Here is a 72089-nt window from a genome sequence, read left to right on the forward strand (position 1 = left end):
TGAACAACATGATCAGAATGAAACTGAACAAGTTGTGGATGAACATTTGGTGCAGTAACAGTAGAATGAGAAAGTTTATATGGAAAAACATTCTCAAAGAAGATAACATCTCTGGATATGAAAACATGATGAGTATTAAGATCAAATAATTTAAAAGCTTTATAGCCAGCAGGATATCCAAGAAATAGACATCTTTTAGTTCTAGAATCAAAATTATCTCTTTTCAATGAATTGTTATAGGCAAAACAAAGAGATCCAAAGACTCTCAGATTATTATAGTCAGGAACAATATTGAACATTACCTCAAATGGTGTTTTCCAGTTCAAGACAGAAGAAGGAATTTTGTTCAGTAGATGAGTTGCTGAGAGCAAACATTCTCCCCAAAACTTCTTTGGAAGCCCAGCATGAAACCTCAATGCTCTTGCAATTTCTAGTAAACTTCTATGTTTCCTCTCAACTCTACCATTTTGTTGAGGAACATAAGGAGCACTCTTTTCATGCAATATACCTTTATCAGCAAATAATCTTGTACAAGATTCTTTCACTACCTCGGTCCCATTATCAGATCTAACTCTTTTAATGCTCTTCTGGAATTGAGTTTCTACCATGCTCAAGAAATCTTTTATAACTCTTTCAACTTGCAACATATTATGCAATAAAAATGTCCATGTAACTCTGCTATTATTATCCAAGATAGTCAGAAAATAAGAAGCACCATCCAATGATTTCACCTTGTAAGGACCCCATAAATCCAAGTGAATCAAATCAAAGCAAGCAGAAGCTCTACTAGTACTGACAGAAAAGGGAAATTTATGCTATTTAGAACTAAAACACACACCACAATTGTATTCTGTAAGACCTTTACAATGATCAACATCAATGTGTTTCATTTTGGACAAAGAAGGATGTCCTAATCTAGCATGAAGTAACTCCAATTTTTCTCTAGAATTATTCTTATGCTGATGCATAGTAGTGGCAGTTTTATTTGGTAAGCTAAGCATATCTATACCATTTACATCATCAACTACATTATCTACTGTGTTACATACAGCAGTATCACCAGTTCTAACATCACTTCTTGAGCTTTTGAAGTCAGAAGAACTCAAGTAGTATAAACCATTTGTTCTGGTACCAGCACCAATCTGCTCAGACCTAGAAAGGTCCTGGAAAGAACATTCATATCTTGTAAAATTCACTTGAACACCATTTTGTTCAATTAATCTACCAACAGATAAAAGGTTGTGCTTAAATTCTTTTACTAAAAGAACATCAGACAACACCAGCTTGTCATTTAACACCACATCACCTATCATATCAACATGTTTATTACTTCCATCTGGTAAACCAACCTTACACTACAAAAAAAAAGTCCATTTAGAGACGGACAAAATCCGTCCCTAAATAGGTCAAATCCGTCGCTATATGGGCTTAGAGACGGATTTAGAGACGGATATTGTCCCTCTCTAAAACCCTTGTCGCTAATTCGAGTTAGAGACGAATTTTAAAAATCCGTCTCTAAAGTTTAGAGACGGATTTTGGAAATCCGTCTCTAAGCTTAGAGACGGATTTAGGAAATCCGTCTCTAAGCTTAAAATCCGTCTCTAGTTTAGAGACGGATTTTGAAAATCCGTCTCTAAGTTAGAGACGGATTTTGGAAATCCGTCTCTAAGTTTAGAGACGGATTTTGGAAATCCGTCTCTAAATTCGCTGAAAATATAAAAAATATATAAACGAAATTAACAACACGATAGTGCCTAATATTATCATGATTATATTTAATCACCTATTATTACCTACCTAGTTCAAGTTGATCTCATTACCATTTAGGAATATCCCTTAAGTAAACCGGTTCAGCTCTACAAGGGAAAGGATAAGAAGACTCCACAGTCGCAGGAATCGCTGTTCGTAGGAATCGAACTTGTAACCTCAAAGAAACGAGAAGAAGCTCCAACCAACTACACCAAATACAACTTGTATACTTCTCTACATAATATTGGTAATATGTAGAAGAAATATTAGAGACGGATTCAAAAATCCGTCCCTAATTTAGAGACGGATTTTCAAATCCGTCCCTAAATTAGAGACGGATTTTAAAATCCGTCTCTAACTTAGAGACGGATTTTTAAAATCCGTCCCTAAATTAAAGAAGTGCAATAAAATATTTATATTTGAATTTAGAGACAGATTTTTAGAATCCGTCTCTAAATTTAGAGACGGATTTTAAAAATCCGTCCCTAAATTAGAGACGGATTCTAAAAATCCGTCCCTAAATTAGAGACGGATTCTAAAAATCCGTCCCTAAATTAGAGACGGATTTTGAAAATCCGTCTCTAAATTAAATATGTGGAATAAAATATTCATATGTAAATTTAGAGACGGATTTTTAAATCCGTCTCTAACTTTAGGGACGGATTATCAATATCCGTCCCTAAGTTAGAGACGGATTTTCAAAATCCGTCTCTAAATTTATTTCGAGATGGATTTTTAAAATCCGTCTCTAATTTAGGGACAGATTTTTAAAATCCGTCCCTAAAGTTAGAGACGGATTTAAAAATCCATCTCTAATTTAGAGACGGATTTAAAAAATCCGTCTCTAAATAAATTTAGAGACGGATTATCAATATTCCGTCTCTAAATTAGAAACGGATATATATCCGTCTCCAAAAATCCGTCGCTATATAAGCTTTTTTTTTGTAGTGTTAATAGGTTTATGCAACTTTCTTTTATTGACCAGCACACTGTCATCATATGTCATATGGTCACAAGCACCAGAATCAACAATCCATAAATCATTCACATGACAATTAAAGGAATGGGATGTAATACCTGCGTAGTTTGCACAGGATATACCACTGGAATCTCCAACTTGAACCTGCTTTCCCTTCATAGCTTTCATAACTTCCTGACAAATGGCATTTAACATATCAGAATTAACTCCATTGACTTCACTTGTATTATCAAGAGGATCAATTCCAGCCATCTCTTGTGTAGAATATACATTTGCAGCAAGTTTAGCACCATGAGGTTGGTTCCCTTGGTTTCCTTTAGAAGCTTTAATGGCATTATACCATTCAGGATAGCCTATGAGTTTAAAACATTGATCTGCTGTGTGCCCCTTTACTTTACAATGACTACATTGCTTGTTCATCTTTTCCTTCTTTAACTCTCTCCAGTCCTTCTTTCCCTGCGCATAACTATTTCCTTTGTAAGCTTCCACCATGGCACTGCTAATCATGGCACTACTATCAGCTGCCATACTACTCACTTTTTTCTGCTTCTCTATCTGTTGAGTAATAGAGAACACCTTATTTATCCCAGGTAGAGGATCCATTGACAATACATTAGTTACAGTATTGTCAAATCCTTCATTAAGACCAAGAAGGAATTTCATCATTCTGTCTTCATCTTCAAGTTCAGCCAGTTTCTTTAAGAAAGAACAACTACAATTATTCAATGCACCACATATGCAAGAAGGAAAAGCCCTGAGGCTATTCATTTTATCCCAAAGCTTCTTTAATTTCCCATAGTAAGTCACTATATTCAGGTTTTCTTGTCTGAGATTATCTATCTCTTTCTTTAGCTGATATATTAGTGGTCCATTTGACTTCCCGAATCTTTCAGTTAATTCTTTCCACAAATCAACAGCATTATCTATGTATCCAAAATCATCAGCTAATTCAGCATTCATGGAACTTAAAATCCAACTTACTACCATGAAATCAGCATGCTTCCATTTATGATAATCCTTGTTAGTTACAGAAGGTTTCAAGATTTCACCATTGATGAAACCTTCTTTATTTTTCGCAATTAAGGCACGTCTAACATTTCTACTCCAGCGAATGTAATTGACACCATTGAATACAGTAGTAACTAACGAAGAAGTTGGATTATCAGAGGATGAAATAAAATAAGGATCGAGATTACCTCCATTGTTACCTCCATTGTAACCTCTCAGATTACCTCTATTATTTCCTTCATTATTCGAACCTTCAGTATTCATAGATCCTTCTTCTAACGCCATATTTCACAAATTGACGCAGAATCAACAAGTTTTATGCAAGAAAATTTCGCAATTACAATCGCAAGAAATTTTCGCAACAATTTTAGATGAAAACTCACCAATTTTAGGAAAACCTCAATCTCAGCTTGAGATTATTGCTCTGATACCATGAAGAAATCAATAGTAATCATACTGATTTTAGAGAGAAGAAGAATATCAGAGATTGTATTATTCACTCTTAATGACAAAATGAGCTAAACACCAGCTTATATACAAGATGTAACAAGAGAAAACAACTTGTAACTAACTTCCACTTTCTTTATTACAAGCAATATAATTTATATTTAAATAAATCCTATAATGTGGAACAAAGATAAATTAAGTACCATGATGAACAATGATTGAAAAGAACAGGAGACAAATATCTACATCAAATTAGTGAATGAATGGAACACGAATTTATATAAAAAAAAGACAGAAATTTAAAATGAAATTCAGTAGAGAAGTTTGACTTTGATGCTTGAGTTTCTCATGAATTATATACATCCAAATGAAATGATTCAGTAGAAGTTAAACTTAAAAGAATTATATACAACCAACAACAATTTGACATATAAATACAAATAATATGGGCTAAGCAAATCAATTACTTCATATCTAAACATTGAACGAATACATTTGTTTGATATTTCATTCTTTAATTTCGAAATTCCACAAAAAGTGAAAAAAAAAACACCATAAAGAACTGAATTTATATAACAAAAACACGAATTTATAAAAAAAAAATACAGAAATTTAAAATGACAGAGATAAACTGTAAAAAGAAAAATACCTTAAGAATGATGATTGCTGATTGCTATGAAGTATGAACCAGTAAAGATTATTGAGAGGGAGAAATGAAGTATGAGAGAGAGAGAGAGAGAAGAGGCACCAAAAGGCAAAAAGGCAAGGCAAAAAGGCAAAAGGCAAAAAGGCAAAAAGCCAAAAACAGCTGCGGTGGGAGCTAAACTTAGACTTAGGGTTACAAACTTACAATCTAAAGTGGATTGGGCTGATTTGCCTTTCACTATGTTTGGGCCAACTCAGCACCTCACTATTAAAAAATAACTAAAAACCAATTCCATGTACCGGGTACCCGGACCCAAACCCGCTCCCACCGGGTACCCAGATCCGGAACTGGTCAAACCGGGTACCCACCAGGTACCGGGTCCGAAAAAATTCTACCCAGAATTGGAACCGGTTTCAACTGGGTACCTTTTTTGGACCCAGACCCGGACACAGTTGGACCGGGTCCGTGTCCGAACCCGGCGGGTCCATACCGAGTCCGGGTACTCGGAATTTCTGCTCACCCCTAATGGTGTCCCTCTGCTATATCATAGTGACCCTCTGCTGTATCAAGCAACTTTTTCCATCTCTCACGCGTTGAACTTGTTCTTTGAAAATCACAACATTCTAGAATTACATTAAAAACTACTCCCTCCGTTTCATATTAATCTACACACTTACACTTTTCACGCATGCCAATGAAAAACTTTGATGACATATATCTTTAGTTTTGTATTTGTAAAAATTATAAAAAGTACATATTTATAAAATACATGTTATGATGAATCTAACAAGATCCCACATGACTATATTTTCATCCGCGTATAAATCACAAATGATGATCAAAGTGAAATTTGTGAATAGTGTAAAATGTCAAAGTGTGTAGATTAAAATGAAATGGAGGGAGTATATTTGAAGGGTGACTATATATGTATAACGGTCACTATATATCTTATGTAGTTATGTGTTCGAGCTGTGTTTTTTTTTTTTGTCCATTAAAGCTAAAATTGAGAAAATTAACAAGAGAATCAAGAAAATGACATTGATTAACTAAGCTTGCAAAACTATGAGAAAATATCATAGTGACCATGTATTATATCATAATAACCGATCTATCACATGTTTAAAGAAATTAGTCAAGAAAAAAATAATATTTACTATTTTCATATCATGGTGACCCTCTGCTATATCATAGTGACCCTCTGCTGTATCATATATCGTAACCAACACAACCCTCTGCTGTATCGTAGTGACCCTCTGTTGTATCATATAGTAACCAACACAACCCTTTGTTATATATCATAGTGACCTTCTGTTGTATCATAGTAACCAACACAACCCTCTGCTATATATCATAGTTACCCTCTGTTGTATCATAGTAACCAACACAATTTCTAGAAAAAATAGTGTGGAATCCGCAAATAATCGAACTAAAACTTTGACGGACTAAAACTCCATGAACGACAATACAGAGGAGAGAGAAAGAGAAGATAGAGAGAGAGAGAAAAAGTAGCGTGAAAGGGGTGGGGGAAGAAGGGGGTAAAGGTTAAACTAAATTACGAAAATGCCATTGTTCATAAGTGTATTTAGGATGGTTAGATTAGATTAGCTCCAAAGGTCTAGATTTGTTCTCACATTTTAAAGTGTTCTCACATAGAGGAGGTGTTCTCACAAGAGCCCTCCTCTACATATATATATATATATATATACTAGTTTTCCACCCGTGCAAAAATGCACGGGAAGTTTATTTTTTTGATTTAATTGTTTATATCAAATAAGAATGTGTATATATTATGTTATACATGGTAATAAAACACTGCAGGTTGCATGTAGCATTTATTGAAGAGGAAACACGAAAAAACCCTTTTATCTCAACGAAGTGAATGAACATCACAAATGAATTATTAAATGACAATAATAATAAGAGTATTTTAAAAACTTTTGAACCACGTCTTTGTACTATACATTTGTGGTAACATTTGAATTTTCACGTTCTTTATCAGCTATTAATGTTTTTCAAACCCTTTTTGCTAATAACTCTTGATATGAAAATATATATTTAAAATTATATAATACGTCCCTTGAAATCATGGTGTATCTATATTTATATAAATATGTAATGAAATAGTATAAACATAAAAGTAGAGCAGGCAACCAGCAAGTTGGGCTGGCAATCAGTTCAAGTTTGGTTGGATTTGCTTTCGGTTTACTACACATTTAATAAACAGGTTGAAATACTCAACCCTGACCCGACCTATTTGATAAGCGAATTACCCGTTGAACCCATTTAATATAATTAGTATTATACAAAAATTAATTATTTTCTTAAAAGTATATATGAGAGAGTTCACTGTTGATTGAAAGTATGCATGTTTAATATTTCTTATAATAATTGTGACCAATTTAGCAATATTTACTTTTTTAACCAAATTTTAGTTTATCAATATATTTTTCGAGAATTTTCTACATATATGTAAGTTAATAAAGTCAAAGCATGTCAATTTCGAGTCAAAATGTCAACCTCAACCTACCTGTTTAATCAATGGGTTAGAAAATCGGTCAAAGTTCCAACCCAACCTGCTTATTTTGGGTTAGGTTCGGGTCATATTTCGTATTGAGTTAGCTTTTGCAAACCCTACATAAAGTAGTGACATTATAATTTACACTGTATAGTAAATGTAAATTAACAAAAAAATTAAAGAGAAAATACATTTTTCAATTTAGTTTATTAAAAAAATAACATGTAACTCATCTTATCAAATAGACAATAAATTTCATATATATTGTAATATATAAATGAAATATATATTGTAATGTATAAATTTTTCTTCTAATATATACCTAAGAAATGAATATAGAAATATCAGTTATTAATGTTCATCAAACCCTTTTTGCTAATAACTCTTGATATGACAATATATATTTAAAATTATATAATACGTCCCTTGAAATCATGGTATATATATTATATAATATGTAATGAAATAGTATAAACATAAAAGTAGAGTAGGCAACCAAGTTGGGCTGGCAATCAGTTCAGGTTTGGTTGGATTTGCGTTCGGGTTTACTAAACATTTAATAAACAGGTTGAAATACTCAACCCTGACCCGACCTATTTGATAAACGAATTACCCGTTTAACCCATTTAATCATAATATTATTATACAAAAAATTTCATGTATATTGTAATATATAAATGAAATTATTTGTAATGTATAAATTTTTCTTCTAATATATACCTAAGAAATGAATATAGAAATATCCTACACGATATTATGATCTTGTAATGAGAATCGTATAAATTAAAATGGGTTTAACCTTAAACAAAATAACTAAATGGGCTTGTTATCTAAAATGATATAATATTGTATTAAGAATAGTCTAAAATTGGCTTACAACCCGTGCGATGCACTATACTGAAATATAAATTATCTATAATAATCAGTATTATTATTATTATTATTATTATTATTATTATCCATATAAATGATTAAATGGTACTAAGTTAATAGCACATACATTGCTTAGGTTAATTTAATTAACTTTGAGTAACATTTAGTGGTCAAACTTGTTCAAACTCGCTTTAAGCTCACATAAATTTTCTTACAATGAATCTAATTGTTTATATCAATATTGTTACATATTAAAAAAAATATCTATTCCCCTAGATAGCATGGTTTCATTTGCGGGTCAGCAAAATATGTCTGATAATTAATATTAATAACATATATCTAAGAAAAAATATGAAAACCCAAAATATTTCAATTTAGAAATTGAATATTTTGTGATATTTACATTAGAATCATGAAGTGATCATACACAACTAAATATTGAAATAATTTAAGAAAGATATAAATGAGAAATAAAAGATTAGATGGCTTTTAAAATTTGTTACTATTGACTTGCGAAATAATTTACATCTTGACTATTTGAGAAATAATTTATATTAAGATTATCTGGCCCGTGCATAATGCACATGGATTTTTTTTAGTTCTCAAATATTTTTTTAATTCCAAAATTATTGGAATGACTACATTTAAAATTGAAAGATTATAAATTGTAAATTTATATTTCATGATATAATCTTTTCATTAGGGCTGTCAAAATTAAAGCTGATCCAATATGATAACCTATCTCGAATCTAACCTGAAAATTTCGGATTTGGGTTAAAATTTTCAACCTGAAAAAAAAGATGGGTCGCCCAACCGACCAGAAAAAATAATGGGTTAGGTTCAGGTTGAATTTTTGAACCTCAAAACAATCCGAATATCTGACTTTGAAGTGGGGTCAAATTCAAGGCAGGCCAACCTATGTTTATCTAACTTGTATTAGACCAAACTCGTTTCTTGAATATTCTAAATTTGATTAAGTTGGCATTTGAATTCAAGACTCACTCAATATGTTGAATTATTGCAGTGATTAAATTTAAAATCATGTCATTTTGGGTTGGTTTCGGGTCAACCTGAAATCGAAAAGGTCGGGTTCAAATTCTAATTTTCGACCTGAAATCAGAATCAAGTCAAGTTTGGATTAGGGGTAAGTGACCCGAAATAGAAATCAGGTGAACTTGAAATAAATCCAACTTGAACTTATTACTACCCTACATTATTAATATAGACAAATGACACGTAAAGATAATTATTTTATACTACAATAATATCTAATAATAATGTATTCTACTGGAGTAATAATTAAACAATATAAAAAGTTGTGAAAATTATCAATCCCGCAATTCCAAAATAAATTGTCTACATTATAAATCAAAATCTACGACTACGGGTAAGTTACATAAATGGTAATGTAAAATGGTAAGTTATATCAATATTAACATTGTTTATTATTAGTTAGCAACTGTGCCGGAATTATACACGAAATAATATGATTGTATAGTACTTCCATTTGCTGAGTGAAACTTACCAAATTTATAAGATTGTAATTGATCCATTTTACACGTGGCACTAAAAAAAATGAGAATAAGTATAGTGATGACATGTGGCGAAATGAGTAATAGCTTGACACATAGGCAAATTTTTCTAGCTTTATATATATATATAGATACACACACACACACACACACACACACACACACACACACACACACACACACACACACACACACATATATATATATATATATATATATATATATATATATATATATATATATATATATATATATATATATATATATATATAGAGTCGGGATCCGGTGAGAATGAAGAGTTATGTGAGAATAGAAAAATATGTGAGAATTACTACAACCGTTAAATAAAAAAGATCTAAGGCTGCGATTTACCCATAGAAGTAATAACAAAACCACTCTTGTAGCAGCAACATTTCAATTCAGCGTTCACGGAGAAAAATAAAAGATTCATACCTCTCAATCTCTCATCATCGACCTATTGATTACAAACAAAAATCTGAACTTTCCTTTCTTGGTCGAAATTCATCCATCAAGTAATCATCAATTCATCATCAGGTACGAACAAAAATCTAAACTTTTTAAAATTATGTACTTGCATTATATGCTTAATCATGGATTCCATAATTATAAGATAATTATAAGCTATGTTTTTCAAATCTTATAATCGAAAATTGTCTTTTACAAACTATACCTGATGGAATGTTGAATTTCTGTTGAAATTCTACTTTTTCTCTCTCGTTTGACTAATTTGCTTAATTTCATGTTTGATTTTGCATCTTTTATTATGATCCTAATGGATTGAATGTGTGGATTGTGTTTTTGGAGGATGAATTATTATTTAGGTTATTGATGCAAATTTTATGAATTTGCTAGATTGTGAGATTAGTGTAGGAAGTGATAGAATTTACCCAACAGGGGAATTACGAGAGAGGGAGATTGACTTACTGTTTGGAATGTCTTTATTCATCTTTAGTATTGCGTGAAAATCGGTTTTGTAATTGGTGAGAAAATTGGTTGTAGTTGTTGATTTAGATGTTGTTGATTCTGACATGTTCTATGAGCAGATGGTGAGTTAAGTTCCTCTAGAAATTATGAAGGATTTGAGCATGTTGCTTCTGTTGATCCCGTAGAATTCTATAGGCAGCTTTGTGAGTTGCCGAGGGATGCCGAATTATGCAGGGAAGATTGGCAGTTATTACATGATATATTTGGCTTCTTATCGCGGTCTACTTAGGAATCTATGCAAGCTTTGGCTATATACATTAGTTCATTATTGTTCAGCTGTGTTATTTTTGAAGAATTTGATAATCTTTGGGCTTTGTTTGGCTATGGGTAATGGGTACAATCTGATGACTTTGGACATGTTCATCATATGTTTACTAGGTGGTACATGATGTTTCGTGATGAATAATGGTTAATTTTTGCACTTTTCTTCAGTAGGATGTGTGGCTAGTGTTTGTGTTTCTAGCCTCACTCATGTACATCACATCTTTACTACATATACATCACTGGCGCTCTATAGGTACATTAAATCTTAATTATATACATCCTCTTTATGAGAAAATTCGAATAACCGATTAAGCAACATTGACACAACTATTCTGCAAAAAGTTATCATATATGCCTAAATAAACATTAGATCCAATTCTCTCATATTAAAAATAAAAATTCTTATTTATAGAATTTCATACATTTTTCACCAAGTACATTGTCGTGCTTCTATGAGTATATCAAGCGACTTGTGCAAGTACATTGAAGTGTGGCTAGTTGTTACCACTTTTTCACATCTTCTCATCGATAATTTGGGTTATTTGCAATATCATACACAAACATGAAAGGACAAAGTTATAAAATATATAGGAGTATCCATGAACCTATTAATTGTAATGTGTGGTAAATGAAGAAGATGAAGAAGTGTGTTTTGTTCCCCTGTTCTTCAAGAGTGATTTTGTTTCTGTTTTGTTAATGGCAAGATTTTAATGTTCTTTTAGTTTCTGTGCTTGTAGTTTCTTTTCTGCAATTGTGATTTTTGTTACCTTCATGATCTAATGATAACTAGAAACTCATTTCTATATATGACTTGGCTGATGTTTATCCTATCTATTTGGTTTTTTATATTGCTATACTAAGTCTACTTTATGTAATGTACATCATATCTTTACTACATATACATCATTGGTATACTACATGTATATTAAATCTCATATATATATACATCATCTTCGTGAGATATTTCAAATAGTTATCTGCGGAGACTTTTCTTCCCCATAGATAAACCCATGTGTTCTTTTCGCCCTTTACCTTGAGGAGGTTGTGTGCATAGTATGTTACAATTTATTAGGCCTAACTGGCTATGGCACCCCTTTAGCGCATATTTATGGTTCATTCTGATAATTATTGCAGCCCTTTTTGCAAAGCCAATTGAGTTGTGCAGCTGGGAGAGTTGCATTTATTTAGCACTCATATGTCATTGTGATTCTATGTTAAGGCCTTGATTATCATTCATATTGTTTAAACATATAAGCCTACATGGTATTGTTTTTTATGTGATACTTTTATAATTTTTAGGAAGCCAATCACAGGAACACCCTGACACTTGAAGAAAGAAGGCCTTGATGATCCTTCATTCCCTTGTGTATCTTTGAGAGTGAACCTTATCTATAAAATAAGGTTACTTAGTGTGGGCATGATTTTATGCCTTGTCGGTTTTTTTTGAGGTTTGTCTTAGAACATATCAATCACTCACCAACTACGTTAGCAGATTCTTTGCTCACAGGAACGAGTAAAATGTCCATTTTCATTTCATTAATACATTGTCCATTCGCGTCTTCTGTTGCAGTGCCACCACCTACTTATGTTCAGTTTTTGGAGATGGAGAAGAAGTTCCAATTGCTACAGCAATATGAGGCAAAATGGATGCGGGGTCAACAATATTATATCTTTGTTGAGCAACACTTTGTAATTCCAAATTCCTCTCTTAGATGTAAACTTTGTTATCTCGTAGAGAATTATCGAGACTAACATTTTGACTAGCACATTACTCAGGGAAAATTACTTGTATATTTAGCCGAGTTCTTCTAAGCTCATAAATTAGTATTTAAATATTTGTATTCTTTCTCCTTGTACGGTGAGGCAGAATGTTAGTGGCTCCTTATGAATGTGGCTGTTTATTGTCTTGTTGGATATCTTGGACAACAATTTATTAATGCAATAAGTCACCTCTTGAGCTTTTATTAAAAGCACATCACCCATGGCTTGAAAGTACATCACTCATGGCTTGAAAGTATAATAATCTGAACACGAGGAAAATTTATTCCATAATCATCATTCATACTATAAGCATGAAAGCATAATATGTCTTACATCGACCAAACTTTGTTATGCCACTTCATGAACAACTAATATTCTCAAAAATAGCTTATACACATGAAATTCTCAAAAATAGAATTATACACATGAAATTCTCAAAAATAGACTTATACACATGAAAATCTCAATACTATCATATAATCTATCGCTTATGTAGATCTCTTTCTTTCCTTACAAAAGATATGGCAAATTACTCTTAAATACAAATTTTTCCAAGTTGTTCGCTAGTTTCATTGCCTTAGCATTTCTCAAGAGATCTACAAGCATATATTGATGGTTCTAATGCTCAAATGTTTGTAGACAACTTTAAAATGAAAAAAATTAGTAAGTGAACTTCAAAGGAAGAAATTATAATGTACTAAAAATATCGAAGGTTGACTGTATTATCCATTATCATAATTAGTAAAATATGATTAACTAAAACTAAATATATAACTCATTTTGTAATGTAAGGTGCAACTATAATACATACATGAGGTGTAAGCTTGGCTTAATGAAACTAACTTCAAATTATATTCGCTATATAACTATATGAGTTGTAAGGTACATCACCAATGACTTGAATGTGCATCACCGATTACTCAAATGTACATCACCAATGGCTTGAAAGTACATCATAGATTGAAAGCATAAATACCAGGACACGAGGAAAATTTAGTAAAGAATCATCATTGATACTATAAGCATAAAAAGCATAATATGTCTTACATAGACCAAACTATGTTACGACACTTCATGAAGAACTAAATTCTCAAAAAACGCTTATAGCCTTATACCAAATCCAAGTTCTTCCTATCACTCGCTCATTTCACCGCCTTAGCATTCTTCACATAGGTTGTTGACCACATTGAGTTATCCTTAAAAATCTCAGAGCAGTATTTGCTTTGGTTCCGAAACTTTTCCGAAAATGACCCTAGAAACAAAATTATATATTCATTATCAATTTTTTCAAAATAAATTATTTCAACTCATAACCACAATAGCCTTCAATACAAAATTCATATCAACTCATAACCAATATGCAACAAGTGAAATCGAAACAAACTGATGTGATCAACATCTACGTCAATTAATTGTCTCCAAAATGAGCTTACTTGGGTATGTTGTTGCAAATAGCTTAAAATAACTTAATAGTTAAGTTTCTTTTTCTCCCTTTTTCACAACACCTTTTTTCTCCTAGAACCTTATATTTCTAGTCCTATTGAACTAAATGGCCGAATAAAGACTCACTACTCAATTCTAAGGCAAAACTCCTTCCTGCATTATTTACAAAAATTTTACTTCTGTTTTTTATTTCCTACTCACGTATTATAAGTCAATCTGTAATATAATACCAATACATCACATTTAGCTAGCTAAAAGCTCAATACACACAGAGTGAAAGCCATATACCAATACATCACATGTACATCAAATCCTAACCACATATACATCATTGGTACACTATAAGTACATTGAATCTCATATATGAGAAATTAAGTACACATAAGTACTTAAACTTGGATAAAAAGTCGTATATTTAAAAGATAAAAGAATTTTTACTAGTCTGCTGCTCCCACCATCAATATCTACCTTGTTCTAAGCAAAATAAATGGGAAGTTGTCTGGATCAGTTAGGCTTGCCTATATACAAAGAAGAGTATTTCTCAATATTTTCCCCTTAGGCAGCTGCAAATATCCACCTCTACATTCCAAATAAAGCTAAGGATTTTTTATAGCCCACAAACACAAAGGAAACCTCTCTTAATGATACCAACTTCGTAGAGATCTATGAAAACCATTCTTGAATTTTTTTTTATTCACATATTCCCGCACTCTAGAGTAGGAAAAATTCATGTTTTAAAAAATACTAAAGAGATTCATAAAGTACAATTTAAGATGCACACAAAAAGAGCATAACTTCATAAGCCAATGATAGTTGCATTGCCCAACTAGTAACCACAACAGATGATCTAGAAACAATTCTGAGTTTCACTATTTAGTTTTTTTTATCATTAGTCTGAAACACATCTTCTATTTAATGGATATATCAGCTAAAAAACCACACAAAAAAGAAAGACATAGCGGCATATTGTACTTAGTTTGAATCATCTTTCAATAATTACAAGTGTAACGCGAAATAAGCAGCTAGGCAACCCAAAATCTGCATAATCCTTCCACAATTATTTATATTTAGTAATTAATTAAAAGAGCTTCAAGGGTCAAGTGACAAGAGTCAAGAGACAAAGGAAATGTTAATCAATCTTCTACAGGACAACACTTTTGGGAGCCAGTCAAAGACTACAGCATGAGCTTTAAGAAAACCCCTCTGAAAAGAACAACCATAAACATAATTAATAGGAACTTCTAAAAATTCAACAATGAACAGGAACAACATAAATAAAAGTAAAAAGCTCAAACAATTAAATATATAGAATTGCAGCAAATGAGTACAACATGATACAAAAGCTTATTGCACTGGAGTTGAAATATATCAGGGAGTTCCAGTTCGGGATTCATGAAACTCTATAGTGCATTGGACAAGAATTCAGGCAGAATTCATAACAGCACAAAGAGTATAAAAACATTAAATCTATAATTTCTAATATCATATTCTCGAATGCAAGGGTTAAATAAGCAAGGGGACTCACTATAAATCCCATAAATGTACAAGATTAGAGAAACATTAAAGAGAATATGCATCAACTCACAGAAGTTTTCACCATATGTTTACAACTTGTGTACTCTACAAGATTAGTATCAAGCATTGAATGAAGTCATATCCTATAGCAAGAAAGGATCTTTAATGGAAAAACCCTATCAAAAGGAGATGGGTAATTGGAAAATGAAAATTAAAATCAAACCATGAACAAAAAGGTGAACTTCTTGAAATTGCCCAGAATTAACGTGGGAAACAGAATAATTGAAAAATAAAAGGCTTTTGTAGTCATGTACCCTGCTTTATCTCCCCTTTTTCTTAAGATGATACTCTTGTCCCTAATCTTGCTTACGCCACCTGGTACGCTAGGATAAACCAATCTTTGGTGGCACTCTCTGGTACTCTCTCTACCACGATAAAACCAACTTGCATCACAAAATTAAGGAATTCCTATCCGTTTATGGACCTTATCTCATGAGCAGTGAAATCAGTATTTGAGCTTCTACTTCGAAAACTCTTCCAATGCTTTCCACTTAGTTGCTGCCAGCAACATAATAGGGTCAAGTTTACTCACAGGCAACATATAACTATCCCCATCTTCAAGGAAGTTGATATTAAAAGGATAATTCCATTTTGTCCCAAACTTATTTAGAAAAAGAGAACTCAAAAATCAGGTGTTGCGTCTTCGCACTATTAGCAAAAAGAATCCAGCATCAAACTAGTGCTTGTCAAATTTTTCCTTCTTATCTCATTATGACCATTGCAACTTCCAGCTTAGACTACCCTTTTTACCTTATCAATAATCTCAAGATACTATTTAGGATATTATCAATTACATATATTTACAGTATTAATATTTCAAGCTACTCATCAAGATATTATCAATAACCTATATTAACATTATCAATAATCTCAAGTTACTCATCTTAGGACTCATTATCAACTGATGTAACTAATGGTGGCTAAAAGTTCATCACCAATAGCTTAAAAGTACATAACCAATGGCTTAAAAGTACATCACAATTATGAATGCTTAATCTTAGAATCACAGACACATGCACTTAAACCAAAACAAATAAACGACATATTACGCAAAAATAAAAGATGGAAGTTTAGACCACTTCAACCAAATTCCAGACAAATCTTACCTTATAAAGTTGTAAATCCAAAACAAAACAAATAAAATAAATAGGCAAAATGAGAATCACATCTTCCATCGCTCGATTTCAAAGTAACAACATCAAAATTTTGTAAACTAAACCCTAAAATCTGAGAAATAACTGAATAATAGAGCATATAACATTCGAAAAAATACCACTTTGAATCTCCTTCGAGTTTCAATGAAGGACTTTGGATCTTTTCGAGCTTCAATTGAGGATGAAATTGAGATTTATTGAGAATCACATCTGCCACCGCTCTATTTCATAGTAACAACATCAAAATTTTGTAAACTAAACCCTAAAATCTGAAAAATAACTGAAAATAGAGCATAAAAAATTCGAAAAAATACCACTTTAAATCTTCTTCGAGTTTCAATGAAGGTCTTTGAATCTTTTTTGAGCTTCAATTAGGACGAAATCGCTATTTTGCTATAGTAGCTCGAGCTAATTTACCATCTTCGAGCTTCCATGGAGGACGAAATTGCTAATTTGCTTGTATTAGTATGTCGAGGAAGCACGAAAGTGTTTTTGGGTTAATGAAGAGATAAATTTCAGCCAATAGATTAGAGGATCTAAGGGCAGGGATTTATTCTCATATAACTAAGTATTCTCATATAACCATGTTATTCTCACATGAGCCCAAATCTATATATATATACATATATATATACATATATATATACATATATATATATACATATACGGGCCGGATCCGCTGAAAACCAAGACAAAGCTGAAAACTGAAAACTTGAGATCTGGACCGTTGGATCAAACAAACCAAGATCGCGTGGCTGATATTACTTCTTGTTATTTTCTTTCACCATACTGAAAACTTAGCTCCTTTTTCTTTTCAAGAGCACAAGCACGCTTCTCTCTCTCCCTTTCTTTCTCCCTGAATCTCTCATGAATTCGGATCTGCCGCAAGAAAAACCTAAGATTTATGATTCAAAGTCATCCGAATCAATTTAATCGAGATTAAAAGGAGTTATTTCACTTGCTAGTTTCAATTTCAGTTTTCGAAATCCCTAGCTATCGAAATCCCTAATTTTTCGATTGCTCTTAATTTCGAAATCTGTAATTGATTGAAAATTGTTGAAGATCTGAAGCTATTGATCCAGACTAAGACGGAAAAAAAAGGTATTGATTTTTGGTTTTCGTGGATTGTTGTTGATTTTCGTACTGGTGTCCGATTACCTCATTCTAGGCTTCTGTTTCCTATACCAGTTTTATGATTTGGTCAACTGGTGAGAGGGGAACTTTTTCTTTTTTTTGGGTGAATGAACCTGATACTATCATTTTCATGCAATGTTTCTCTAACCAAATCTCTATTTACATATTTGTCTTTGCATCTACCCAGTACAATTTAGTTAAAGTTAGGACCTTTTTGCTATCATATTCTGATAATATAAACAGAATTGTGGAATTAGTAAAAGTGCTTCGGTTTCTTTTAAAACTTGACAAACGTATAATCATGATTAGAATAAGTATCACTATCTTTGATCTTACCAGTTACCAACAAACTAGCTGTATAACATCTTGATCCACTTCCAAAACCAAAAAGAATATGGGTAATTTATACATTGATAAGGGTAACTAATAAGATAATTTGAGCAACTAATGTTTTTATATGTACATAACAAGTAAATAATAACACACGTTACATTGACTTGATTACACAAAGGATAACTTATACATTGATAAGGGTAACTAATAAGATAAGTTGAGCAACTAAAGATTTTACATTGACTTGGTTAGATAAAGGATAACTTATAGATAGATAAAGGTAACTAATAAGATAATTTGAGCAACTGAGGAACAAGAGAGAGAAAATCAGGTAGGAGGAAAAAAATGGGCACGCAACGTGGCTAAATCATGGCCATTTAATTTTTTCTTCTAAATCCGATGGCTAATATTGCTTGTTTTCAGTTTTCAGCCTAATAGTGGTTTTCACAAGATCCTATTCCTATACATATATACATACATACATATATATATATATATATATACATATATATATATATATACATATATATATATATATACATATATATATATATATATATATATACATATATATATATATATATATATATATATATATACATACATACATACATATATATATATATACATATATATATATATAGGAATGAGATCCCGTGAAAACTATCTTTAGGGTGAAAACTGAAAACAAGGGTAATTTTTAACCCCTTTAGGGTAACTTTTAACACTTTTAGGGTAACTTTTGCCAGTTTTGGGGTAACTTTTGCCAGTTTTGGGGTAACTTTATTATATTAAGGGTAGTTCTATATATTTGAAGGATAACTTTATTTATTATAAGACTAACTATTATAAAACTGAAATTCATACAACCTATTAGCCCAATTGGCAAAACATTGTGTAAGACACAACGATGTAGGTTCGAATCTTTCATAGGTTTCACTATAATCAAAGTTAAAATAAGTTACCCTTAAAATAATCTAAAAAGTTGTCATAAAAAAGGTAAAAGTTACCCTAAAAGTGGTAATAGTTACTCTTATTAATAAATAAGTTACCCTTGAAATATATAGAACTTCCCTTAATATAATAAAGTTACCCTAAAACTGACAAAAGTTACCCTAAAGTGTTAAAAGTTACCCTAAAAGGGTTAAAAGTTACCTTGTTTTCAGTTTTCAGATTAAGAGCTGTTTTCAGCGGATCCTACCCCTATATATATATATATATATACATACATATATATATACATACATATATATATACATATATATACATATATATATATACATATACATATATATATACGTATACATATATATATACGTATACATATATATATACGTATACATATATATATACGTATACATATATATATATACGTATACATATATATATATACGTATACATATACATATACATATACATATACATATACATATATATATATACATATATATACATATATATATATACATATATATATATATATATATATATATATATGAAATTCGCGAAAGAAAAAAGGGGAAGTTTCAAAACTGGGCACAAAAGGCTCCAAAATTGCAGACAACTCACCCCCCTAACCTTGATATTCTATTAGTATTATAGGGGACTTTATCATGATCTTACGAATTGAAAGTTCTCAAAATGGAACAACGAGTTCTTTTGCGGTGGGTTGATAACCTGAATGCGACGTTCCTTCTCGTCCCTTCTCGAGCTAATTTGCATCGATATATAGGCCTATATCATCTTTCTTTAAGAAAGGTTTCCAAACCTATTCACTCCCTACACCTTTTAACTAAAGAACTCGTTAGCATGTGAGAGGGATGCAATTGCTTATGCGGCTGCATCTGTAACATCTCCGATATTTTAATTGATAATCTCTAAAATATGCTTAATTTAATGTCATTAGGCAGTAGCGGAAATACCGTCTATCGGATTATTACTTTCTAACCATAATAAAAGGTTGTCTAATTATCATAACTAAAGATTAATTATCCAAATATCATCCAAAGTGAGGTTATAAACCTCTTACAACCCCAGGTTATCAAAATGACGAAATTTCTGAATGTCATAAAGTAGAGCATGATACAAAATATCATAATTCCTATTTCTCACTCTAGCCCGTTAACCACCCGAATTCATTAGCTTTCTTCACCTGTAAAATATATATATAGGGGTCCACAGTTAGTGGGGAGCAACTAGGAGTCCTCCCAGGTTAAACAAGATCAAATAAGCTAATTATGGTAATCAATGTTGATTATAGTAACCATATAGTATCATAGACATCCACAACATCGCCAATAATCATAATTCCTCGTAAAAATAGTAATATGCTCAAAATAACCATTTATATCAAAATAGACTCAATTTCCAAATCCAAATCCAAATCCAAATACCTCCCCCCAAATAATCATTCAATACAACATCACAACCATCAGCATCGAGGGGAGAACTAAACGCAAGTGGATAGATGTACACCTAGCTCAGCATACAACCACCCACGGTTCCTACATGATAGAAGAATTAGGACACGCACACCCAGCTCAGCATACGATATCCTATGTCTAAGAAATGGCCATAACTCCCATTGCTAGTTTCAACTCACCCAGCTTAGTATAACCTAGCACTGGACACTAATATCAAAGCGGACTTACGTATCCAGCTCAGCACGTAAGTTAACTCTATGTACCCAGCTCAGCACAATAGGATTTCTCTTCCTCGACAAAAAAACCAATGTATCCAGCTCAATACAAAGGTAATGACTCAATCAAATATCATTTCAAAAATATCTCTATGTACCCATTTCAGTACAATAGTAAACATCATCTCAAAACATCTTTTTGGACCCAGCTCAGTGCAAAGCTAAAATTATCTCAATACAATACTTTGTACCCAACACATTACAAAGTAAAAATCATGTATGATCTCAACAACACTTTGTACCCGTCACAGTACAAGGTAAAAACTAATTAAAAATTAAGATCATAACATAATCAAAGTAGTAGTAAACATGAGATTATTAACAACATCATTTTTAGAACAGTTTCAAATCATTTTATTTAGTACAAAAATGAAGTTTTATAATCATCACAAAAACTTATCAAATCGACATAAAAGTTGATGGAATCACCCAATTCAACTTAATATCAACTCAAATAATATTTTAATCCAAAAATACATACACTTGTCAAATTGACATACAAGTTGATGGAATCATCCAACTCAACTTATTATCAACATAAACAATATTTTAAACCAAAAATACAAAGTTTGTCAAATTGACATAAAAGTTGACGGAATCACCCAATTCAACTTAATATCAACATTAATAATATTTCAAACCAAAAATACACAACTTGTCAAATTGACATAAAAGTTGATGGAATCACCCAATCCAACTTAATATCAACATAAACAATATTTTCAACCAAAAATACACAACTTGTCAAATTGACATAAAAGTTGATGGAATCACCCAATTCAACTTAATATCAACATAAACAATATTTTAAACCAAAAATACACAACTTGTCAAATTAACATAAAAGCTGTTGTAATTATTCTGAAAATACATAACTAGTTTCGGTAATTAGGTTTTTCACTAAACAATAATTTCGAATTTAAATCACTAAAATAAATTAATAATAACCCAAAATTAATATTAGTGATATTAGTCACGAAATACCTTAATATTAATAAAATTTTAACAAGTTCATTTTGTTTCAAAAAGATAAATTATAAATTAATAGATTTTTGAATTAAACAATTTACTAATCAGAAAAATAATAATTTGAAAAATTCATACAATAATTCAAGTAGGTTAATCACGACTATAAAATGAGGATTTAAATATAAAATTAGATATCTTGAATAATTTTTGTGAGTATAAAAATAAATTTTGAAATTTAAACGTATTCTAAAACACTAAAATACTATCGGATATAACTGCACAATTAACAAAATAAGTTTCCAAAATTCAAATTAAATCACACCAACAAGTTAATAACATGCATGAGTTCCTAAAACTACTAAATAATTCATTTTATCAAGATTTATACATATAAAATCAGTAAATATATATTATACACTTAAATACACATATGTAAATCGAAAATCATAATTAACAATAAAATTCACATAAATCCGAAAATTTATATATAATTCACGTAAATTCACATAATCCATATCAAATATTATTATAGCTATTTTTACTATAATATATATTAATTAACTATAATTAACTTATTAATCCAAATCAAACTAGGATTAAAGCTAGTTACCTGAATTTTAGTGAAAAATAGAATGGAGATAATAAGAGAACACGAGCTAAGATCCTTCCTCTTCCACAAGCTCTAAATCAAAAGTATCACCTTCTAAAAAATGTTCAAGGAAGATGTAGGTGTTATAATTTGAAGTAAAAATTAATAGAAGAAATTAGGAATTTAATTAAAAACAATTTGAAAATGCTATTAATAATTTTCTAAAGCTCAAAAATTACTCAAAATTTTTATGGAGTACGAAAATGACATAGAAAGTGAGGGAGAATCTTACTCTTCAGTTTTAGGATGAAAATATCTTGGGTAAAAATTATTTGCTCCAAAACTTTATGTAAATAAGAAAAAAATGTCAAGAAGTCAAGGTAGTTGGAGGAGGGAGTAATTGGGTTGGCAAAGGGGTGAAAATTCTTGGAAACTTCCTCCAACATCCGAATTTACTTCCCATAAATATTTCAAGACTTTTGGACCAAGTTTAATATTTTTTAAAGATTAAAACCTTAAAGTTAGTCAAATATTCAAATAAGCTTATAAATGCCTTAGAAAATCCGAAAATAAGTTAACACTATGACAAACTGATTTTAATAAATTTTAAATGAGTTTTATTAATTAATTGAAATTATTTTTACCGATTTCCTAATTTTTCTCCAAAATCGATTTTAAATTCAAATAAAATCTGAATATTGAAAATAAATTTCACAAAAATTATTTAAACATTAGGTAAATAAATACACAATGTTAATGAAATAATAATATAAATTTTATGAATTTTCAAATCAAGATGAAAATTTTTATTGATTAAAACAGTGAAACGTTAACAGAGATAATTAAACACTTATGAAATAAAATGCGAAAAATTCGGAGTGAATTTTTGAGGTGTTACAGCATCTCTTAACTCAAAGTGTGCGTTAAACCTCTTCTGCCAGTGGCATAAAGTGCCAACCTCCGCTTTCTTAGCTTCCATAACTCTAATTACTCCTTCCTATGGGCTATAACTCTAGACAAGTAATGCCATAACTCTAATTACTAATTTATGTAACTCTAAACAAGTGATGCCGTGACTTTAGCTACCACAAGTGATACCTCTAAACAAGTCTTGAGAAATTATTAATGTACAATTTCGTTATCACACCAATTCTTCCAGTTCATGATGCTTAGTCACATCAATTTTCATCTTCATAATGTTTATGGAAAAAATTACTTGACCAATACTGAGAAACATTATTATCGGCCACATTCGATGTAACAACCAGTAAATAATAAATAATTAATGCACGATTAAGTAGCTTAACTCGGGAAATTTAAATGTGATCGTACGTAGGTAATACGTATGATAAGTTGTGTGTAAAAATAATTTGTGCTTTTGTGTAATTAGTATTTAGAAGGAATTATGTAAAGATAATAATATTATCAAGTTATGTGTAAACACTTAGGATCGATATATTATTTTAAGAAGTTGAGTTGTGAAATTGAGGGCTATTGGAAGATAAAAATTATGTTCAACTATTAAGCAAATTAACGGTTACGCTTAATAGAATGGACTTTAGAAATTTCAATTAGAGTATGAGGTTAGGTATATCAAGTAAATTTTATGATGAGGATTATAATAAGAACAATTATGGGGTCTTAGAATACTAACATATGGTATATTATAAGATTTGGAGTCATATTAAGACAAATGAGAAGAGCTGGAAAATTCTGAAATGCACCTAGTAGAATGGAGTCCCATTAAACCACTTAATTGTGTCGATCAAGGCGTGGAATATACCTATACCTCCCTCACATACACCTCCATACTTCACATAATTTTCATCACTTAATTCCCACAAAAACCCACTGCCCAAAACTCTTTCTCTCTCTTCCCCTTACACGCCATTTCTGGCGGTACAAGCAGAGGAGGTTTCTGCTTCTGTTTTCTCAAAATTTTCCTCAATAACTCTAGCATGCAAGACCTGATCTTCATTATATACATATAGGAGCATACTGGGTAGCCAAGAAATCATTCGTTCAAGGTCAAGAAGCTCAAGAAAAAGAGACATCTTCCTCAACCAGAAAAACAGTAGGTATGTTGATTTGTTTGGGTAAATTGAAGTACTTTCCCTAAGTCAATCCTTATGAATTTTTGTGTGGATATAAATAGGTTTTAAGGATTCCAAGAAGGTAAAAATCTCGTCCAAAGGAGAAGGAGAAGTCGGATTATTGCTGTTAGAAGTGAAGGTACACATAAAACACTCCATTTGGAAACCTAGTTTATACAAAAATTTGGTAAAATTATTGAGAACGATTTTAAGGAGGATTTTCTTGATTTTAGGTGATTAATATCTACTGTATATTAGTATTTGATAAGGATTAATCATTGAATATTCAAAAATCAAGTGGAAAAGCATGTTCTTTCACTACATTATAACTAGTTATGTGATTTTGTTGTTTTTTCATGAACTTTTGTGTGTGATTGGAAATTGAATTGTTTTGGAATGAAGTTGGTTAATGGAACAGTAGGTTAAGTGATTGTTAAGAGTTTGCATGTGTAGGTATCATGATTTTAAGAACATCCTTAATTGATAGTTGATTTTTACACTAAAAGGTGACTAAACTACCCTAGTTTCCATGTTTTTATGAAGTTATGTTTAGCAAATGATAAGTGGAAGTTTTAAAGGATTATCTAAAAGTTTTTATCACTAATCTACTGTATTTTAGTATTAAACTTGTTAAAAATCTTTCTTATTCAATGACATACCAAAGTAGAAGAATTTCACCTTAAAAACCGCATTTTAGACACGAATGTACTTTAGTTTTGCGTGAGAAGTTGGATAAATAATTTCTTTACAAATGAGGAGATTTCCAGTAGGTTTAAGGTTGAAGAACTCCACTTATTAAGTTAATATTCAATTGAGATTCAAGCTAAGTACATCCTTGCTTCCGAAAAACATCCTTTTTACTTAACATAACTTAAGTTCTTTACAAAAGGGATTAGATGATCAACTCTTGATTTTGATATGATATATCGCACCTCAAATTATCACTTAACTACTTTCATAACCATCTTCAACCATTCTTATTGAAGTAATTAACAGTTTTCTTTCAATCACCGAACATTGGTGACTTGTTTCGAAATTGTGATAAATGGTTTGGAACTCTTTTTGCGTATAGAAGAGGAATGTGTGTATATGTGTAAGGACATGTCCTATAAAAGCTTGCAAGCGAGCAAAAAGTAGGAGTTTAACTCCGAATTGTGTGGAGGTTGCACTTAGGTGCACCTCAATGTGTGAACTCTTCTTCTTACGCATAACTAGAAACCGTTTTGACTTTGTGTGTGTATTGAGAAGTTTGTGATTATCTTTTAAACATTAAATCGTGGAAATTCATGATGAGATGGTGTTTTTTTTTTTTAAAACATGGATTTTGCAAAGTAAATTTGGATTGTGAATACATTTTATTCTCAGCCACCATAATTATCTTTGGGTTGATAAGTGTACCAGCGTAAGCTGATCTTTCTTTCTTCTTTTTGTTCTATGAACCTGTCCTGGTGGGGGCAGATTTTTGTGCAGGAAATAGCAAACTAAGGTAATCTGAGGGAAGAGCGAATATGAAGTCATGTCCCAACTATCATAGCAGATGCAAGCTTGAACATGATCACCTTTTGAGATTTAGTTCTGTTTATGAATACTGTTTAAACTTACGATTAAAATCTTATTTTGGGTTTGTAATAACTAAATTAATTTTCATGTGTGATGAATGTTTAATTTAAGTGTAGCTCGTAGAGTCAATCCAGCCATATTAATGGGTTGACTCCAGCAGGTGACAGCCTCCGTAACGTTTGATTATGCTCTTGCTTCCACTATTGCTAGAAAGTATAATTTTTAATTAATATTTAACTTAAGCTAGGATGGGGGCTGTTACAAGTGGTATCCGAGCCAAGGTTTTCTTCTTTTTAAAGAAAAATGAAAACGTGATTTTACTAAAACAATTTTCAAATCAATTACAAAATCAAAGTCATAAATTTGAATTTTACTTGAACTTTAAAATGCAATAACATAACTAAAACAATTTTCAAATCAATTACAAAATCAAAGTCATAAATTTGAATTTTACTTGAACTTTAAAATGCAATAACAATACTAACATTTAATAGAAACACCAAAAAACAACTTCTTCATCAAGTAATTTTTATATTTGTGTATTTATTCCACATGATATTTAATTAGAACTAATGATGATTGTAAATTACATTCTTCGAAATTACATTTAGATAAAATTTTAATAATCGCCAAAATAATCCACGCACGCATCGCATGCAAACAAGGCTAGTCTGCTCTATTGAATGAGTGGCTAGATCCTTTTTTTTCTAAACAAGATTGCTAAGATCATTGATTTACAGGTACTAAGCGTGATTGATCAATTGAATAGAAATCACAATTTGGTGCGCTTACCCGTATAACAAAGGACAAATCTAAGCCGTGAATTTGGTTAAATCTAATGGTCTACATTATTTCTCACTTCTCATCTAAATATCATTTTCATGTGTTGTTACCCCTATATATATTTTTTATAAGTAAGTGGGCTATATAGATTTCAAACCAACAACAATTACAACCTAACAACCAAGCTCAAAAAACTTGGCCACACACACAACCACCTATTACAAAGAATCAAACTAATTTCTATCATTATCTGTTGTATGTTCTTTACAATATGATCTATACTATGTACTTTTTCAAGCCAATATACTTCATTTCTTGTCTGCCAAATGAAAAAAAACATAGCTTCAATGACCATAATCTGCACATCTCTTCTAAACTTGCTGCCTCTTCTTCTACGGCTGAACCAGTGAATCAAGTGTTGCATATCAACAAGTGGTGTATGCACATCACACCAAAGTTTCAACTGAGTAAGGCAAAACTTACTAAAATGACAAGAAAAAAGCGAGGATGAGTTTTCGTATGATCACTACACAACATACATAAGTCATCATTGCTCACACCAAAGTGGTGAAGTATAGACTTTGTCTAGAGCCTCTCCTGAACAACCAACCAGCTGCAAAAATTATGTTTAGGAATGACCATTTTTTTCCATAAGACAACACTCCAAGGAATCACCAGTAGAATAAATGCTATTTGCTGCGGTGATATTGCTGCAGTTTTACCTATACGCAGCAATATTACACGCAAAAAGAAAAGAAAAAAATAAAAAATAACAATATTGCTGCGGTTCCCGCCCAAAACTGCAACAATATTGTCCAACGGATACATTTTGAAAAAAATGTGGGGCCTGGAGAGACTAATATTGCTGCGGTTTTGGGCGGGAAACCGCAACAATATAATAAAAAATATTTTTAAAAATGCGGTTTCCCGCCCAAAACCGCAGCAATATTGACTGCTCTAAAAAAAAAAGACGCGGCCCAATTAGGGTTTATTTTCTTCTTCCTCTTAACAACTCCTCCCAGCCGTTTTTTCTAAACCTTCTCTCCTCTCTCTCTCTCCTCTCTAGGGATGGAAATGGGTGGGATTCGAGGAGGGTGGAGCATCACCCGCATCCGTTACCCGCATCCATCCGCTCCACCCGCATCCATCCATCCATCACCCACCGGGTGAAACGGGTGGGTCGGGTGATAAACGGATGAAACCATGTAGTATATTTTGTAATGAAATTTGTGATATGATATGCATGATATAAAATATTTCTATCAAAAATATAAAAATTAAGTAAGTTTACATGTAAAACTTAATAAATGGGTGATGGGTTGGAGGTTAAACGGGTGGTAGATCGGGTGACAGGTGAAAAAATTCTTACCCACCACCCGCTTTCCATCCATTTAAATCGGGTTTTTCATCCATTGAAAAAACCGGGTTAAACGGGTGATGAATCATCCATCACCCATTTCCATCCTTACTCCTCTCTCTCTCCCTCTCATTTCCTCCTCATCAACGACGAAGAAACTGACTCTCTTTCACTCCTTCCTGACCTCGAACTCCCAAAATCTTCGACAGATTCGACTCTTCTTCTTCCTCCTCCGACGAATTATCTCCTTCTTCTTCATCCTCCACTCACCAAAACCCTAATTCCACCACCTCGAACTCTCTCTCATCTCCTCCTCAGCAACGACGACATCTCTCCGTCGTGCTTCAACATAGTTGTCTCTCCATCGTGCTTCAACATCGTCGTCTCTCCGTCGTGCTTCAACATCGTCGTCTCTCCGTCGTTTGTCTTTAGATCTCAGCGAAATTTTCACCCTCGTTGCTTTTAGATCTCAAGCGCGTCTCTTCCCTCGCCTCGTCCGTGTCTCCGTCGCGAGAAGAAGCCTCGTACCGGTGGTGGTTCATCCACGTCTCTGTCGCGAGAAGCAGCCTCGTACCAGCGGGTTTCAAGATTCAGAGTTGTCTCGACCATCGATTTTTGCCTTTTTTTTCGTTTTTTAATCTGTTTTTAGATTTTGTTTCAGATTTTTTTGATTTTTTGTAATATATTTTTGTCAGATCAGTTTGTTTTTTTTTCAGATCAGTTTTTTATTTTTTTTGTAATATATTTTAGTTTTCATTATATTTTTTGTAATTAGTCATTTAGTTGTAAGGTTATTTTTTTATTTTTGAAATTAATCATTTAGTTGTAAGGTTGTTTTTTTATGATTGTAATTAGTCATTAAGGTAAGGTAATTAATCTTATGTTTTTTCATCTTAAGTTTGTGTAAATTTGGTGTATAGTGAATGGGTAACTTGTATGGTTTTAATATTTCAAATTTAATTGCAAATTAAATTTTTTTTTTTTTTTTTTTTGCCTGTATCGGGACCTATTGCTGCGGTTTTGGGCCAGAAACCGCAGCAATATTGTGGAATATTGCTGCGGTTTATGGCCCAAAACCGCAACAATATTCCGTGTTAACTAGATAATAAATAAAAATATTGCTGCGGTTTGTCCTAAAAACCGCAGCAATATTTGTAGATATCACTAGTGGAAAAAACTCCTTGTGCTACTTATCAAGTGCTTGGGTTGATTAATCAACCGAAGCACTTATTCACAAGTGCTCCGGTTGACTAATCAACCCAAGCACTTGTGAAATAAGTGCTCCGGTTGATTAATCAACCCAAGCACTTGTGAAATAAGTGCTCCGGTTGATTAATCAACCCATGCACTTGATTGAACTCTGATTTTCCCTTCCAATAAGAAGTAATTAATTTTCAACTCTCTCTAAGCCCACTTCTCCCTCCCTCCCTCCCTCCCTCCCTCCCAATTACTTCCCTCAATTGGACTCTCTCAAAAGAACCCTCACTCGCAAGTCGCACCGTTCCTCCTTCCGCCGATCCTTCGCACCCTCGTCCTTCGCTTCCACCGTCCCTCCCTCCGTCGTCCCTCGCTCTCTCTCTCTCTCAGTCATCCTCACTCGCCAGACGCCAGTTCGCCTTCTTCGGCTTCGCGAATCGCGACCCAGACATCAGTTCGAAGCTTGTAAGTTGTTAGTTTATACTTTTGTGTTTTAATTTCATATTTTTCAACTTTTCTAAGTTTATATATGTTAGATTCTTAAATTAATTGAATATTTAGATGTAAATTTGTTGAATTTGGACATTGTTGATTAATTAGTTAGGGTTTGATTATTGAAATTCAAAATTGAATTTGACAATTGATTTTATGAATACAATTAGGAAATGACAATTGGTTCACTCACGCTATGGAACTCGCTGCGTGAAAGTTACTCCATTGATGAAGTTACGAAACCATGGATGAGAACTCAAAGGTCGTCGAAGTCCGGCCTCCCTGGTTGCTCCATCAACGGGGACACTCCTGGACTCGCTACAATCTCCCAAAATACAGTAAGTTCATCCTGCAATTTTAAAACTAATCTTGTGTAAATTAGAACATATTGTATCAACAAACTAGTTCCATCCTTCTTCTCTTCTCCAATTTTCTCATTCTGGCTTCCTTATTACTTGCTCTATCAGTGAGTATACTTTACCCCATTTCAACTGCTGTTACTGTTTTCATGCTTTCTACCAATCTTTTTTCTCTACTTAAAATGAGTTCTTGGATTCTCATTTATTCGATTCAAATTCCTCAATTGATTATTTACAGCTCTTGTTATTCAACTTTGGCTTTTAAATTTAATCTTTTGATTGAGAGATAGGGTTTGATTAAAAGAGGTAAAAGTTTATTGCTAGGGTTGATTTTTTTTTGTTAGGTTATGAAATGTTTAAGTTACAATGATGGAAATTGGAAAGTTTGTTTCTTTTCTGTAAGAGTGTGTACATTTATGGAGGCTCTCTTAGGTTAACCATAATGTTGGTAGTAGAATGTGTAACATGATTGAAATATTATCTATGCATCAACAGCTCAAATTTTCTTGATTGTCAGAATGTACCAATTGATGAATAGGAAAGGATTTTGAGAAATTTCGAACCCTATCTCGTGGTTGTAGAACCTTGGTATGTTGAGGAAATGTTTTCTAAGAGCCACTATGGGAGATTAATTTGGTCTTCTTAGCATCTAGCAGGATAGTTGGAAATTCGGTGAAATTTGTTTTATGAGAATAGAAGCATAATTGCAGTCTCTTAGTTTGTATCTCTAAATCTTAGAGTCCACACATGGAAGAAGCGCGGCTCCTCTATCATGGTCCATGGATGTGTCCTTTTATCATGTGATTGTAGGTGTATTTTTCACGAATACATCTGTTATAATGAACTAGCATCTACTTCATTCTTTATATGTGTAAACCATGAAGTGTGCAAGCTTTAAAAGAGTGCATGTGCTAACTCATCACTGATTGGTGCTATAATGACAATGGAATTCCTTCTTCCCCTCACCAACTTGTAATGACAATTAGCACGTATACTGGACTATTCTATTGCTTTATAATACTTCCATTAAAAATCTTATATACGTTGTTACTATTATATGTTGTTTCCTCATTTGAGATTAACTTTGCTTTAGGAAATCTTCTTTCTTTACAGAGATGGAGAAGAGTGCAACAAAAGAAGCAATATCCATTCTCGGAAAGGTATTTTCCCGATGACCCTTTTACTTAGGCCAATATCATCTTTTTTGCTAATTGAATTTAGTAAATGTTGTAATATCGTATATGATTCTACCTTTCAACCAAGGATGTCTATGTCTAAAAAGAACTTCTTCGAGTATGTCGGGCTTATACCAAAAGAACCTCCTTTGAATACATAATCTGGTGTAGATGTGACCTCTACCCTGTATTAGGTGCTTATACCAAAAAACCCTAGCTTTCTCTCTCTTTTCGCTATCGCATCTGCTAAAGTCTTCGAATTCTTTGAGGAACATTTCGAAGGTATTTTTCACTCCGTCGCCACCACTTTTAATAGTGCTGCTGCATTCTACATGGTTGATGTTTAAGGAACACAGTAGCATCATTATCGCCATTGCTAACCATATTTTGCTCATGTTGTTGTTGTTGATAGTCAGCATTTTTTGATAAATGAAGTGTTTTTTTGTTAGGTTTGTTTGATTTTGGTAGAATGGTAGTTATGCTTTTAGATGATGGTGTGTGTGTGTGTGTGTGTGTGTATATATATATATATTATATATATATAATATATATATATATATATATATATATATATATATATATATATAGGGTAGACAATAGACATGAATAGTTAGGGACCTTGTAAATGTTTTGACTAGGCCTCTTTTTTCTTTTGCATACCTTTTCTCCGCCCACTTTACCACTTATGTGAACATGGATTTGCATTCAATGAAGTTTAGGGTTGAAAAGAGTTTAAGAATAGGTTACTTTGTTAGCTTCTTTTTTGGTCAAGTTTTTTAATCATAATCATCTTTTGGCTTTAACAGATTGTGACCCCGAAGGCTGGAAGTCTACTTAGTCAATGTCAAAAGTTTTAAGTGGTGGTCTGATAATAGTAGAAGTGAGAAATTCCAGCAAAGGAGAAGGTGCTCTGAATGAAGGAGTCGGAGCTGATTTTGTGCAGAAAGAGAAGGTTGTGCCTTCTGGGTTCAACCCTAGTGAAATTGGCCTGAGGCTAGTCGTATACCTGTTCACTTTGTTTTATGGTCTTTAATGTTGTTTTACTTGATCAAATATAGATTCCGTATATGGTGCTTGTTACGAGACTTGAAGCCTTCATTGAACTACTTGAGAATCTAGAATGTGCTAGTTTGGTTAGCTGCAAAATTCTGATGCAGAAGACATGTATGTGAGTAATCTGACTGCAACCTTCAAAAAAATACCCACACGCCATGGAATTTCGTCTTGCTTTTCTGGGGACAGGGTTAACTGTTAATGAAGGAACAGATACACATGCATTGATTGGATTATTTCGTCCTTGCTGGAATTTCTCACTTCTACTATTATCAGACCACCACATTCTCAAGCAGGGCTTTTTATTTTTCATATCAATTGACATAGCTGAAGCATGATCGTAATTTCTTTTTTTCAAAAAAGAAGCATGATAACAATTGGTAAGTCTTGCATGAAATGAAGGAAAATGGCATCTTTTTCAGCTTCAAGCTCAGCAAGGTACCGCTTTAAGGTTTCCAATTCCCTTTCAGCCTTACTAGCTCGCTCAGATTCATTAAGAACCTGAGTCTTTTTTCTCGCTCATTCCACCATTACCTTCGAACCTGCCATCTACAGTGTAACAGCCCGCACTTCCGAGCTGTTAGCTAATCATACTTAACATTCATAAGACTCAATTAACACTTAATAGCCTCGAATTAATTATTTACTCGCAGCGGAATAAAACCTTCAATACACGATCCTGGACCTGTGGGTCAGGGCCCACAACACATCTTAATAACCAATAACATATTACAATAATACCTTGTTCGACTTCTAAAGCAATATAATAATTTATTCATAAATAAGGATAAATAATCCCAAATACAACCTCGGAACCCTTACATCTCATTATAACCTTGATACTTAAGTTCTTCCTTTTACTCCATTTCGAGCTTTCCACATACGAACCTGCAAGATCACTAACAAAGAACTCTGCCCCCACCAGGACAGGTTCCAAGAACAAAATCAGGAAAACTGAGTACACACACTGTCCAACCAGAAATTCATTTTAGTGGCTTAAAATATAGTTGTGCGGTTTATTATTAATCAAGTGGAACATTCCCAAACTTCAAAAATACTTAAATTCAAATAGTTAGAAATACATAAGCTCATTCCAAAACCTCATTTTGGTGGCTTAAGACCATTCGTATACAATTCATGCTAGAAATTCGGCATGTTTCACAAGTAAAGTACTTGCTTAAAAATTTAAGGATTTCCATCCTTGCACAATCGTATTAACGTAAGAAGTTTTATCATGAAGATCACCACTTCGATCATTCAAAACCCTTTTGGGTCTAGAGCATTTAATTTACTTGGGCAAAGCGAACACGAATAGAGAGGGGCTCCTTACACAAGGTGCCGACTGTCTCTAAGCTAATGGAGGTCGTCACCCCACCGTTTAAATATTTATGCTTGCAAGCCTTAACCAGGACATGTCCCATTTTTATTATCTGCTGGACTTCACCCACCCAGCGAGGGTTCGAAAGGAGATCACCCATCCTCCAAGGGTTGTTGTTCATACCGTACCTTATTTGGTATCGGCCTTTACCCACTTGTATCCATAGTTTATTTACATAAATAGTTTAAATGCACAGTTTATCAATACCACACGTGTTTCAAAGAACACATATTTATCCATGAAGAGGAAAAATAATCACCACTACTATGGTGTTGCTAATCATTGCAAGACTTGGATCTTCTTTTGAAATCTTTTTGTTACGTCAACAATTTCACATATTAGTTACTGTAAAGATATAAGGAAATAATCAATTCTTTACTGCTTGTAAAAGTCGTATAGGCACTTAGTGTGCTCATTTAAACTTTACCAAAAGGTTGAGTTAACTTGAACATTTGGAACTTTTGTCAAAATAATTACACAAAAATAGACTTAAAACGAACATACTTCCGCTCGGTACTTCGATTTAGGAATTTCCAAAACTTAACCTCAAATAACTTTTGTTTGGATCATGACTACTCAAAGGAACAATACATGCTCCATAACACATATTGAGCATCTTGCTCCATAAATGCTGTTTACTTTCCCCATAAAACAATCGCAAAATCATAATGCTTATTTTCCCAAAAACACAAATTATATCTTTCAAACTTATTATACTCTTGTTCTTAATTCGTATCGCATACTCATTCCAAAGTGTATCAACGACTTAAACCTCCATCCGTAAATTAATATAAAACAAGTTGAAATGTAATTAACATATCCAAAATACCTGAACCTCAATAATCTTATAATAGCACAACTCGAATATCAAATAATCTCACTTACCTCAAATATTCCTTTCAAGGAAGTAATATACATAAAACGTATTCAAAACAAATGTCTCTCCTCAGTCGATCCCATAACATGATAAAAATGTAAAATATGACTCTCAAAGACTCATAAGATAATTAACTATTATCGAGACCCAATTCTAAGCTCGTGCGATTAACTCTGTAATGTTTTACTTGTAGACTATAAGGTATCCTCTAACATGTCTTGGCAATTCCCTTCATCATAATAGTTTCTTTTGTACTTGGACTTCCGTCTTTAATTATAGCATCTAAACTATGCATTCCAAAATTCTCATGATATGAATTTTCCCCTTAAAGGTTTTCTTATTCCCAATACATGAACTTTCATTGCCAGAATATAACCTTATTACATTATCATAAATCACCTACAATTACTATAGCAAGTCAAAATATCTCACTCCATATTTCCCAACATCCACTCGTTGTCCTCATCCTTCTCAATTTATAATTCACAACCATACGTCCCCATGTATTCGTACCGAAAGCTCATATTAGCCTTAACACCATACGGTTAGTATTGTCATTATATAACTTTAATTACCATGCTCTCTATTATATAGATTTATATTTTTTTTCTTTCCCATTATCCATTTATATAATCTTACTTATCTTACTATAAAATTATACCTTTAAACTTTCTTACTTAATCCAATTCCACATATGACCTTTCATAACTTAAATACTGTAAGTTACACTCCTCTGTTTCATACTCTTTTAAACCACTACCCATATCTTGATCCTTTATTTCTCTAGTATGACCTTCACATTTCAGATCTTACCCCTCAATATTTAATATTTCGTCTCAAACACTTATTTTGGTTATAACATTTCTTGGACTCACAAAGCTATCGTAACCACCCTATTACCCCTTAGATAAATGTTGAATTAATTCACTTCCAAATTATCAGATATCTAACTTGACTTTTATACATAACATTTTATACTCTTTTACACTCCTCATTGATACCCATAATAGAAGTTTTCCAAACTCAGTTATCACCTTCCCTCGACTTAGTCAACATAACTTAATTTAGTGTCTGATACTTCCCAAAACCATCACTCTAGCCCTTTTACATCGATATCACTATTACAAAACTCATTTACTTAACTCTATGTTACAACTTTGAGTGTTTCTCATTCCCTATATATATTTACCTTCCAATAATATACTTTTATAGTCATCTGATCTTTAAGAACCATATAATTTTTATATCGACAACTGACCCATTAATTGACGTTGGCACTCCAAAACTTATACAATCACCCAACTCCACTTTTCAAATAATAACTAACATTCTCAAACATAATTCTTCGATCTACTAATTTGTCCCACAACTACTTTGACATAACTTTCCAATATTACAGAACCCAAAATTCCTCAAATAGTCCTTGTTGCTATCCTTCTATGACATAATGTAACCTTCTTAATCTGAACTTATTTTCCTATTAATAATAGTTCATACTATTTTAGTTCATAGTTTACTACATGTATATTTCCGTACTCAAATAATAGTCCTCCAGAACTCATGTTATAGCGTACTCTGAAATTACAACCATAACTCCAAACTCATATCTTCCAACCTCTAAAGCATGTATTTCGAAATGGGTAATCATCATAATTGATTTCTTAAAAATTCAAACACGAAACTTGAACAAGAATTAATGTTACCAAAATGTGATACCGAGGTTCTCAACAACTTACAGGTATTATGCTCTTATAAAGTTTATACATTTATAACCATATATAAACGAACTCTTTTCTGAAATCATAATTGAGCTTCATAACCTTATCCATTCCCCTAATATATAACTCATGGAACTCATAGAATCAAACTTATAACTATTGAAAATATAGTGAAAATTATTTTAGAACCAAATGTACATGCCTTATTCATATCACAAAACATGGTTCATCAAACAAATTTATACTAACGAGTCTCAAAACAACATAACTTATAACCAATAGAACTTAACATGCGATTTAGTTCTACCTTTGTCTTAAAACTCAAAAACATGTATTTCAGAAACCATATAGTACACAAATCACATTTTTTTTTATACAACATAAGTTTAACTTATGAGAACATATCAAGATCAACTTATATAGTTTATATGATCAATCGAAATATCAATAATATATTTGAAAAGTGGAAGGACATGTGTGTACCTCCTTCATTTCCCCAAAGAACGCTCGATTCCATTATAATCTTCAAGGTTCCAACATTTCCAAATTCTTTATCAATCTCCAACAATCACCTCACAACAATATGAACAACAATCAACATCCTTACTACCAATTAGATAAAGAAATTAACTTTCTCATGCCTTCTAACCTCTTTCATGAACTACCCACAACTCCTTATTTACAAACCATTCAACTAATCCAATTCACTATATCAATCTCTAACTCCAATTTACCTCATTCTAATTCACAAAGGATACTGTTAAACAACATGGCTTATGATAATTTGATTTCATAAACTAACTTAAGAAATATAAATACAATTTATAAATCTCAAGCCAACCCATTAAATAAATAGGAAAGATTTAATCATTAAGTTGAACACACTTTTATCATATCTGATTTTCGTAACAAGATCATCAAATTGCTCTTACAAAACTCACTTGAATCCATTGAAAAGAAAACACAGCAAGTTACTTGTTTGGAACATGATATCCATCTTGATTATTAGTTCCACCATATTCTGAATTAAAAACATCTTCTCTTAAAACTGGTTATTGTTTATAAGTATACAAATATACTTAAAACTTCCTGACAGAACAAAGTAATTTGGAAGCTACAATGTAAAATAAAAGTTTACCAACATAAATCATGATCAACTTTAACAATTTGAATTGAATCAAACAACAATAATTATATCTTTAGGAAATCATATTTATGAAAACTTAATTGTTATACCTGATTTTGGAATTCACAAACAACAAGACACAAGAACTCAATTCAGCCAATCAACACGATGCGCACAACCTCGATGGTGGTAGCTCGCCGGCGAAGAGGACCGGAAAACAGTAGCAGCACCGATGGGACAGAAGCAAAAGAAAGAATTCTTTGACAACAACAACATGCAACAGCCACAACACCAACAAATCAGGTGGCATCAGCATCCACGAAGAAGAGGAGAGAGAAAAAACGCTGAAACAGTGGCAGCAAACAACTACAACTTCCAGAGATCATAACTCCTAGCTCCGAACTCAGATTGAAGAAATTTTTGAGTCTAAATTCAATATCTCGAGGAGATCTACAACTTTCATGAAGGAACAAAGACCAAAACATGAGCGCATCTTGCTTGAATTCGACGGACAGAACAGAGGAAGAAGGAGGACAGTGAATGAGAGAGAGAAAATGAATTGGGGTTTGGGGTTTCTTTTATTCTGTTGAAGGGAATTGAGAGATATAATAGTGAATGAAGAAGGAGGAAATTGGGTATAAGTTCTTTATATCTTTAATGAAGAATTGTGAGAATTTGACAACAAGGAAATAATGTGGCATTCTCAACATAAGCCACATACATTATAGAGAAATAATAGTGTTCTTTTTCTCTTTTATTATTATTTTTTTTTTCTAAAAAAAAAAATCAAGGTATACATCATAAAATCATATACCATAACATCATTTTACCATTTTAATAATTGTGTTCCCTTTTGTCTTTAAATATTATAATCCATCCTACTATTAAAATATAATAATTAAACTAAGATAATTAATTAGTCTTTTATTAAACTTACTTAAAAATAAGGGCTGTTACATACATAATTTCTTTATTTTACTTAAGAAATACATTTAAGCATATGCTTTCTCTTTGGATGAAGATGGAATCTGTAGAGCATCATTTGAGCTCATTTTTGCCTTTTATGAAATTATTTCTCTTGGGCACAAGGAAAATGTCACTGTTGCACAGGTAAAGCAGTACTGTGAGATGGAATGTCATGAGAAGAAACTGCACAAGCTAGTGATAGCAAGTAAGATTAATGAAACCAAGGATATCATGAAGCGCAAAGCTAGTGAAATTGAGAAAAGCAAGGTATTTTTTTTTTGCTTTGCCTTCCTCCCTCTAAGCCATCTTCTTTTCCTAACAATGTTATTCAACTTTGGCAGATCGAAAAGAATAGGGGTGATAAAGGTGGATACATGTCATCCATGGGATCTGGAAGACTTGAAAGTACCTTTGGTGATATGAGCATATCTAGCAGCAGCATTGGTTTTGGTAGTGGTTCTGGGTTTGGAATGTCGACTGATCTGGATTCCTTCCCAAGCAAGTCGAAAGGTGTGTTCTACTTGCTTTACTTAGTGGTTCACATAATCTATCTTTTGACGGCAAAATCTAGCCAGGGGGTAAAGCTGTTCTCTGATATCCTAATAAAGAGTTTCCTTTTTTAGTACATGCCTCTATTATAGATCTCTTGATATAATGCTATAGCACTAATGTATAAAGGAATGATGGATAAGATGTAATCATACCTGTACTAAGACTTATTTACATATTATATTTTATTTTAGTAATTATTGATGAAGCATTGATGTCGGTGACGAAGAGGTGACGCTTCTCAATTTCATTGATGATTTTGGCCAAAAGACCCTTTTGTATATGGCAGTAGATATCAATCAGGATGCTGTTATTTGAAAATCTAGCTTTAATCTCTGGGATTTTCTTGCTACTGGATATGGATGAGCTGCTCTCGCTTTCATCCATAGCCTCGTCAAGATGTTTATTTGTTTCAAGTATGAAATCAACAAGTTAGACGTATATACTAACCTCCGTTTCTTTTTAAGTGACACATTTCTTGTTTTCACGTTTGCCAATGTATTATTTTAACCATTAATATCTTCAATTATCAATAAGTAAAAATTATAAAAAGTTGATATTAAAAAAATTCACATTCAGACGAATCTAACAAGACCCCACATGACTATGTTTTCCCTAAAATGTAAATCACCAAAGCTAATTAAAGTTTAAACTGTGAATAGTAAACACTATGCAAATGTGTCACTTAAAAAGAAACGGAGGAAGTATTTAACTTGCTTTTTTTTTGTGCTAGTGTATGTTCAACTTGTAACGGGGGAATATACATACAGTCACTATTGTCTATTGTATATTGCTACAAAGCCTACAATAGTTCGTTTAATATTTTTTGTATAAAAGTGCGTGGCTTATTATTCCAACTAGTGTTGTTGTTGTTGTTGTTGTTGTTGTTGTTGTTGTTGTTGTATGCTTGCTGCTGTATAACAACAACAACAATTTTTTTTATTAAAAAAATACTTCAAGTGCTCCGGTTGTTAGGAAAAAACCGGAGCACTTGATTCACAAGTGCTCCGGTTTTCTCTTATCAACCGGAGCACTTGAAGAAATTTCAACATATTAATTTCACAAGTGCTCCGGTTTTTAAGACAACCGGAGCACTTGTAAATCTAAGTGCTCCGGTTTTCAACCGAAGCACTTGATAAATACTCAAATGCTCGTATGGGGTCTGCTACGGGTCAAATATGGAGCACTTGTATGGTTTTTAACCGGAGCACTTGATGTTTTTTCCACTAGTGTATTGCTGCGCTTTAAAACCGCAGCAATATAATTAATACCTATTGCTGCCCTCTTAATTGCTGAGCGCCCAAAACCGCAGCAATATAATTAATACCTATTGCTGCCCTCTTAATTGCTGAGCGCCCAAAACCGCAGCAATAAGCCACTTTTTGACCGCAGCAAATAACATTTATTCTACTAGTGAATCTTCTCATGCTCACAAGTCACAAGTGAGCTTATAATATACCTTTGTAATGGAATAAGAATCCATTTGCTGTAACTGCTGTGCTGTGAAGTATCTCTTGATTTCCTCCTTTACAGAACCAAGCTTTTTCAAATACCAACTAGAATTGTTGTTAGGCACATACTCCCACCAGATATCATGTTTAATGTAAACATCATTCACCCATTTCACCCACAGATTGATTGTCTAACCTTTTATCCATTGCCCAAACACATTTACCAAGAGCAACTATGTTCCATACTCGGATGTTTTTTATACCAAGTCCACCTGTTTGGAGTGCATACCCTTTGCCAATTCACATACCTAAGTTTGCTACTATAGTACTCCCTTGACCAAAGAAAGGGCCTACAAAAATTTTCAATCTAATGTAAAACATGCTTATGAAGAATGAATACTTATGCCCAATAAAGATGAAGGCTAATCAAAACCGAGTTAATGAGTTGAACTCTGCCATCAAAGAAAACATGTATGGAGCTCCAAATTTCAATTTTCAACATCATTTTTTCAACCAAATTTTCACAATCACTAATTGATATTCTTCTTGAGCATATGGAAACACCCAAATATTTGAAAGGAAGGTGTGGATCAGGATAACTAGCCTGATCCATCTCAATCAGTTTAGTAATGTAATATTACAGTTAGTTAGAAAAGTTGTTATAGTTGTTGAGAGTTAGTTATAGTTTGTTACATAGCTTTCATAACAAGCTTAGTTAGTTCTATATATAAATGAATGTAATGATGTAATAGAGAGAGATTCATAATGATAAGAACTCTAAAGAGAGAACTTTCTCTTCTACATTTTCTTCTCTTGATTTAGAATTAATTGAATCAATATCTACATCATTTTCCACATGGTATCAGAGCACATAGCTCAAATTCATCAAAAATTTTAAATCTTTTTGCAAGATTTTCATCATTTCTGCTTGAATCTAGTTTAGATTCTTCTTCTGATCAACTTTTCTTGTTGATTTTCTTCCAAAATTCAGTAGAATTCTTCCTTTCTTCCGCGATTTTTTCTGTTCTTATTGCAATAATGGCTGAAATCAGTTCGAATTCTAATGATAATGTTGTTAATCAACCTCAGAAATCTCAATCTTCTTCTGTTCTAGGCTATACAGACAAATACTTCTTAGGATCAGGAGATCAACCTGATAAACATTTGGCATCACATAAGTTTAATGCAGATAACTTCTTAACTTGGAATCCATCCATTCGTTTGGCTCTTGGAGCTAAAAATAAACTGAGTTTCATTGATGGAACCACTAAAAGACCTTGATATGAGTCTGCAGAACTGCACAAATGGCTCAGAAATGATTACAAGATTCAGTCATGGTTGATGAACTTTATGGAGAAGGTTATTGCTGAAGGATTTCTTCTACAACAGTCTGCACATCAATTGTATGAAGAAATTATTGAAAGGTATGGTCAATCTAATGCACCACAACTCTTTGAATTACATAAACTATTATCTTCCATTGAACAATGTTCAGATTCAATTGTTCAATATTACTCCAAATTGAAACGAATTTGGGATGAAATTCAGTTATTAGATGGCTATCCTGAATGTGAATGTGGTGCATTAGCTAATTGTTCATGTGGCATTGTAAAGAAGGTCATTGCTGCTGATCAAAAACAAAAGCTCATTCAATTTCTTGTTGGTTTAGATCGAGGTTATGATAGTGTTACTACTAATATTTTGAGTATGGATCCACTTCCAAATGTTAATAGAGCCTACTATATGTTGCTTCAAGTTGAAAGACAGAATAGATTGAATTTGCAACATGAAACTTCTACTCAAACCAGTGCATTTTTGTTTGTGAAACAACCTTCTTTTCAAGGAGGTTCTCAAACTTTTCATCCTTCTTCTGGTATTAAGAGAGATGGAAAGAAGCCTAAATATGATAGAATATGTGATTATTGTAAGAAAGTGGGACACACTATGGATAAATGTTTCAAGCTCTCTAGCAACTATCCAGAGTGGTTTCTTAACATGAAAAAAAAGACCACTGGAGGCAATACAAGCAATAAATGGCTGCTCATGTTATGGACAACAAGGACACTTATGTTGCTGATAATCCTTTGGACTATCCTACTTGTTCTGAAGTTCCAACTCCAGACAACAATGTTAATTCAGCCTTAGTTCAAGTTGTGTACAAAGAGATGATGAAGATGATGAAAACTCAGAGTTCTCAAAATGTTTCAGACATCAATTCCTCTGTGAATTTTGAAGGTATTATTTTTTTTGGTAAAATGTAAGGAATTTTATACCAAAAACAAGTAGCTAGTCCCACCAAATACAGAAAAACAACACACCAGAACACTAGAAAAACAAAACAAACACAACCTAATTAACACCACCCGCACACATTATAAGGCACTCTACTAATTAGTACACAATTCACACATAACCTTAGTTTGCCTCTGTAGCTAATTTTTCCAGCCACTCAATATCTTCTCTGGACCATTTACTTGTCACCTGATGTTGCACCATGGAACATACAGTCCTCTGAATTCTTCTTACAGCAGCTTCACGACAAGGAACCTTGAGATTCCACACAACACTGTTCCTAGCCCTCCACACTTCATAAACAACTGCAGCCAAAGTAGCATAACCAATCTTCTGCCTTCTTTTACTCCCATGATTTCTACCCCATTTCTTCCATTGTGTGTATACACGCTCAATTCCTGAGCTCCTTATGCCTAACCACTGCATAAGGCCATGACATACCATCTTGCTAAAAGGGCATCTAAAAAACAGATGATGGCAGTCTTTAGTACCTTGATTACACAAGGCACAATTACAATCACTGCTGACTCCTATAGCCACCAACTTGTCTCTAGTTCTTAGCTTTCCTTTAGCAGCCATACATGATATGAGTGAGTGTTTAGGAACATTGAATGAGTTCCAAACCTATTTGTGCCATATAACTTTCTCTCTTTCTGGGTGCAACCAATGATAACCTGCCTTAATTGTGTATTTTTCCTCAAAGTTTAGCCATCTGTTCCCTGTATAGGCCTGGCTCATCAGCTCCTTAACTTTACAGATATTCTTCCAGCATCAGCTAGCATTCACTGGAGCTCTATACTCCCACCATGTTGCCTCCTTAATATACAATGAATGAATCCACTTGATCCACAACAAATCAGCTTTATTAGTTATTTGCCATACATACTTCCCAATAGCTGCTACATTCCAACTTATGCACTCCCTAATACCTAAACCTCCTGTATTTTTAGCATAGCACACATCCTTCCAGGCTATAGGAGGAGGCTTAGAAGAATACACCTTTGCTTCCCATAAGTATGCCCTGCATATCCTTATTATTGCCTCTTGAACACTTTTAGGCAATAAAAACACTTGAGCCCAGTAAGTGTGCAAGTTCATTAGCACTGCATTTATCAATGTCACTCTCCCAGCATATGATAAGTGTCTGAAGCTCATGCAAACAAGTCTCTTCGAGATCTTATCCACCAACACTTCACAATATGCTTTAGAAATTCTTTTTGAGGTGATAGGCACCCCTAGGTATCTGAATAGGAAAGACCCTCTTTGAAACCCAGTAACTTGAAGAATTCTCTGCTGAACTTCCTCCTTCACATTGCCAAAATAGACTGCTGTTTTTTTCTTAGCTAGCACACAATCCAGATGTAACTGAAAAGGTCTTTAGAACTCTCTTCATCATGATTGCAGATTGAATCACTCCTTTGCAGAAAAGCATCAAGTCATTTGCAAATATCAGGTGTGTAAGCTTCAACTCATAACATCTATAATGGAATTCAAATTTTGCCTTCTTCTGCATTTTATTCATCAGTCTTCAAAAGTATTCCATAGCAACGACAAACAGTAGAGGGGAAGTAGGATCCCCTTGCCTCACCCCTCTCTTTCCTTGAAAGAAACCACACAGCTTCCCATAGATGGTCAATGAATAACTAGGGGTAGTCACACATAACATAACACATTTGACAAATTTTTCAGGGAACTTCAAACCAATCAACATTTCTCTAATGAATTCCCAATCAAGAGAATCAAAAGCTTTGAGTAGATCAACTTTCATAGTGCATCTAGCAGGTTTAGACTTTCTTTCATAATGTCTTAACATATCCTGACATATGAATATATTATGAAAAGTTACTCTTTGCTCCACAAAAGCACTCTGAACTGGCTCAATAATATCTGGCAGTACCTTCTTCAGCCCACTACACAACATTTTTCATATGATTTTATATAGGACATTGTAACAGGCTATAGGCCTAAATTGTGTGACATCCTGAGGTTGTTCACATTTAGGGATCAGGCAGAGAGTAGTGTTGTTTACTTGCCTTAAAATCTTCCCAGCTAGAGTTGAAAAAATCCAGAATAGCCCCAGTGATGTCCTGTCCTATAATAATACTCCATGACTTCTTAAAGAAATTACTAGAGTATCCATCAGGGCCAGGATCCTTGTTATCTTTAATTTCATACAACGCTTGCTTTACATCCTCACAGCTAAAAGGATGACATAAGAAGTCTTGCTGTCTTGTACACAATTTCACTCCTTCATTCAAGACACTAGAGATTACCTTCTTCCTATTAAGTAAAGCATTGCCTAACAACCCTTCATAAAACACCATAAAAGCATGCTCTATTTGATCTTGATTTTCAGCCCATACACCACTCCTGTCTTTCACTCTGTAAATATGATTTTGACCCCTTCTTCTTCTCAGACATGCATGAAAATATGCAGTATTAGAGTCACCACCCTTCAAAACCAATCACACTTAAATTTATGGTGAAGGAATGACATTTAGCCTGGTTCAGTTCCAGATATCTCTTCCTAGCTTCATTTTCAATAGCTTGCAGCTCAAAATTTCTCAGGTCTGAATGCAATTGCTTTTGAATTGTTAGTAGCTTCTTATAGGCCAGATCTGCTTCATTCTCTATATTAGAGAACTTACTTTTGTTAAGCATTTTCAACTCACCTTTAATCTCCATCAATTTCTTAACAACTTGAAACATAGCATAGCCTGTAACTTGCTTTTGCCAACCTCTCACCACTATGGAATCAAACTCCCCTGCTTGAGTCCACATATTGAAAAATCTGAACGTCTTAGGAGTACCTCCATGGTGGCCTTCTAACTGAATTATACAAGGAGAGTGGTTAGAGATACTCTCTGGAAGAAAATTTGCCATTGATCCCACAAATTTTACGAGCCAAGCATCATTAACAAACACTCTATCTATCTTGGAGTACACATTCTCCTCCCCCTCTTGTTTATTAGACCAAGTGAAGAAGGGGCCCACACTCCAAGTCTTGCACCTCACACTCTCTCAAACACCTTCTTATCCCTTCCACTTCTTGTATTGTCACAGTAGAACCCACTCTTTAATTGAAGTTAACCACATTATTGAAGTTTCCACAAATTACCCAAGGATCCCTACTAATCTTCAATCTCCTTAAATCCTCCCACATAAGCACTCTATCTGCAAGGTCATTTGAGCAGTAGACCATAGTCAAGTAAAAACATCTACCAGTCCCCTTATGAGTTACCTTACTATGAATATACTGAGCTCTACATTCCACTACCTCCACATCAAATTTATTATGAAGCCATATCAACCAGATTCTACCACCTTGATGATAAGAATAATTAGCCACAATACTCCAGTTAGACACACTCTAGGGTAAACCTTATCCACATTCTTTGGTTCAACCTTAGTTTATAGGAGACCAAACAGCTCACACTTATGATGACTTAGAAGGGTTCTAACATCACCATGTTTGTTTAAGCTGTTCAGTCCCCTTATATTCCGAAACCCCACTCTATCCATTAGGGTCCAAGTTAGAAACCTGAGTACCCTGCACACATATCCCCTCCAGAGAGCAGGAACAGATGGCAAGGTAGAAGTATATGATATCTCACATGAATTATGTGCAATTCCTTGGTCAAAAAGCCAAAACCAGATGGCTTAATGAAGGGGATGATAATACGAGGTTGTTTCATCAAAGTGTGAAGGCTAGAAGAATTCAAAATAGGATCAACACTATTAGAAGAGAAGATGGTACATGGACAAATAATTCAAGTGAAGTGGCTGATGCTTTCCTAGAATTCTACCATGGTTTGCTTGGTTATGAAGGACAGGTTAGAAGAGTGGAGGGAGCAATTATAGATAAGGGGAAGGTTTTGAATGCAACACAGCAGCAAGCTTTGGATCTTAACTTTAATGCTGAAGATATTAAGGCAGCTCTCTTCTCCATACCTGATGACAAATCACCAGGGTTAGATGGCTATTCCAGCTGTTTCTTCAAGAAAACCTGGAGCATTGTCGGTAGTGATTTGGTAGCAGCTGTGCATTACTTTTTCAGGAGTGATAAGATGCTTACGGAAATCAATGTTACAACCATAACCTTGATACCTAAGACCAATTGCCCTGCTTCAGTGGGGGATTTTAGGCCTATAGCCTGCTGCTCTGTGTTATACAAAGTAATCACAAAGTTGATATGTACTAAGCTGAGTGGTGTGCTGCTAGGTATTGTCTCTCAAACACAAGGTGCTTTTATTAATGGTAGGCATATAATAAGCAATATATTACTATGCCAGGATTTAGTGAAGAGATTTGGGAGACAAAATAATCAAGTCAAAGGCTTATTAATGAAAGTTGATTTAAAGAAAGCCTATGACTCAGTGGAGTGGAGTTTTTTCCATGAGTTATTAATGGCTATGCAGTTCCCTGAGCAGTTTATCAAATGTGTAATGGAGTGTATCACAACTCCTAAATTTACACTTCTTATAAATGGGAGCACATAGGGTTTTTTTCAGCCAAAAGGTGGCTTAGACAAGGAGACCCTATGTCTCCTTTGATTTTTGTATGGATTATCTCACAAGAATACTAGCATATATAGGTGAGTTGGATGAGTTCAAGTACTTCATTGGGTGTAAAAGCTTAAAGGTGAATCATCTAAGCTTTGCTGATGATTTGCTTTTGTTTTGTAAATGAGAGGCTAAGTCAGCTTATTTGTTGTTACAAGGGCTTGAACTGTTCAATGAAACCTCAGGCTTCACAGCTAATAAAACTAAATTTGCCATATACTGCACTGCCATGGATGCTATTGATGTGACTAGAGTAGAGTAGTTTTTTGGATTCACAAGGAAAGGCTTACCTTTTAGGTACCTGGGAGTACCTATAAGTTCAAGGAAGTTAAGAGCAGCTGACTGTGATTTGTTGGTGGCCAAGATGACTAGTAGAATAAGAACATGGAGCACTAGAAATCTCTCATATGCTGGCAGGGCATAACTTGTTTATTCAGTTTTGCTTAGTATTCACAGCTATTGGGCCCAAATATTCTTGCTGCCAAGTGTTGTCATGAGAAAGATTAACTCAATATGCAGGAGTTATCTTTGGAATGGAACTACAAATGAAGACAAGAATGGGTATGTTAAATGGGAAAGTGTTTGCAGGCCTAAGAAAGAAGGTGGTTTGGGATTTCGAAATATTACTCTATGGAATAAAGCTGCCATAGGTAAGCTTATATGGCATATTGGCTGTCAAAAGGATGATCTTTGGGTTAAATGGGTGCATACCATATATGTGAAGAATGGGAATTGGTGGGATTTTCAGGCTCCATCAAGTGCTAGTTGGGTGATAAAATACCTTTGCAAGGTAAAAAATGAGTTGATTCAGGTTGGAATGTCACAATGGACTATGAATCACATATACTCTACAAAAAAAATTCATGATACACTGGTGGAAGACAGACCTACAGCATAGTGGATACAAGGTGTTTGGAATAGGATGAACATTCCTAAACACAAGTTCATCTTATGGCTGGGGGTCCAGAATAGACTGAAGACTAAGGATTAGTTGTATAGATTCAATGTCTGCCCTGACAACTTATGCTGTTTGTGTGGAATGCAGAAGAAACTCACCATCACATATTCTTTGACTGTGAGTTTAGCTAGCAGGTGCTAAGAGGTCTGCTTATTTGGATTGGCATACCTATTATGAGAAGAAGGAATCTGATCCAATGGATTAGCTGGACTAGAAGAAGCTATACAGGAACCAAGGTGAGGAAACAAGTGATGTATGATGTACTGGCAGCCGCTGTCTACCGCATCTGGATAGCAAGAAATGAGGCTTTGTGGCATGACAAAGTTAGTAGAATTGATTGTGTAATTAAGAATATAAGATGTATAGTTGCAAATAGAATTCAATCTTGTTCTTCAACTAAGTGGTGTAGTAGGGACTATGCTTGGATAGAAAATCTGTAAAGGAGTTTTAGGGGTGTATTAGGCTTGCTCGCCGGTGTGATATTCTGTCCTTTGTATAGGATGTTGGGTGTATATGTTTGTTTTTTGGGAAATATATTACTTACCAATTTTATTTTATTTTTCTTTAGGTTTCAACACTCTATTTTTTTTCCTTTTTTTTTCTCTTTTTCATTATTTTAGAGCTCTATTTTTCTATTGTTTTAGGTTTTTTATTTTCAGTTTTAATTTTTTTTTAATATTTTTTTTTGTAATTAGTCATTGTAAGTAAAATTTAAGTTGCCATAAGTTTTGATAGACAAACATTTGAGATGTTATATCCATAGAACTTGTCACTTGAAAAGTCACTCATTCAATTGTTTAATACTGGGAAGATTATACTTAGAACATGCTACTTTTATTATAGCATATTTTGATTTTCAAATTTAATTACAATAATTTATTTTTTACCTACACCTGTACCCATTGCTGTGGTTTCTGATGAAAACCGCAGCAATATGCTTATTATTTATTATAAAATAGAGTATATTGCTGCGGTTTGCCCTAAAAACCGCAGCAACATACTCAAATTTTCGTATATAAAATAAATATATTGCTGCGATTTTCTCTAGAAACCGCAGGAGTATTTTAACATATTGCTGCAGTTAATATAATAATTACCTATTGCTGCCCCCTTAATTGTTGCGCGATCAAAACCGCCGCAATAGGCCACTTAATGACCGCAGCAATAAGCATTTGTTCTACTAGTGACAATTATAAAAGAAAATGGGTAATAGTTGAGCTCTCTCTTGTGAATTTTTCCAAATAATTATTGTTTTAAATTGATAGTTATAGTTTAATTTTGGGTTAGTAATTATAGTTTTAGGGTTGACGTATATGCTATTCTGGTTAATATTATGATTTTGGGTTGATAATTTTGTCTTTGTGTAAAATGGTTATTAGTTGTGGTTAGGGATGGCAATGGGGCGGGTCTGGGTCGGGTCCACCTGGACCCAGACCCAGACCTAGACCCGTTTATTTTTCACAGACACAGACCCGCCCAGAACCCGTTGGGTCTAAATTTTTCAGACCCAGACCCGCTGGGTCTAGCGGGTCCATGGGTCCTTACTGGGTCCTAAATGGGTCCTTCTTAGTTTTAAGTTTTCATCACATTTTTAAATATATGTAATTAAAAATTTTCCTCCTAATATATATAGGTTCTTGTATCCATGGTTAAAACATTCTCTAAATAAAATTTTAAGAATTAACTGATAAAATATTAAAATGTTACAACTTATAAAGTTACATGTCTTACTGGAGTTACAACACTAACGAGTTCACAAAATCACAACTCATAAAATTTTAGAGTTTAGGTAAAAAAAAAATTTCTAATATGTAAATGGGTCCGCGGGGAGGGTCTGGGTCTAGCATATGTGGACCCGGACCAGACCCGACCCACGCTCTTCGGGACCCGGACCCGACCCGGACCCATTGGGTCTAAAATTTCTGGACCCAGACCCTTATAAATCGGTCGGGTCCTAGCGGGTCGGGGTCGGGTCCAGGACCTATTGCCATCCCTAGTTGTGGTTTTCGAGTTAATAGTTGTAGTGTAGGCTAATAAGTTTCGATTTAAGAGTTGTTTTTGTGTTAATATATAGTTGGTATATTAGTTTATCCTATAGTTTTGGGATGTTAGTTATAATTATCTAGAAAGCCATTATGATTTTTGGGTTAAAAGTTATAGCCAGTCAATAATTATGATTTTTGTCTTAATTAATTAGTTAAAGCATGTAACTATTAGATGGAATGTTTTTTTGTTAAGCTTAACTAATCGGTCTAACGTTAAGCTTAATGTCATACTATCTTTTTGAATATTTTTGTGAAATAGTATATGCTTGAGCCATTTTTTTAGTACTTGGAATATTTCGATCTCGTTTTAGGAAATTTTCTATTATTTGTAATATTAATATTTTTTACAATATATTATCTCTTTCTCTTTCCAAGCACATGACTAATATTGGTATTCTTTTATTATCCATCACTAGGGGAAAAAACATAAAGGGCTGCGCAGGAAGGGCTGCGCTTTTCGTAAAAGCGCAGCCCTACTAAGAAGAAGGGCTGCGCTTCTTAAAAAAGGCGCAGCCCTTCACTAGTAGGGCTGCGCTTTTTCAAAAAGCGCAGCCCTTCTGTAGGTAAGAAGGGCTGCGCCTTTTTGAAAAGCGCAGCCCTACTAAGTGAAGGGCTGCGCTTTAAAAAAAGCGCAGCCCTTCTGCTTAGTAGGGCTGCGCTTTTTTAAAAAAGCGCAGCCCTTCCTGAAAAATTTTGAAATTTCGGAATCGCGCGTTTTGAAATATTGAGCGGGGATTTGTCAAATATATTATCCCTCATTCTCTCTCCTCTCTCACGTCCCTCATTATTCCTTTCCTCCTTATCTCTCACCCTCTCTTCTCTCTCATCTTCTCTTCTCTCTCAAAAACTCCCATAAACATTTGTCTCAAAACCCATTTTAAGTTTTTCCGATTTGCACTAAACATGACGACGGAGTCCGATTGCCTATTGTGATACCTTTTCGGAAGCGGAACGAGCCAACAAGTCAAACTCACTGCTTTGCGGTGATGTTTAGGCTTTTTAAGCCATCCGAGTTCGTTTAAGCCTCCAAATAGCCATTTTAAGTTTTTCCGAATTTTTTTTTCCTTTAAATTATGTATTTGGGTTTTGTTTTATGTATTTAAACATTATTAGGTTGTAGTTCTTGTATTTTTTCAGATCTATAATGTTCTTGTATACTTCTCTTTGTTTATATGTTTTGATTAATGTTCTTGTATACTTCTCTTTGTTTTGATTAATGTTCTTGCTTGTATACTTCTCTTTGTTTTGATTAATGTTCTTGTATACTTCTCTTTGTTTTGAATGTTATTCTTGTATACTTCTCTTTGTTTATTTTGATTAATGTTATTCTTGTATACTTCTCTTTGTTTATTTTGATTAATGTTATTCTTGTATACTTCTCTTTGTTTATTTTGATTAATGTTCTTGTATACTTCTTGTATACTTATTGTATACTTCTCTTTGTATATTAGTTTTTGTTCCTTTTTTTCATTTTCGTTTCATTCTTTTTATTGTTTTGGGTTTAGTATTTTCGTTTCGTTTCTCTTCTCTTCTGTTTAATTTCAGAAAATGTGAGATTATGAGTAAAAAAATGACAAAAAAAAAAAAAAATTTTTTTTTTTTTTTGGTAGGAAGGGCTGCGCTAGTTAGGAAAAAGCGCAGCCCTTCTAGCCCAGAAGGGCTGCGCTTTTTCCTAACTAGCGCAGCCCTTCTGGGCTAGAAGGGCTGCGCTTTTTCCTAACTAGCGCAGCCCTTCTAGCTTAAGGGCTGCGCTTTTCTAGCGCAGCCCTACTTAAAAAGTGAAGGGCTGCTACTGAAAGGGCTGCTGTCAAAAAGCGCAGCCCTACATGCCTTTTGAAGCGCAGCCCTTCTTCATTTTTCCACTAGTGCATTTTTGTCTCAATTCTCTTCTTGATTCTTATGCACAATTCAAAATTACGAGTAGTAAAAACGGTGAAAGTATATACAAAGATTCATTCTCACACTGAATACTTCTTGATTTTTCCTCCAACTCTAAATAAGAAGAAAAAAACAAAAGGATCGGAGTATACTTTGGGGATTATGCATGAAAGGGTTGTGGTCTTCACTCTTGTGGATGGGACAAATAAAAAATGGGCTCACAGATTATACCCATATACTGATAGTCTGATATACGCACGCTGTTCTTTCCTTGGGAATAAAACCTTGTTTTCGAGAATGACATATTTGTTTGTATGCATCATCTAGGTCATCGATGATTCCAGTATCTGTATCTTGTACGTACGTTGGCCATTAACCGACTAGTATTAGAGCATAGACAATAGTTGATTAAAAAATTAGAATCATTAATTATTTTAATATTTTCTCTTTTTCCACCTCACTTATAATCTATCATTAATTTTTATGCTTTTTTTACCCACAATGAATTATCTACAATTTTGGTTTTTCTAACCATTGGATTGTTTTTCTTAATGCTATTAAATTGTTGTCAACTCATTATGCATGGGGCCTACCAATTATTCTCTTTCATAATTTAACTACGATCCAACAATGATCAGATCATTGTAATGATATGATTATCCTTCTCCCTCTCCTATTTTTTTTGTCTCTCATAATTCTTTATAATATTTTTCTCCTTCTCTCCTCATGATCTAGCTTGTAGATCATTCAATGGGCTCACTCTTAGGTACAAGGAGTTACGTACTTTGACCACTAGCCGACCAATAATAGTAATAATAATACTCCCTCCGTCCCAATTTAGTTGTTACAATTGCTTTTTTACAGTTTACGAGATGCAACTTCAAACACCAATATCTTGAGTTATAAAATTATAAAATTATTTATTTCGAAAATACAAATTGGGACGAATCAAACATGATCCAACATCATTATGCTTTTCTTATGTATATGGAGTAAAAGATAGTCAAAGTTATGACGTTAATAGTGCCTACGGTAAAAATGTAGCAACTAAACTGGGACAGAGGGAGTAGTGTATTACTATAGACAATTGTATTTCGATGAATATATTACTATAGACATTGTAATAGTAAAGAAAAGTAAAAAAATCTTTTAAAAGTTCAATTTTGCGAAAGAAGACTTTATAAAACAAATCAAAAACATAATTTTTTTGTAAGAAGAAACTATTTTCTTTTTTCGATGCGGTTTTTGAGATGCATAGGGGTGACCCTTCTATCTTTTTTTTAACCCCTATTTCTATTAACTGTAATACCACCTTATGCATCTCAAAAAAACCACACTGAAAAATGAAAATAGTTTCATCTTAAAAAATATTAATTTATAACTTATTTTTACAAATAATATTTAAAAATGTTTTTTTTTTTTGCAAAATTGAATTTTAATTTTTTTTTGTAAAATTAAACTTTTAAAAAAGTTCTTTTTCACAAATTTTCCGGATAAAAACAATATATATACTAATATACAGTGCTTTGGATTCAGCTAGGATTCAAGTATATGTATCTTGTCAATATCTGTTGTCTGCAAGGCCACCTGATCATCACCTGGCACAGCAAATACTGCCGTGCATTAACAGATGCTATATCGCAGTCGGCAGTTCTTTTGATAAACGATCGATTGTTTACTCCACTATGGCACTACATACCAAATATTTCTCTTTAGAGCGTAGATATATGCGTGGTGTGATTCAGTGCATTGTGTGAATATCATAACATTTTTTTTCCACTATAACTAGAGGGTGTAAATAGGACGAGGTACTCGCAAGTCGCAAGTTATTTAAGTTTGACTTAGGTCAAAACTTGATAAAAGCTCGACTCAACTAGAACTTGACTCAATGACTAACTAGTTGGGTTGAGTTACTCCTTATTTGACTCGAGAAACTCGTAAGAAACTCATTTTCTTAATCTATAATACTTGTAACTTTAATAAATAATTCTCAATACTACATGTCCGACCACATCGGTTTATAGTATAAATAATAGATTCTTTTATTTTTGTCTATAAAATGTTATTACTCTAGATTTACTTGCTGTCACATCGATTGGAAAACAAAAGTTTAAGTCTATTTTCTTTTTAAATGAACAAAACAATATTTAATGAATTTTGTTGACTGGAAGGAAGCAATTGTTTTCTACAAAAAAATATTTCATAGTCCCAATTGGATGGAGAATGAAACACGAAATTTTTTTCTCTATAAAAGGCTACTCCAAATATATACCTAACTCAAGGTATATGGATTGACTCGAGCTCGAGTCGAGCCTTGCTTCAAATTTGAGCTTGATTGGATTTTAGAGTTTTTAGTTCGAGCTTTAATTGAGTTTGAGCTCGAATTTAGGATTTCGAGTTCGAGTTGGAGTCGAGTTCGATTATTTTAAGCTCACAAGTTTTTTAGTCAAGTCGAGCTTAACATTTCCGAGTTCAGGTTGAGCTTAGTCATGCAAAATTGAGCTCCACTCGCCTCATTTACACCCTAACCATAACATTCGATCATGTAGTGTTGTTCCAATAAATCAAAAAGTAATATCCTTATCTCATTTTCATCCTTAATACTCCCTCCGTTTTTTTTTAGATGTAACATTGGACTTTTCACATTTGCCGAGGCACAACTTTGACCGATAATATCTCCAATTGTATAAAAGTAAAAATTATAAAAAATATATATTTGGAAAGTGTATACCGTGACGAATCAAACAAGATCCCACATGACTATATTTTTTCTTATGTACAAATAACAATTAGTGGTCAAAGTGTAATGGATGAATAGTGCCCAAAGTCAATATGTTACATCTAAAAAAAAACAGAGGGAGTATGTAGTAGTACTTACAAGTTACAACTATATATATATATATATATATATATCTCCTGCATAATAATCGTAACTATATATATATATTATATTATATATATATATATATAATATATATATATATATATATATATATATATATAATATAATATAAAAAGGGTCACTTGTTGGAATTAAAGATGGAAAAACGGACTCGTTGTCGTTGTTGGTGCCCGTTCGGGAGGGGTTCTCCCGGTCAAGCGATCTCTGTGAGTTTTGGCTATTTAGTCTCGGGCCCGATCGGACGGGGATCTCCCGATCCGATAGGGCGAAGGGCAATTATCGTTTTTCCAGATTTTTTCATTATTTCCTTGGATCCCTTTTGTAACCTCCTCTTAATTACATGGTTTAAGGATGATTATCACCCTTTTAGTGGGATTATTCTAGTCCATCATTCCTCTTAATGATGGGAGTTTCAACCCTTTATTTCTATGAGTTTAATTGGATTAATATGATCATTGGATTCCTTGGAATCCTTTGATTACTTTGGGATGTTACTTCTTTTCTCTTCTTCCTTTTTTCATCTCTTTTGGGCAGAAGTTCTAGTAACTCCATCTCACACCCAAGAATGTCATTGTGTGTTGAGAGTTGTGTAAACCTTAGAGAACAAATCGGTGAGTACAATTGTGCACCCCGGTTGCACCAAATCTCGTTTTCAAGGCAGTGGTTTGTTTACCACGATACAAGAAGATCTTAATATTTGTTCATATCTTGTACTTCATTCTAGCCTTGAAAACCTTTAAATACAACAATTTGAAAACGAGATTATTATCTCAATTGTTTTGGCTAACCCAATGTTGAACAAGATTCTTTCCGACATCTCTAAGTTGGAGCCTCTTGATAGCAAGAACTACAAAAGATGGTCACAAAAATTGTTGATCTTTTTTTAGCAACTTGAAATAGATTATGTCTTTTATGGGGATGTGATTGAAAGAATTGAAGCAAGCAAGGCGGTAGCCCCGGATCCCTCCCTTTCGGCGGACGACCTCAAGAAGGCGGTCGATGCATTAACCAAGAAGGAGAAAGACAACAAGCTTGTTCGAGCTCATATTCTCCATCAAGTGAGTGGAATCTTGTTTGACTTCCTTATCACTAATCGATCAAGCAAGTCCATTTGGGACACTTTACAAAAGAAGTATGGAGCCGATGATGCCGGTAAGAAAAAATATGTTGTTGGTAAGTGGATTAACTTTAAGATGACGGATGACAAGTCCATCATGGATTAAGTTCATGACTATGAGAACATAGTCAATGATATCCTTGGTGAAGGAATGAAAATGTGTGAAACTCTTCAAGCCAATGTGCTTTTGGAGAAATTCCCACCTTCATGGAATGACTACCGAATTCCTTGAAGCACACACTAGTAGAAAAAACCCCACCTGATGCGGTCAAAACCAGCCTTTCTGATGCGGTTTTGGTCCGCATCAGGTAGGCTCGCAGCAGCGTTCAACTATTTACTGATGCGGTCCAAAACTGCATCAGTTAATCACATTAACTTTGTGCGATTTTATAATATAACCGCATCAGATTCTACAATTTATGTCCAAAAAAAAGTTGCAGACCTGCACCCTGCAGGTCTGCAACCACTTCAATACCACAAAAGTTACGAAACCAAAAAAATGCATATAACAGCCTAAAAACATACTTCCAATTCAACAATGAAAAAAATACATAACATAAAAAACGAAAAAAAAACTGTGCATTCCTCGTTGCATTCCAATTCAACCATTCCAATGCAACACTGAAAAAACGAACTAAAAACATAACGAAAATAATGAAAAGTAACGAAAATTACAGAAATTACAGAACCAAAAGTAAATATAACGAAAAAAAACTAGATGTAACTAATCAAATGAAAAAAAAAGTAATTAATCAAATTAGAAATTATAGAATATAAACTAATTAACAGAAGAAAAAATGAAAAATGAGACTAGATCTGAAATTATACAACCGAAAAATGAAATTATACAAACGAAAAATGAAATTATACAAATGAAATTAACAAATTCAACTTAAAAACGAAAAAAAACCGTGATGTGTGGGTGGTGGTCGTCGTTTCGAGGAGGTGAAGTCGGCGTTTTGGAAAAATTGCGGTTGTTTTCCTTCGTGGTTGGTGGCGTTGTTGGCGTTGGTTTCGTGGCTTGGCGTTGTTGGCGTTGTCGTTGGTGTTTGTTGTTGGCGTTGTTGCCGTTGGTGTTTGTTGTTGGCGTTGTTGCCGTTGGTGTTTGTTGTTGGCGTTGGTGTTTGGCGGTGTTTGAGAACAACAGATGTATGGTGGTGGGTGTTTGAGAACGAGAGAGGAAAGAGTGGAGTCAGGGAGAGGAGAGGGCGCCGTGAATGAATGAGGATTGAGGAAGATTAGGGTTGAGTGAGGGAGAGTTATGTGGGCTAGGCATGTAAGGGAGGGAAATGGACCGCGTGTTTTTTTTAAAGAAAATCTGATGCGGTCCTAGGAACCGCATCAGATTCTTAAAAACCGCATCAATTGTTTTAATCTGTTACAAAGTGACAGATGAGGTTTTTTCCACTAGTGACAAGAAGAAGGACATGAACCTTCAAGAGATTATTGGTCACATGAGGACCGAGGAGGCTAACCGCCTCAAAGATAAGTTTGATTCTCTCTCTTTGAATTCTTGTAAAGCTAACCTGGTTGAATCTAGTGATCTTATGTCTAGAAACAGGTTCAAAGGTAACAAGAAGAATAATGGAACAAAGAGAACTTCACTTTTAACAACAAGAAAAGACCAAAGAAGTATGTTATGTGTGTGGAAAGATAGGACACAAGGCCTATCAATGTATCCACTGCTAGAACAACTCCAATAGTGCTTCCCAAGCCAATCTTGTTGAAAGGATGATGTGATAGTCGCGGTGGTGGTTGAAGACAACTTGGTGGAAAATAAGGTGGAATGGATCTTGGACACCGGAGCATCAAGACATATTTGTGCTAACAAGGCTCTCATGACGGACTTTGAAGATGCTACCAATGGCGACCATGTTTACATGGGAGATAGTTGCACCACGGGAGTTCTTGGAAAAGGGAAGGTTCACCTTAAACTCACTTATGAAAAAACTTTGTTTTAGTAGAATGTCTTGTACGTCCCCTCCATTATGAGGAATCTTATTTCGGGTGCCCTTCTCGACAAAGCCGGTTTAAAGCTTGTCTTTGAGGCGGACAAGATTGTTATCACTAAGAATGAAGTTTATCTTTTGAAACCATTCAAGCAAGTTGTATCAAGTACCAAATTGCTAGAGTTGATTCACTCGGATTTAGCGGACTTTAAAAAAAAAATTCTTTGCTAAGCAAGTAAGTATATATATTGAAAACCAACAATCCATATTACAAACAGCCCTTACTCATACAAAGATGAGCACTTCTATACATCTACTGAACTTATAAGTTCATAAACCATACAAAATCCTGTCTTGCAATCTTCTTAGGAATCACAACTCTAATTCTCTCCTTTACAATCCTTTTAAGGGTATCTATCAACAAGTGAGGCACTGTTATATACAAGTTCCAATAAGCATCATTCATACTTTTCCATATACTGTATACATCACGCTTGAACTTGGACTTCTTACTTCTTGCAATCCAAGTAATTAACCTGTTCAGGTTGTTTGTGATAGCACTAATGCCCAACCATCTCTTCAACTTACTGAGGCAAATCCTACTGTAATCACACTCAAAGAATAGGTGTGTGTGAGATTCACTTCCCTGAGAACAAATAAGACACAAGTTTGAGGAGCTAACACCAATTATTGCTAGTCTCTCTGCTGTCTGTAATTTTTGCGGACTTTAAAAATTGCACTTAGTATAGGAGGAAAAAATTACTACATAACTTTTGTTGATGATTTATCAAGATTTACTAAAGTTTATCTTTTGAAAACTAAGGATGAGGCTGAAAGTGCATTTTTAAAGTATAAAGCCTAAGTTGAAAATCAACTTGATCTTAAGATTGAAAGGGTTAGAACCGATACAGGTGGTGAATATGAAAAATGGTCCTTAAAAGAATTTTGTGAAGCTAATGGAATCATCCATGAGCTAAATTCCCCTTACATCCACAACAGAATAGTTTTGCCAAAAAGAAAAATAGATCTTTAAAAGAAACTATGAATGCAATGCTTTTAAGTTCGGGATTATCCGAAAACATGTGGGGAGATCGAGGTGGCTCTATCTGCTTGTTATGTACTCAATAGAATGCCCCATAAGAAATTGGATAAAACACCTCATGATGAACTTTGGAAAGGTTATAAACCTAACATGAGTATTTTGAAAAGTGTGGGGGTACTTATCTAAGGTTATTTTTCCTGATTTTAAGAAAATCAGTATTGGATCTAAAACTTTTGATTGTGTGTTTGTTGGTTATGCTCATAATAGTGGCGCATATAGATTCATGCTTTTGAGTGATTATTCTATTTGTGAATCTAGAGATGCAGTTTTCTTTGAGCATACTTTCCTTTTGAAAACATCATCATCTTTGCATATGAATGAGTCAATTGGTTGATGTGTCCTTAGATGTTTATTTGTCGAGTTCTAGTGTTCTTTCTCCTCCTTTAGTAGTGGAAGAACTCCAGCCTAGGAAGAGTAAGAGGGTTAGGGTAGAGACTACCTTCAGACCAGATTTCTTGACCATCTTTCTTGTTGAGAATTTTGATGTGAATTGTTTGAGTGAAAATGTTATTTCTTTCTCTTTGAAGAAGGCCCAAAGACTTATAGTGAAGCTATGAAATCCATAGATGTTAGTTTTTGGAAAGAGATCATTAAAAGTGAATTAAATTCAATCATGTCTAATCATACTTGGGACTTGTGTGATTTGCCTAAAGGGTCTAAACCCATAAGTTGTAAATGGATGTTTACTAAGAATAAGAAACCCGATGGCTCCATTAATAAGTTTAAGGCTCGATTTTTTTATTAGAGGTTTCACTCAAAAAGAGGGAATATAATTTTTTGATATCTACTCACCCGTGACTAAGATTGCCACCATTAGAACTTTCGTTGCTTTAGCGACAGTTCATGATGACTTAGTGGTTCATCAAATGGATGTTAAAACGACTTTGCTTAATGGTGATCTTCACGAAGAGATTTACATGACTCAACTGGCAGGTTTTGTGGTTAAGGGTCAAGAACATAAGGTGTGTAGGCTTAGGATGTCATAGTATAGTTTGAAACAAGCTCCTAAGCAATGGTATGAAAAGTTTGATAGTCCTCTTAGGATTCATAGTTTTGTGACTAATTCTTCGGACTCTTATGTATATTCTAAAGTGTTGTATTTTTCTTGTGTTATTATTTGTCTCTATGTTGATGACATGCTTATTGTTGGTACTTACGTTGAGGTTGTAAATAACACTAAAGATTTTCTCTCTACTAAGTTTGAAATGAAGGACATAGGTGAAGCCGATCTGATCCTTAGCTTGGTATCCGATTGACCAGGCTCAAGGATGGTTTCTTAATTGATCAATCTCACTATGTGGATTAAATCTTGAAGAAGATCAATTGCTATGATGTGGAGCCATGTAAGACTCGATATGATACAAGTGTAAAGCTCATGAAGAACAAGGATTTTAGTGTGTCTCAAGAGAAATATGCTAAGGTAATATGTAGGGTTGTTCAGAGTGCGGTCTGGACCGCACCAAGCCGCAACACAAACCGTTTTTTTTGCGGTTTGGGTTGGTTTGCGGTTTCAAAATTGCGGTTTGGGATATGATTTCAAGCAAACCGCGGTTTGTGTTGGGTTTGAATTTTTGTAAACCGAAACCGCACCGTAAACCACATTTTTATATTATATGATTTTTTTTTTTAAAAAATTATCTATTTTGATTTTTTTTAAAAATACACTTGTTGACACGTAACAATACTAATACACTATTAGCTAGGTTAGTTTAATGGTTCTGCCTCTTTGGCTCTTCGTAGTCATCTACTATTCTACATTTCTACTCATCTGCATTCTGCCATCCCATTCTTATCTGCTCTGTTGTTGTTCTCATGGCAGTAGAATGTTGTTTTTCTGCTAACCTGCTCAAATGGGAGTAGTGTATTGTTCTGTTGGTTAGAGGCCTATATGCCTTCTTTTTTTCCCCTTTGTTTGTTGTAAGATTTGGAATTAATGTTTATTGTTTGTTCTAAGATTTGCTCATTTTCTAGATTGAGTTTACCAGAAGCACCAAGTCCAAGTGAACAAATTACAGATGTTGAAATTCTTACAGTTTAAATATTCGAATTTCCAAGGCTTTTTTCTTCTTTTTTATTTTTCTTTTTGCAATAATCTTTGAAATATAAAATAAGTCAACTTCAATTTTTTTTTATACAAACTTAGAAATATAAAATAAGTCAACTTCAAATTGTTTTTAATCTTAGATTACAAAATTAATGTTGCGTAAAAAAAATGGTTAAACCGCACCAAACCATTTTGCGCGGTTTGGTTTGGGTTGGTTTGGGCAAAAATGCATTGCGGTTTGGGTTGGGAGAATCTCAAACCGTATATTTGCGGTTTGGGTTGGTTTACATCCCAAACCGCACCAACCCAAACCACGAACACCCCTAGTAATATGTAGTGTGATGTTTTTGATGAACTACACACGTCCCGACATTGCTTATGTGGTAAGTAGATTAAGTCGTTATACTCATAATCCTAGTATTTAACATTGGAATAATGCACTTTATAGTTGCTACGATATCTTAAGGGCATCATGGAAATTGGTTTGCATTTTAATTAATTTCCTAATGTCTTGGAAGGTTTTTGTGGTGCTAATTGGGTATCCGATAATGATGAAGTAGTCTTTACTAGTGGTTATATGTTTATGTTGGGTGGAGGTCCTATATCATGGAATATCAAAATAACCATCTTTAGCTCGCTCCACCATGGAATCTGAATTTTGTAACACCCCGATAATTCTCTCAATTCAGAATTACCTTTATAATATAAAACTTAGAGAATTACCAAAGCATTATCGCCCGTGTGATAATATATCGGCTTATTCAAAATTTTGCAGCGGAAAACATATAACTAAACTTTAACCTTTTATTATAATTGAATAAATAAACAAGTATTTTAAAATTCAACAATCTAAATGAGTCTTATTCAAACCAACTTAATAATGTATATTCCTAATTGTTGACTTCTAAGGGAACACTATAAGAGGGGGGTGAATTATAGTGTGACAAATATACCTTATTTTTTGTGGAATTATAAAACAACGAAAGGAACAAGAGAAATACACAAGAGATTTTAGCGAGGAAAAACTTCCTAGGCCCAATAGGAATAAACGACCTCGACCACAAGGGTTTTTGACTCAATACTTTCCACTAGATTAGGACAAACGACTCTGTTTACAATCCTATTACTTTTCTCTCGAGCCACAACTTAAGTTACTAAACTCAAGTTCCCAACGACAGTTCCCACAACTGTCATTCCTCTCAAACTTCACTAGAAGTTACTTTCTCTTTTTCTTTTTCTTTCTCTTTCTCTTTCTCTTGCTTCACTCAAAGCTTCTCACACTTACAATGAAACTCACTCAAGTTTCTTCCCTTTCGCTTGCTTTACTCAAAGCTTTTCTCAATACAGGATTTCACTCAAAATCCCCTTACCCTAAAACCAAGATTACAAACGATAAAAACAATAATGGAATAAGTAGGAAATACGTAAGGAACACAAGAGTATATTGAAGGAATGACGGTACTGACTTTATCTTAGTTAAACCCAATTAAAATCGAAGTCAGACACACTATGGAAGGACTACTAAAGTTTTGACACTTTATGTAAAAATAACTTAAAGTCCGACACATTAAACTTTAGATTAAGCGCCTATTTATAACATAAGTAGTCATGAAATAGCTTACCACTAATTAACCTACTAACCCCATGATATCCATAACTTAATTAATTATTAGTTTTTGTTTAACTTTAACCCACTACTTAACTTAACAGGAGAAGCAGTAAAGTATAATGTGGTTTATAAAACTTGAAGCCTAATTAAACTAATTAAAATAAATTAAGGCTTTAATAAAATAATCAAGCCCATTACTCCACAAACAGTAAACTGTGCAGTAAGCTTAAACGTTATATTAGTTTGCTTGGGGAGTAACTAAACCATATAAATTAATTAATACTTTGGAAATAATAAGCAAGCCCACTAAACCCAAATAAAATGTTCAACAGTAAACATTACGTGGTTAGTGGTTGCGTGGAGAACAATTAAACCATTTTTAAATAAATGATTTAAGAAAAAATATATTTCGAAAATATTTAAATAAAAACAGAAAATCAGATTTTATTTAAAAAGAAAATCTTTTAATTTACTTAGAATAAAAAGATAAGATTTTAAAATAAGATATTATCCTTTTCAAAAAACAAAAATCATTTGAAAATCTTTTCCTAACAAACTCCTAACTAATCCCTAAATTAGTGGATCTAGTCAAACTAAGCTAGGACTCCTAAGCAAATCAGTTAAGCGCTTCATATATGTTAGGCGCACAACACAGGACGTTTTAGGTCTGTTCCCAAACTGTACCAACGTCTGTTCCCAACATAGGAACATAACTCAATTCCCACTTCTCAAACTTTGGAAACATTGCTTAACATTTAACTCAAGGAACTCGTAGACTTAATTAATGGAAATCGACACAACCTTTTTACCATTTAGACTCATTAAACCTAGGAACTTAATTAACTAGAGACTCTAAGCCTTCATTCCAACTTTATAACTCAAGTTTCCTTACCTTTTCGGATCTTGTGCCCTTTTTACATTTAGGAACTTAAATACAAACTCATGCATTATTCTAAGCTTCCTTCATGTTAGGATAGTTGTTCCTTTGAATATCTTCACTTCCATCTTCAAGTCAAGCTTCTTCACTTCAACCTTGATTGTAGTATTCTCTTTATCCATAGGAACAATGCACCTCGCACACCTTTCATAACAAGCATTCTCAATGCTATAAGCACAACCTTTTATAATGATTCTTGCACACATAAAACTCATAAACTTTGTTAGTTAAATTACTTTAGTTTGTCATCATCAAAATCATATCGGGTCAACACTAATAATGCAGAAAAATAACATAACTAGTTACACATTATCTCCATTCTAGATTCCCAACGATGCACATCTGCGAACCTGTAATGTCAATGCTTTACTGAATCTGCTCACCAAATGGTATTCCAGGATCAATAAGGCAAAGCCATGATCACACACACAAACGAAATACGTAATCAGCAAAGTTGAGTACTACATACTAAAACATAAGCATTCCTAACATGATACTAGATAAATAAGATGCAGGGATAAATAATAATATAACATTCGGCAGAAAACTTTTACTGAACTAAACTCTAAACATCTTTTTATTACTCAAATGGAATAGTTATTGGACCTGAGTTGTCCTACCACCAATGCCTTCATCAAGAAGACGAAATACAGGAGCTACCACGTATTCCAGGATGACCTACGATATCAAAGAACCTTTAAAAATAATAATAGAGATAATGATCAATCCATCTCCCAGAAAAAGCCATGGGCTACCACCATGTACCCCAACTCCCAATGTCCAACTCTAGACGTGCACAAGTCTAAAGTCTACAACTATTCTCGTCACATTTTACGTTAATTACCAATTATACTTGTTATGACATACATACAAGCAACACATAAATAATAATCAAATAGTCAAAATTGAATTTCTTTTATCTTAGGATTTAATAAGTGATCACAACTTACAACCCAAGATTATTTTTCCTTTAATCCAACCCATCATATTTGTTAAACCTAGCCAACAATCCAACTTACCTTTAAAAGACATAATTTATCAACTTACCAAATAAGGCCCACAGTCCTCATAAGATAGTGAAATTAATACTTATCAGGGAATACATGAATAACATGATTCACTCTATATAACATATATTAATTCCTCATGCAAATTAATAAATTAAAATCTTTTTTTCATGCTTGCATCAAATATTCCATACAATCTAGTACTCATAATAAATCTCAAATTGCATGCTTGCACACAGGCATAAAACATGTAAAATCAAATACTAGAAATCATATATGAACATATAGAGTTCCTATACATGATACTAAAATTTCCATCTCCTTAAATCATGATACTAATCACATAGCACACAAGTATGTACGTACCTTGTGTAAACTAGTAGGCATGCCACTTTTAACTTCTTAAAAGTCTCATACAGAATATTCTCCGCCTAGAAATCAATATAAACTAAAGTCAATACTTTTAAATAAAAATACAACAACTCTAAAATATTTAAAATCCCCTTTAAATATATTCAAAAGCTGATTTTAATATCAAAACTCCAATCACTTTTAATTACTAGCATAGTACTACCATACTAGTAATTAACATTCTTAAAACTCCATAAATAAAATCCTTTATGAAATTCCAGCAACTTTAAAAATCATAAAACCTTCTTTAAACATATGTAAACATGTTTAAAATCATGATCTAAATCAATCTCATAGTATCTAACATGCTACTATGGTTTTCTAGTAATTAAAACCCTAAAAATCCATGCATTAGCGATTAAAACTACAATCTAATCATAATAATAAAAAATCTGAATTTTTATTCTTATAATATATAATACTCCCTCCATCCCAAAATATAGTTTCCATTTCCATTTTGGGTGTCCCAAAAAATAGTTCCCATTTCCATATTTAGATCCACATTTTCCGTAATTTGTCTAGAAAAACCGTGTCCCATCATTTATTTGGTTCTTGAATTTTGTTTTTTCTTTTATTTATTCAACCAAAATGTTACAATTAATGTTCTTTCACCAATTATTCTCCACTCTCTCTCCTAAAATCATCTTTTCCCATACAACATTATTTAAATAAACAAAAAATCCTTACTATCCCTCTTATATTCTACTTGCATAAATTACCGTGAAAAAAAAGAAATAGAAACTATATTTGGCACTGAGGGAGTATATATGAATCAAGATTATTTATTAAAATAGTAGATTAAACCAATAATCATGATTAACGTTAAAAGAAAGCATAAAAACATAGTTTTTAATGGAATCTTGAGGAAGAAGAAAAGAAAACAACCAACAAGAAGAAGAACAAGAACACGCCGGAACTCAAGACCCACGGCAGCAGCACAGATGCACAGCCTTCGGCGGTTATGGAGAGCTTTGTGACTTTTCTTGTTAAAGAAGAAACGTTACTTGAACAAGAAGAAAAGATTTGAGAGAAAGAAACGAAAAAAACGTGAGAAAGAAGAGAGAGAGGAATGCCGTGAGATTGGGGTGAGAAGAGAGAGAAAAATAATTTTTGTGTGGGGTAAAATAATTGGGTATTAGGATATTTATAAGGAGCTTCCCTTTTGGGCTTAGGAAAAAGAGTGTGGGCTCAATTAAAATTGATGATGAATAGGATAAATAATTTAGAACTTCTATCATCAACATGGCTCCTTTTCCTTATTCATCTAGGATTTTGGGTTCCTCAAGTCCATTAGACTTCTTTTCCAATATAAATTAGTATTTAAAACTTTTATCAAAGCATGCTTAATTAAAATATTTTTAACTTTCTTAAATCCTTAAAATAATTTCATTTGACTTTTTAAAATAGTCAACCTTTTTAAATAGTCAAATCATTTTAAAACTAATTATGTTTAAATATAAATATATAAATACTAAAATATATTTATAAAATCCTTTAAAATTATGAGGGATTACAACTTTATTTCTCTTGAGTTGGCAGGTTAACAAGCGAATTGGCTAAGGAGTCTTCTTGCCGACATCCCATTGGGGGGGGGGGAGATCTTCCCCGGTATCTTTGCATTGTGATTTTCAAGCTGCAATTTGTGTAGCTAACAATAGCAATTATAATGGTAAGAAGAGGCACATACGCTTTAGACATAGTTCGGTGAGACAACTACTCAAAAATTAATCACTAGTGGAAAAATATCCATCTGATGCGGTCACCGGGCTTACAGATGCGATTTTGGTCCGCATTAGATGGACCCACAGCAGCTAACAAAAAAATCTGATGCGGTTCTTAACATAACCGCATCAGAAAGTCACCTTTAACTTTTAAAAAAATACTGCATACAAAGCAAATAGTGCTTTGTATGCAGAATCAGGTAATTATAAGTATTTCTAACCCAAAATTCAACAAGTTACCAAAACACTTTCCATCCCAGGAATTTATTATACAATAATATAAATAAATACATTATACAGGTTATTTACCAAATAAACTATCAACAAAAAAACATAATCCAGGAATAAAATACAAAAAAAACGAAATTATAAAATAAAACTAAAAAATCGATGGAATGACGGGGTAGATTTAAACTTAGCAATGACAATGAAATAAAAACGAGGGTGAAAATAACAATGAAAATAAAAATTCAAAAATGAAATTATAAACTTAAAACTAAGCTAATTACAAAAATGAAAATTAAAAACGAAAAAAATAAACCCAGATATGGAAATTGTTGATGTCAAATTTTTGACGAGTTGTTGATGATGAAAACGACGGTGTTGACGAGCGATGGTGGTGACGAATTGACAAATTTTTGACGATCGAAGTACACACGAGCGACGAGCGACGGTGTAACAACCCGAATCTAAAACCAACCTAATTAGGTTGGTTGTAGATTCGGGTTGTTACAAATGGTATCAGAGCAGGGTTTGTTTTTAGGTATGCACGGATCTCCATATCCAAGCGTAGGAGTAAAATATGTTCAAAAATGAGTCGAGTAAAAGTTAGGTGTAAAATAAACCAAAGCCGTCGAGAGTTCGCGCTTGCCTTATTGTTGTGTTTAAATGTTATGTGAGTCGTTTGATGTTGTTGTTCAATGTGATTTTTATATTGTTGTGTATTAGAATATGTGTATATACATGGTGATATATACAGTTTGAACCATATGCTTAGGTAGCTATGTGAAAGAGTGCACACGAGAAGCGTGTTGTGGGTCTATAACTCATATTATTTTCTAAATTATGTGAATTGATTGGCCAATGTGGAGAATGGTAGCTAGTTTATGGAAAATTGGTAAATTATTGGTCCTTAAGAGAATGAAGTAAGATTAAGTTTAAGGAGAAATTTATTCAAGGGGTAAAAGTATAAAAGTTTTGGTTTGATAATGGAGTTGCAACTATTATTAGATTATATTAATTAACGTTTATTTCTTGAATATTTTATTAATATTATATTATCGCTTGCTAGATTTCGAAAAAAAAAAAAGAATTTCTTTTGGTTAAGTTAGGGAAAGTCTCTCGTACCATCGAAAGGATTTGAAAGGGTTTTGAGATGATTTGAAATTAATATAACCTACTTAAGAGTAGAGTGATAGTTTTTGTTTTAATGAAACAACTTTGAAATGTTTTGAGAATAGTTAAGCTTCTTAAGTATCTTTTATTATGTTTTTAGCTATGTGTGATATTATATGGTCTTGTGTGCACTCATATGACAATGTGTATTTATGTGAATACATATGCATTGATATCTTTAATGGATAGTTAATTAACGTGTGCAATGTAAGCAGGACTTAGAGTTTTGGGGACAAAACTCATTTTGAGGAGGGGATAGTTTAATAGCATGTAACTGGTAGTAGGTTATAGTTACTATGAATCATATCTTTCGGTTATATTATTATAATTAATGTTTGTTTTATTCAAAAGAAAAGATTATAAAGGTATGTATCTCTCTTGAGTTGAGATTGGTTTGAATAGGAGGATGTTCCTCCTAATACAGATAGTTTGTTTCAAAATTTGAATTATAGAATAGTTACGGAAAAAGATTTATGGATAGTTTTATGTTTTTAAACTGGTTGGGATTGCCTTTATGGTGCCTCAAGGAATCGGAACCTTGTCGGGATCGTCTCGACATTACAGAGTAGTTGGGGGGTACGTTGATCAGTACCTCGAACTTAGATCTTCTGTTGCGGTTTGGCCGTATGTAGGGTGTGCACACTAGGGTCTTTGTCTATAGTTATCCGGAGGGCCTAGCTAGCCAAAGGCAAGGAAAGTTCGTCCATTCCCTAGGTTTATGATTCTTTCTTCGTGAAAGAAAAAGGAAAGCAAGGATTTGTTTGGAAAAAGAAAAAAAAAGAAAGACTTCGAAAAAAAAAAGGATTTGATCTAAAGATGGAAATAGAAAGGATTTGATTTAGAAATAGAAAAGAAAGGATTTGTTTTAGAAAAGAAAGAAAGAAATGATTTTATAAAGTTTGTTATTTTATTTATATGTTTGAAAAAAAATGATTTGTAGGATATGATTAATGTATCCTACCTGCATATATGTTTGGCTTCTTAGTATGAAATCTTGCTCAGCCAGTTGGCTGATACTACATGCCTGGTATATGCAGGTACATGAAGGTAGTATTATTGAAGAAGGTCTGATATATGTTATTCATATTATTTGTATCGCGGCAAGGACGACTGGCTTTGTAATATTATAGTCAATAGTTAATTTTTAATTAAATCAAAAAGATTTGAGTTTGTAAAGTTTAAACTTGTTTGGGTTGCTGGATTTTGAGGATACAGGATTATGAATCGGATGCGAGTCCTAAATTAAGTTTTAGACGGTCTGTATTACAAATGAAACTCTGCCGAATTTTCTGTAGAATTTTAATAACATATCTAGTTGTTTAAAATATTTGAGGATCACTTAATATAGTTTATCAGAGTTAGAGGTTCTAATATATTCATTGGATTCTAAAAGTTTTAGTAAGTTAAGCGTTTTTGAGGTCCACACTCGTGGTGAGTGTGATGGTAATGACCCAGATTAGGATTTCCGTTGTGTTTAGTTCCTAATTAGGTTGGTTGTAGATTCGGGTTGTTACAGACGGAGACGAGCGAATTGGCGAATTTTTGATGGGAGTTGATGATGAAAACGACGGTGTTGACGAATTTTTGATGAGGGAGTTGATGAGAGGGGGAAAGTAGAGGGGGGTAGGCGCCGTGATGAGAGAGATAGAGGCGTTTTAGGGTTAGAGAGTGGTGTTAGGGTTAGAGAGTGGAGAGGCGCTGAGCACGGGAGAGAGAGAGAGAGAGAGGGGTGTTAGGGTTAGAGAGTGGAGAGGCGTTGAGCATGGGAGAGAGAGGAGAAGGGTGAGGTTTTTAAAGTTTGGGGTTATAAGGGAAACAAAATGGGCTTGGGTGATAAGGAAAAGGAGCGATGCGCCATGCGAATTGGGCTGGAGTTTCATTTTTTATTTTAGAAAAAAAAAAAAAATTGATGCGGTCCTAGGAACCGCATCAGATTTTGTTTGCCAAATTTCCCTCTCATTTTTTTTTTTTTTGATTTTCGGATGCGGTTTTACAAAAACCGCACCATATAATAAGTGACATATAAGGTTTTTTCCACTCGTGAATGGAGTTATTGCTTTGAACTATATAAGGCCCGAAAGGAATTCGGCGGATCCTTTGACTAAGGGGTTTGCAAGGAACCAAGTTCTTGATTCGTCGAGAAGGATGGGGTTTAAGCCCATGAAGTGTATATAACTAACATTACTTATATTACATCCCTATGGCATTCTGTGTTGTAATGCTTGTAGTAGGATGAATTCGTTGAGAATTCTCAATGGATTTATACTTACATGGTAGGTGATCTAAGCACTTGAGGAATCCACTGTTGTAATTTTTTATGGAGGTTGAGTTTGCTTAAACTCTTAATGAATCATAAGAGATTTTTGTGCTATTCAGAAGCACAAGGGATTCACCTATATGGTTGTGAAGACTCGCCATCGTATATGGAAACTTGGGCTGTTTCCTAGACCTTCCATGAAAACTAAGGTAAACGCATGGCTTAAAATGCGTTCACTTTACAGAGTTTACTAGATCTTTGGAGTGATGTATGTGTTGTGGGGGGGGGGGTGTTGTGTGACTTAAATCTTAGAGTTTCAAGGCTTGTCCACTCTTTGATCAAAAGTTTAAGGGTTTCAAGATTTTTCCACCCTTGGGCCTGTAAGTCATTGTACCACTTCACTAAACATTTGGTTTCAATTTACTTAAATGTAACACCGAATGTTATGTAGTGATCTCCTCTTATGCCCATAAATTTCCTTTCTCTTTTTTGTATCATTTTCTCATCTTTGGTGGAGGTTGGAATTAAAGATGGAAAAACGGGGAAAAAGGGGGAGCTCGATTGGATCGGATGGAGGCCGCCTGATCAGACAATTAGTTGTTGGGGTCCGTTCGGGAAAGGTTCTCCCAATCGGGGGACCTTTGTGAGTTTTGGTCGTCTCGGGCCCGATCGGACAGGGCTTGTGCGACCCGATCGGGCGAAGGCCAATATTAACATTTTCCGAATTTTCCCATTATTCCTTGCATCCTTTTTGTAACCTCTCCTTAATTACGTGGTTTAAGGATGGTTATCATCCTTCTAAAGGGTTTATTCTAGTCCATCATTCCTCTTGATGATGGGAGTTTCAATCCTTATTCTATGAGTTTAATTGGATTAATTTGATCATTGGATTTCTTGGAGTCCTTTGATTACCTTGGGATGTTACTTTTTTCTCTACTGCTATAAATATGTTCCATTTTCTGATTTTGAGAGACATCTTTTTATTCCTCGCTCTTCTTCTTTTCTTCATCGCTTTAGGGTATAAGGATCTAATGACTCCATCTCACTCCCAAGAGTGTCATAGTGTGTTGAGAGTTGTGTAAACCTTAGGGAATG

General features: G+C 33.5%; 3 protein-coding genes and 2 long non-coding RNA genes across 10 annotated transcripts; 2 read left to right on the plus strand and 3 right to left on the minus strand.

The window, feature by feature from the left end:
• Positions 1-24770: 24770 nt before the first annotated feature.
• LOC125498980 (uncharacterized) lies at positions 24771-26513 on the plus strand. The gene is made up of 2 exons (XR_007275641.2): positions 24771-24906; positions 26226-26513. It is a non-coding gene; the product is annotated as an uncharacterized LOC125498980 (long non-coding RNA).
• A 3258-nt stretch (positions 26514-29771) lies between these two features.
• On the plus strand, positions 29772-39796 carry LOC104899256 (coatomer subunit delta-like). Of its 5 annotated transcripts, XM_057395654.1 has the most exons (6): positions 29775-30129; positions 30327-30494; positions 31629-31675; positions 38932-39075; positions 39150-39318; positions 39552-39796. In XM_057395654.1, exons 2-6 carry the CDS (start codon positions 30401-30403, stop codon positions 39590-39592), a joined length of 495 nt encoding a protein of 164 aa, XP_057251637.1. In that variant the 5' UTR covers positions 29775-30129; positions 30327-30400; the 3' UTR covers positions 39593-39796. The 5 variants fall into 5 exon arrangements, with proteins under 5 accessions (XP_048502513.1, XP_057251638.1, XP_057251637.1 ...); XM_048646556.2 differs by lacking the exon at positions 39552-39796 and having other exon boundaries at positions 29772-30129; positions 31609-31675; positions 38953-39075; positions 39150-39540; XM_057395655.1 differs by lacking the exon at positions 39552-39796 and having other exon boundaries at positions 29773-30129; positions 31609-31675; positions 39150-39540.
• LOC125498389 (uncharacterized) lies at positions 33358-38794 on the minus strand. 2 transcript variants are annotated; one of them, XR_007275380.2, is made up of 3 exons: positions 37953-38760; positions 37200-37288; positions 33358-33655 (listed from the first exon to the last, which is right to left on the minus strand). It is a non-coding gene; the product is annotated as an uncharacterized LOC125498389 (long non-coding RNA). The 2 variants fall into 2 exon arrangements; XR_007275379.2 differs by having other exon boundaries at positions 37200-38794.
• A 3427-nt stretch (positions 39797-43223) lies between the features above and the next one.
• LOC125498881 (uncharacterized) lies at positions 43224-43679 on the minus strand. Its single transcript, XM_048647191.1, has one exon. The coding sequence runs from the start codon at positions 43677-43679 to the stop codon at positions 43224-43226; it is 456 nt and encodes a 151-aa protein (XP_048503148.1).
• Positions 43680-43871: 192 nt separating this feature from the next.
• Positions 43872-45021, minus strand: LOC130591764 (uncharacterized). Its single transcript, XM_057395669.1, has 2 exons — positions 44712-45021; positions 43872-44443 (listed from the first exon to the last, which is right to left on the minus strand). Exons 1-2 carry the CDS (start codon positions 45019-45021, stop codon positions 43872-43874), a joined length of 882 nt encoding a protein of 293 aa, XP_057251652.1.
• Positions 45022-72089: the final 27068 nt, after the last annotated feature.

The sequence above is a fragment of the Beta vulgaris genome, chromosome 6 (assembly GCF_026745355.1).
Source record: "Beta vulgaris subsp. vulgaris cultivar EL10 chromosome 6, EL10.2, whole genome shotgun sequence".
Taxonomy (NCBI): Eukaryota; Viridiplantae; Streptophyta; class Magnoliopsida; order Caryophyllales; family Amaranthaceae; genus Beta; species Beta vulgaris.

Excerpts from the sequence above, each read along its gene's own strand:
- LOC104899256 (XM_057395653.1), top strand. The coding sequence starts at position 30,401 with ATGGATGAGAACTCAAAGGTCGTCGAAGTCCGGCCTCCCTGGTTGCTC. Across the intron at positions 30,495-31,628 it reads CTACAATCTCCCAAAATACA|AGATGGAGAAGAGTGCAACA; the intron begins GTAAGTTCATCC and ends CTTTCTTTACAG. Across the intron at positions 39,076-39,149 it reads GTGAAATTGAGAAAAGCAAG|ATCGAAAAGAATAGGGGTGA; the intron begins GTATTTTTTTTT and ends CAACTTTGGCAG.
- LOC125498881 (XM_048647191.1), bottom strand. The coding sequence starts at position 43,679 with ATGGCTGCTAAAGGAAAGCTAAGAACTAGAGACAAGTTGGTGGCTATA.
- LOC130591764 (XM_057395669.1), bottom strand. The coding sequence starts at position 45,021 with ATGTTGTGTAGTGGGCTGAAGAAGGTACTGCCAGATATTATTGAGCCA. Across the intron at positions 44,444-44,711 it reads CATCTATGGGAAGCTGTGTG|CTAAGAAAAAAACAGCAGTC; the intron begins GTTTCTTTCAAG and ends ATTGTGTGCTAG.